At 38.2% G+C, this 61,320-nt stretch overlaps 8 protein-coding genes and 1 long non-coding RNA gene across 10 annotated transcripts; 5 read left to right on the top strand and 4 right to left on the bottom strand.

The window, feature by feature from the left end:
* Nucleotides 1-11,822: 11,822 nt before the first annotated feature.
* On the bottom strand, nucleotides 11,823-12,494 carry LOC141641617 (uncharacterized). Its single transcript, XM_074450272.1, has one exon. The coding sequence runs from the start codon at nucleotides 12,492-12,494 to the stop codon at nucleotides 11,823-11,825; it is 672 nt and encodes a 223-aa protein (XP_074306373.1).
* Nucleotides 12,495-15,941: 3,447 nt separating this feature from the next.
* LOC141643355 (ferredoxin--NADP reductase, chloroplastic) lies at nucleotides 15,942-19,817 on the top strand. The gene is made up of 9 exons (XM_074452488.1): nucleotides 15,942-16,280; nucleotides 16,786-17,020; nucleotides 17,230-17,363; nucleotides 17,794-17,872; nucleotides 18,239-18,330; nucleotides 18,438-18,515; nucleotides 18,953-19,015; nucleotides 19,133-19,367; nucleotides 19,538-19,817. The coding sequence occupies exons 1-9, from the start codon at nucleotides 16,173-16,175 to the stop codon at nucleotides 19,603-19,605; spliced, it is 1,092 nt and encodes a 363-aa protein (XP_074308589.1). The 5' UTR covers nucleotides 15,942-16,172; the 3' UTR covers nucleotides 19,606-19,817.
* A 1,635-nt stretch (nucleotides 19,818-21,452) lies between these two features.
* On the top strand, nucleotides 21,453-22,701 carry LOC141643354 (uncharacterized). The gene has a single exon (XM_074452486.1). The coding sequence runs from the start codon at nucleotides 21,629-21,631 to the stop codon at nucleotides 22,475-22,477; it is 849 nt and encodes a 282-aa protein (XP_074308587.1). The 5' UTR covers nucleotides 21,453-21,628; the 3' UTR covers nucleotides 22,478-22,701.
* A 2,296-nt stretch (nucleotides 22,702-24,997) lies between these two features.
* LOC141643353 (pathogenesis-related thaumatin-like protein 3.5) lies at nucleotides 24,998-27,734 on the top strand. The gene is made up of 3 exons (XM_074452485.1): nucleotides 24,998-25,709; nucleotides 25,898-26,579; nucleotides 27,341-27,734. Exons 1-3 carry the CDS (start codon nucleotides 25,658-25,660, stop codon nucleotides 27,492-27,494), a joined length of 888 nt encoding a protein of 295 aa, XP_074308586.1. The 5' UTR covers nucleotides 24,998-25,657; the 3' UTR covers nucleotides 27,495-27,734.
* Nucleotides 27,735-29,241: 1,507 nt separating this feature from the next.
* LOC141643352 (calmodulin-lysine N-methyltransferase) lies at nucleotides 29,242-35,478 on the bottom strand. The gene is made up of 8 exons (XM_074452484.1): nucleotides 35,253-35,478; nucleotides 34,999-35,161; nucleotides 34,031-34,110; nucleotides 33,187-33,247; nucleotides 32,921-33,036; nucleotides 32,204-32,336; nucleotides 31,553-31,828; nucleotides 29,242-29,815 (listed from the first exon to the last, which is right to left on the bottom strand). The coding sequence occupies exons 1-8, from the start codon at nucleotides 35,377-35,379 to the stop codon at nucleotides 29,809-29,811; spliced, it is 963 nt and encodes a 320-aa protein (XP_074308585.1). The 5' UTR covers nucleotides 35,380-35,478; the 3' UTR covers nucleotides 29,242-29,808.
* A 389-nt stretch (nucleotides 35,479-35,867) lies between these two features.
* Nucleotides 35,868-40,475, bottom strand: LOC141643351 (uncharacterized). Its single transcript, XM_074452483.1, has 9 exons — nucleotides 40,249-40,475; nucleotides 39,983-40,127; nucleotides 39,798-39,888; nucleotides 38,657-38,854; nucleotides 38,316-38,557; nucleotides 37,612-37,743; nucleotides 37,237-37,304; nucleotides 37,090-37,151; nucleotides 35,868-36,869 (listed from the first exon to the last, which is right to left on the bottom strand). The coding sequence occupies exons 1-9, from the start codon at nucleotides 40,359-40,361 to the stop codon at nucleotides 36,736-36,738; spliced, it is 1,185 nt and encodes a 394-aa protein (XP_074308584.1). The 5' UTR covers nucleotides 40,362-40,475; the 3' UTR covers nucleotides 35,868-36,735.
* A 7,613-nt stretch (nucleotides 40,476-48,088) lies between these two features.
* On the top strand, nucleotides 48,089-49,845 carry LOC141643349 (rhodanese-like domain-containing protein 17). Of its 2 annotated transcripts, XM_074452482.1 has the most exons (6): nucleotides 48,089-48,269; nucleotides 48,425-48,508; nucleotides 48,780-48,859; nucleotides 48,960-49,030; nucleotides 49,276-49,329; nucleotides 49,638-49,845. In XM_074452482.1, exons 1-6 carry the CDS (start codon nucleotides 48,250-48,252, stop codon nucleotides 49,725-49,727), a joined length of 399 nt encoding a protein of 132 aa, XP_074308583.1. In that variant the 5' UTR covers nucleotides 48,089-48,249; the 3' UTR covers nucleotides 49,728-49,845. The 2 variants fall into 2 exon arrangements, with proteins under 2 accessions (XP_074308583.1, XP_074308582.1); XM_074452481.1 differs by lacking the exon at nucleotides 48,089-48,269 and having other exon boundaries at nucleotides 48,273-48,508.
* A 493-nt stretch (nucleotides 49,846-50,338) lies between these two features.
* LOC141643350 (uncharacterized) lies at nucleotides 50,339-52,111 on the bottom strand. The gene is made up of 3 exons (XR_012543686.1): nucleotides 51,539-52,111; nucleotides 51,347-51,432; nucleotides 50,339-50,995 (listed from the first exon to the last, which is right to left on the bottom strand). It is a non-coding gene; the product is annotated as an uncharacterized LOC141643350 (long non-coding RNA).
* Nucleotides 52,112-52,649: 538 nt separating this feature from the next.
* Nucleotides 52,650-54,623, top strand: LOC141641616 (uncharacterized). The gene has a single exon (XM_074450271.1). It carries the CDS (start codon nucleotides 52,650-52,652, stop codon nucleotides 54,621-54,623), a length of 1,974 nt encoding a protein of 657 aa, XP_074306372.1.
* Nucleotides 54,624-61,320: the final 6,697 nt, after the last annotated feature.

Raw genomic sequence — 61,320 nt, 5'->3', positions numbered from 1 at the left:
GGTGACGAATGCGGTCTTGTGCATATCTTCCATGGCCATCTTGATTTGGTTATAACCCGCATATCCGTCCATGAAGGATAGTAATGCGTGGTCTGCAGTGTTGTCTACCAATATGTCAATGTGGGGTAGAGGAAAGTCATCTTTTGGACTCGCTTTGTTTAAGTCCCTAAAGTCAACACAAACACGGGTTCTCCCATCCTTTTTGGGTTCGGGTACAATGTTAGCTACCCAAATCGTAATACTCGGAAACTTTGATGAACCCGGCTTTGAATTGTTTATCAACTTCTTCCTTAATCTTTAGAGCCCATTCTTTCTCATTATTCGTCAAGCTTCATTTTCTGAGTTTGAAACCCGCTTAATCGGAATCCTATGTTCGGCGATATCCCCTGTCGATCCCGGCATGTCTTTGTAGGACCAAGCGAAAACGTCTTTGAATTCATTTAGGAGGTCTATGAAATCGGCCCTTTCGGTAGAGCTCAAGGTAGTCCCTATCCTAAGTTCTTTGGGTTCTAGTTCGGTTCCTACGTTGATGGGTTCGGTATCTTCTATTACTGGTCCCCCTTCCCCTTCTTGTAATATTTCTTTGGCTACGTAGGGAGGTATTTCGGTCAAGTCTGGGTCTTGGTCATCCTCAGTGTCATCATAAACAGAATTGCACTCGAAAGAACACGAGAGAGTAAGCGAAACCGATTTATTCATATTAAGATTTGAGTAAAGTTGAAACAAAGAAGCCAACTGATCCATGGTCAGTGGCGGCAAAGGAACAGTAGTTGGGGCATTTCCCGAACTACCATGACTACTCGAGGCTAAGCTACGAGAAACGAAGGGAGTGGGGATGATAACAGGAGTAGACTCTCTAATGACTTCTCTAGACTCCGACTCTGACTCCGACTCCGACTCCGACTCGAACTCGTCATCTTCTGGTTCTCCTTTGAACATCTCTCCTTCTCCAGTGGTGAGCTTGAAGAGTCTTCCTTGGTTGTTGGTCCATTTGATAGATTTTCTCCATCCTTTCTGCTGCTTTGTGTCGATTTCTGTGATCAACGCGGTGGGATTGAAGCGATCGTCCTGAAGTATCATAGTAATGATCTCATCCTGCGCGGCCCTAATGAATCGGTCTTCTCCAAACAATAGGCTCACAGCTTGTTCGTCGAAGCAAGGTGCTTGACGGGTTTTGACGGTAGGAACCATTTCGGGAGGAATGAAGTAGCAATCGTGGAAGATCTCGATTCCGGCTAACTTCCTCTCAAGATAATGCAAGGTTCGGGAAATCCGTGGAAGAGTTCTGAACTTCCTTCTTGAACGAAGTACCCATTTAGAGTGGGGAGGTATGGTCTCATTTGGACTCCCACGTGCTTGCGATTTTGGACTTGAGCGAGCATTTCGAGAACTTCTTCTTTTGTGGGTTTGTATCCTAGTCCAAGTGGTATCCTTGTCGAGTTGCCTTCTTTGTATGGCGCGAAGGTGTTCTTCCGAATTGGGTTCAAAGGCATTCCAGGGAAGTATCCCTGAGATTTGAGTATGTGGTTGACCACCAAGTTGGAGTAGGGATTATAGTATAAGGGTGCCAACTCACTTTCTATGACATTCACACTTTGGAAGCCCCCAAGTTCGTATATGGGATCCGCAAGGACTTGATTGTTTGATTGTTTCTCGATTATTGCCTTGATGGGTGACGAAGTGATCGTCACGACTTTGCCATTTAGTGGGATCTTGATCTTTTGATGAAGGGTGGATGTTACTGCTTTGGAAGCATGAATCCAAGGCCTTCCCAGAAGTATGTTGAATGAAGCTTCGATGTCCACTATTTGGAAGTTAACTTTTCGTTCGATTGGTCCCGTGGCTATGGTTAGGCTAGCAAGTCCAACCACTTTTCGTCGTGTACCGTCATATGCACGTACACCTTGATTTGTAAGAGTCCAATCCGACTCCTTCATGCCTAGCTTGTATGCCGTTTTGAGGGGTATGACGTTGACCGCGGAGCCATCATCTACCAAAGTCATTGGCACATTCTTCTTTAGACAAATGATAGTGATATATAGAGCAAGGTTGTGACTGGCGCCAAAAGGTGGCAAGTCTTCATCTGAGAAAGTAATAGGATTACTTAGCTTCGGTGATTCTTGGAAGACCAAGTTGACTACATCTTCGGGAGTGGAGTTATGTGCTACATTCAATTTGGCCAAAGCTTGCAGTAAAGCTTGGCGATGCGGAAATGAGCTTGCCACTAGTTGCCAGACTGAAAGATCAGCCTTGGTTTTCTGTAATTGCTTGAGCAAATGATCAGTGGGGTCATCTTCGTTGTCATTTGGTGTGATGACGTTGGTTGGACCGTTTTGAGTAGTGCTTTGATACGGGCGACCCGAACGAGTTAGGTGATCCACATCTTGGTCTTCACCATTTTGGACTATTTCCTTGACTAAGGAGTTTTCAATGAGGTATTCGTCTTCATCGTCATCGGACCAAACCCCATTGACTGCAGCTAGTTCTTTCATTCTCATGATGTCACTTTCCAGTCGTATGATTTGATCGACTAGTTTATCGACCACGGTGACTACTTCTTGCATAGTGGCATTTTGAGAGAAGATCAATGGTACGCGTTCTTTAGGTATTGCGTTGGGATTGCGCAAGGCCGTTACCATGTTTTCTAGTTCCCACACTTGTCTATCTACACTCCTTGCCCATGTGATTAAGTCGAAAATGGTAGGGGAGATAGTAGAGTAGAGCCTTTCTTTCTCAATTGCATGAATTTCATTTTCGGTAGGAGAAATGAGGTGTGAGCAATCTAAGGTAGATTCGTCACTTGTAATCACTAGAACTCCAAGAGGATTCTGAGTGTTGTTGGGTTTACCTCCTGGTGGTATTGGAAGTCGACCATCTTCGATCATATCTTGAAGCACGTGTTTCAACTTGTAGCATTTTTCTGTGTCGTGCCCCTTGCCCCTATGGTATTCACAGTAGGAATTTTCATCCCAAAACTTGGATTTCTTTTCGGGTTCGGGAGTAGGTCCAATGGGTTGGAGTTTACCTTGCTTCATTAGCCTTTTTAGAGCGTTGGAGTACGTATCCCCAAGGTTTGTGAATTTCCTTGGTGGAGTAGTTTTCTTGGATGGCTCGAGAAGGTTAACCTCATCGGTTTTGCTAGTAGAGCCGTATGAACGACTTGTGGACCCTTGATATCCTCTACCTACCGTTTTGGACAAGAGTCCTTTACGGATGTCATCCTCAATTCGCGTCCCTAGTACAGTTAAGTCTTTGAAAGTCTTGATGTTTTGATATCTCAAATGGTTGGCATATATGGGCTTGAGATTATCCACGAACTTTTCCACAAGAGTGGCCTCATCCGGGCGTTCAACTAGTTGAGTACTAGTCTTCCTCCACCTACTTAGGAAGTCGGTGAATCCTTCTTTGTCATTTTGGGTAAGAACCTCTAGAGTACGCATGTTGACTTGGATCTCGGCATTATCCGTGTATTGTTTCGAGAACTCGATTGCGGCGTCTTCCCAAGTAGCGACCTTTTTGTGATCTAAAGTGTAGAACCATTGCTTCGGAATGGTGTCAAGAGATGAAGGAAAGATCCTTAAGAACATCTCGGGTTTGATGCCTTTGATAGACATGTAGTCCTTGAAGGCGCGGATGTGGTTCAAAGGGTTCTCATGTCCTTTAAACTTAGGGATATCCGTCATGCTAAAGTTAGTGGGCAACTTGGAGTTGACGGCTTCATATTTGCGATTGTTTTCCCTGTAAATGTCATCCCCCTTAAGGTACATCAATTGCTCCTCTAGGTATTGGAGTCTCTTCTCGGCTGCAGTTGTTCCTATGATAGGATTCTCATCTTTAGACTCGTCATCGGAGAAACGTAGTACTTCACCTTTAAGGGGAGGCAACCTTCCCTCTACATCAAAGATACGGCCTTCGATAAGTTCAAGGCGGTCATAGGTTTGTTCTTGAGTGATTTGCATTTGGGCTAGCGCGGCTAGGATTCGATCATTACTCTCTTGAATTTGCTGGAGGTTTGTTTCATCACTTGATCCGAGCATCTTGGAAACTGGATAAGAGATCGGCGACGAATCAAAACACGATCGACCATTCTATCACACTTGCTAAAAGAGGAAAAGTTTTGACTCGTGAAGTGGGTGTGTGCCACTTGTGTTGAGTGGATTTTGAAGAAAGACAAGGTCTTTGAAAATGTGTATCCTAGTCAACTGTAGTGTAGTTGTAGGAGTGGACTCGAAGTGAGGTTTTGAAATGGGCTTGTGGCCCGAAATTTGACGCGACAAACGGACGGAGTTTTGACCGGATTTTGCGCTAATTAAAGGCCCTATTTCGAAATTCTTGTTTGAAAATAAGGATTTTGATCTTTTGAAAATTCGTCATGGTTTTGTTTAGAAGTGGTGATCACGTAGGGTTTACACATTTATACAGGCATTATAACGGGATGCTGAGTGCATTTAGAAGGGTTTTGGTTTAAAGGGTAGGTTGCCATACCGAACCATCAAACCCGAAGTCTGTGGAGAGGCTCGTGCCAAACAAGAGTAAGGCCGATTCCTAGTCCATTTCCTCAAGTAGTGAAGGCCCTTGATACAAACAAGAGTAAGCATCATGGTATGGATGACGTCAATCGCTATCCATCCTTAGGCCCAAATAAGAATTAGGACCGTTTAGACGGGACGATTGGTCGAATGGGTTGGGTTGGGTTGGGCCTAGGAAGGCCGAATTAAACGATCTAGGAAGACCGAGTTATGAAAACCGACAATTGTCTTGTACAAACTATTCCCTAACCTTGTTCGAGTTTCACCCTAGCTACACGTAAGTGTATATCCCCAGCGGAGTCGCCAAACTGTGGACAGCGGGCCGCCCACGGGGGCGCTTGGTGAAGGTCGGAAAAACAAGCGTTTGCATCTTGTATGGAGTCGCCACCAATTTTTATGGGAAATTGGAACCGTTCGAATACCTCGCGTCATGTCAAGACACAAAGTAGTGACATGAACACTAAGCAATCGTTACCCTTAGCATTCTATGTCTAGAATGACTCTCGTGGATGCCAATGAACACGGGTGCTCACGGAGATCTGGAGTAAGGGGTGAGGGTACGTATTAGGAAGCTCTTTTGATCGAACACCTAATCCCGCCCGCCTCGATAGCGGCCTCTACTAATGATTAGGGAAATTATTTATACTCGATATATCGTCGGTTATATGCATGCAATGCAACATCCAAATTTTAATCCTAGCATGTGAAGATTAGGCTAAGTCGGTTGACAAGTAGTTAGCATACAACTGGGTCGAAGTAGGATTTAATGTTGATTTACATATGAAAACATACAAACAATAAAAGTAATATAATAACGATAAATTACAATAATGGAAATTACATTAATTACAACGGGATAGGCGATTTATGTCGAAAATACCTTTAAAACGGATAATTTGAGAAAACGAATAAAAGAATGAAATACGAACAGGAATTAGCGTGATATTACGGATATTAGTCAGTTAATACATGGACTAATTAAACTAAGTCAAGCAGCAACGGAGTTCAGAGACAGAAATCATCCTGGAACAGGCGCAGCAGGGACTGCGCCCTCTGGAAGAGGCGCAGCAGTTGCTGCGTCTGTTCCAAGGGTGAGTTCTGGCTGTGAAGCCGGAACTGCAAATCGTTAATGTCAATTGGTGAATTTAATGATTGATTGAATTATTTACTCGGATGAAAGTGATTAATACTTTTATTACATGTGAATGATGGTCATAAAAGCGATAAATACGGATGAGACGAATCGGAAACGGATTATTTACATGAAATTATGATGGAAACATTAATGAGTCCTCTATTGAAATAAATCAATTAGGCTAAATATGACGGATATACAACGAATATGCGAAGAACATGCGAATAAACAGATGAAAATTATATCAATGACGAATTCCAGAAACTCAATATGAACAAATTGAATCTCCAAAACCCGGGTTTGAATTTAATGACGAAAACCCGCAAATATCGGATTACAAGGGATTTAAGTCGGATTTATGACGATTAAAGCATGCTAATGAATGATGAATCATATGATACAATATACATGTGAATTATCAGTGACGATTATATCAAAGGATTAACGGACGAACAAATAACAAATAAAAAGAAAGCGAATTACAGAGGACGAGGAAGAAGAAAAGAAGCGAGAATCTGCGGCACCTCACGAAGAGCGCAGCAAGGATCGCGCTCCTTCAAGAGGCGCAGCGATTCTTTGCGTCTTTTCTCGACGTCTCTCTTCATCGGAAATCCGCAAAAACAGAGTTTTAAAGCACGGTTTTGGAAATCAGTTTTAACGGTGTTTTCGACATAAATCTTACAATTGATTCAATAAATAAAATACAATAAATAAATAAGGATTATACACCCTCAGACTTACATGTTGACGAAACGAGATGAACTAAGATATCGACTAGTGAATGCTCGACGCGAATGCAAAGAGAGTGCCCTCGTAAGAGGAAAACGATTGATTAATTAAGTTAATTGAGTGGAGTTGGTCAAATTGGTCGGTCATGCAAACGGAGAGGCTGGTACCCGGAAGGATCCGAGCTTACGTGGTCGGAAGTCCAAGCACGTAGGCGCCAATTAGTAAGAACGAAGTCTAGAATGCAAAGGGAGAAGAGAAGGGCGGACACTCGCGTGAGAAATATGAGGAGCGAAGGCTCCTATTTATACTAATCACACGGCGGAATAGGGTTTCGGAGACTCTTTGGAAGTGAATCTCAGAAAGATATAAAAAAGATACGTGGAACATGCAAAGAAGTGCCTGGGAAGAGGCGCAGCAGCCACTGCGTCCCTTGGAAGAGGCGCAGCACCTGCTGCGTCTATTCCCAGGAGGTTTCCTCCTGCTGAAGAAAGATTTCCGCGTTTGAGTTATGATAGGACGGAAATAATTCGATTATCTTATGAATATTACGGGATATTATTTGCCAAAAGATAGAATTTGTGAAATATGGAATAGAAATATCCTAACATTCCGAACATTCCGACTCGGATTTAACATTATCGAAAAATGGAGACGGTTTTTGACCCGGACTCCGAATGTACTCTAATTACTGCCAAAACGACCGTATCAGGACGTAGATGACAACTAAGAGGTCGACATTAATATTTGAGCAATCACTTGACGATAATCTTATGAACTGTCACAAATCGTTCCGCGAATCAAACATGCGGCCCAATCATCACCGGGTGGTTTGCGGGAGGTGCAGAAATGAGGTATCTACACCAATAGACTATCAAGAGAATCGAATCAATCAACAACTCGAGTTTAGGATTTGATAATACACAATGTTATCAGGATCGGGATTCTACTTTGAATCGTTCGGGTTCCGTGGGATCGGATCGTAGGATCGTACGATTCTACGATTCTCGCTAGTTTAGGCATGATTAATGGAATAATCATAAAATAGGTAAACAAATAACAAAAACGAAGAGGGTTGTTAAAGATTACGATTGAGAGTGAAATATTGAGAGTGAAAGTTGTGTCTTTTCTCATTCATCGAGTACGGTATTTATACAACGTAATACGGTGTGTATACATTAAATGCACCAAAGACATTTGCCATATTTACTGTAGTAAATGTAGACTTCTGGGAGGACGGTGGAGTAAATCCCGGAGGTGAGATTTTCACCTTGACTTTGTGTTTACAACACTCCCCCTTGGAAATTTCACCTTATAATTACTTGGATTGTACTATATGCTTTGAAAGGTGCTACCTCATTAAAAACCTTGTCGGTAAAAACCCAATGGGATAAAACCTGACTAAGGGAAAAAGAGTGTAGTGCATATAGTACTCCCCCTGAATTCAACACATATCCTTGAGCCATCTCATTCCGATCTTGCGAACTAGTTCTTGGAATTGCTTTGATGGTAGTGACTTTGTGAACAAGTCTGCAAGGTTCTCGATTGACCTGACTTGTTGGATGTCAATTGTCCCTTGTTCTTGAAGATCATGTGTGAAGAATAATTTTGGAGCTATATGCTTACTTCTATCTCCTTTGATATAGCCTTCCTTTACTTGAGCGATACACGCCGTATTATCCTCGTATATTATTGTCGGATTATCACTTGTCTTGATATCGCACTCCTTTTCAACGTACTGTATCATGGATCTCAACCATACACATTCTCTTGAAGCTTCGTACAATGCAATTAATTCTGCATGATTTGATGATGTGGCAGTCAAAGTTTGCTTTGTTGACTTCCAGGATATGGGTGTACCGCCATATGTAAATACATATCCTGTCTGAGATTTTGCCTTTTGTGGGTCTGACAAGTATCCAGCATCTGCATATCCAATCAACGTAGCATCTTTCTTTCTAGGATAAAATAATATTAAATCTTGGGTTCCTTGAAGGTACCTTAACAAGTGTTTAACTCCATTCCAATGTCTTTTAGTTGGTGATGCACTAAACCTTGCTAGTAAGTTAACCGAAAATGCTATATCTGGTCGAGTATTATTTGCCAAATACATTAAGTCACCTATTGCACTAAGATATGGTACTTCTGGTCCTAGGATATCTTCGTTGGCTTCTCTTGACCTAAATTCGTCCTTTTCAACACTAAGAGAGCGAACAACCATTGGAGAACTAAGTGGATGTGATCTAGCCATTCCAAATCTTTGTATGACTCTTTGGGTGTAATTTTCTTGGTGAATAAGAACTTCATTCTTAAGATGCTCGATTTGTAGTCCAAGGCAGAATTTTGTTCGTCCGAGATCTTTCATCTCGAATTCTTTCATTAGATATTTTGCCGTGACTTCAAGCTCGGCTGGAGTTCCAATGATGTTTAAATCATCGACATACACCACAATGATTGTGAATCCATTACATGTTTTCCTATAAAAACGCATGGACTAATGGGATCATTTTTGTAACCTTCTTTCACAAGATATTCTTTCAGACGATTATACCACATTCGCCCTGACTGCTTTAATCCATATAAAGACTTTTGCAGTTTGATACAAAATATCTCCCGAGGTAGTTTAGAGTTGTAATCGTTGGGCATTTTCACTCCATCTGGGATTTTCATGTATATATCAGTGTCAAGTGACCCATATAAATATGCAGTCACGACATCCATAAGGCGCATGTATAATCCCTTTGATACTGCAAGGCCAGTTAGGAATAATCTTAGAGTTGTTGCATCAACTACAGGAGAATATGTCTCATCATAATCAACTCCTGGCATTTGCGAGAAGCCTTGTGCAACAAGTCTTGCTTTATATCTTACAATTTCATTTTTCTCATTTCGTTTCCTGATGAAGACCCATTTATGCCCTACCGGTTTTACATTCTTTGGTGTTTGTATTATCGGGCCAAAAACTTCTCTTTTCTCAAAAGACTTCAATTCCGCTTCATTGCTTCCTCCCATTTTGGCCATCGTGTCTTTGACGACACTCGTTAACGATTTTGGCTCAATATCATTTTTGTCTCATCATGATTTCATTGCGATGGAGCATACAAATATTTCGTCGATATTGACTTCTACTCGGTTATATTCAATTCCCGTATGAACATAATTCATTGAGATTTCATGGCTGTCATCGTTTACATTTTCCAAAGTTTCCTCTCTCGGTAACTCTAGTAATGTTTGTTCTTCACTATCTTTATCACATGATATTTCCTTTTGTTTCTTAGATTTTCTAGGTTTGAGATCCTTTGAGCCCGGTGGTCTCCCACGTTTCCTACGTGCCATAGATTGTTCTGCTATTGACTTGTCAGAGCTTTCTATAGGAATGTCAATTCTGGCAGGCGCATTTGCTGCTGAAATATGAGACTTTGTGACCCCCTTTGAGTTTGTAAATGCATCAGGTAATTGATTAGCAACACTTTGCAAATGAATTATCTTTTGTACTTCTTGATTACAAGAACCATTTCTTGGATTAGAGTATAATAATGAATCTGCATTCCATGTAATTTCTTTTGGTCGTTGGTCCACTTTTCTTTCTCCCCCTAAGACTGGGAATGTATGTTCGTTGAAATGACAATCGGCAAATCGTGCCGTGAATAAATCTCCAGTCATAGGTTCAAGGTATTTAATAATACTTGGAGAAATGAATCCAACATATATACCCAGTCTTCGCTGTGGACCCATTTTAGTCCTTTGGGGTGGAGCAATTGGTACAAAAACAGAGCAACCAAATGTTCTTAAATGCGATATTTTTGGTGGTTGTCCCGTTACTAGTTGTAAAGGGGAAAATTTATGATATGTAGTAGGCCTTAACCGGGTTAAGGTTTATTCATGTAAAATAGCATGTCCCCACGCTGATGTTGGTACTTTTGATTTCATTAGTAGCGGCCTAGCTATTTGCTGCAATCTTTTTATCATTGCCTCGGCCAGTCCATTTTGTGTATGAACGTGTGCTACTGGGTGTTCAACATCTATGCCAATCGACATACAATACTCATTAAATGCTTGAGAAGTAAACTCCCCCGCATTATCCAGACGGATTTTCTTAATATTTTGATCTGGAAATTGCGTTCTTAGTCTGATTATTTGTGCAAGTAATTTTGCGAGAGCAAAATTCCTTGTGGAAAAAAGAGTTACATATGACCATCTCGTAGATGCGTCAATTAGTACCATAAAATATCGAAATGGTCCACATTGTGGATTAATTGGGCCACATATATCACCTTGAATCCTTTCACGGAATCTGGGTGATTCATTCTTAATTTTGCTTGTCGATGGTCTTGTAATAAATTTTCCCAGTGAACATGCACTGCAAGGAAAATCATTAGATTTTATTACCCTGACATTCTTTAAAGGGTGTCCCAGTGAACTTTCAATAATTTTTGTCATCATGCCAGGTCCTGGATGACCTAACCTATCATGCCACAAAGTGAATGTGGTCTTATCATTTATTTTTGTTGATGACATCATGCTAGTTATAATGGGATTTATATGTGTATAATATAAACCAGAAGAGTATGATGGCATCTTCTCAGATATGCATTTCTCGCCCGATTTTATTATCGTTAGGCATAAGTATTCTTTAGAATTTTCTGTCATGGTTTTAATATGATAACCACTTTATCGCATATCTTTGAAACTGATCAGGTTTCGTTGCGACTTGCTCGAGTATAGCGCTTTATATATTGTTATGCTTGTTCCCATTGGGAGTTCGATGATAGCCTTTCCACAACCTTCAATTATTTCAGCGTTGCTGCATATAGTATTCACATATGCTTTAATTGGTATTAATTCAGTGAAATATTTCTGCTGTTTCAAGATAGTATGAGTTGTGCCGCTATCTATTAAGCATGTTTCTGCATCGGTTGTCATATCTAAAACATTAAAATAAAGACTATTAATATTGTTTAGTAATTATATTTTGAATGCAATGAAAATGGAAACTAGTATATTACATTTATTTGAGGTAAGAAATAAAAGCATAGTAAACATGCATGCATAGTAAGATTTAAAATAAAGGTAACATATTTTCTACATAGTAGATGTCATATTGAATCCACTACTCCCGGCGCCATCATCCAGAAAGTAGTTTGCTGTTTCAATCATATCTGATTCAAGCATGTCAGTCTCAACCATGTTTGATTTAGGCATATTGGTTGTTAATGGTATGACATCAGTAATAAAATGTGCCTCAGACCTTTTATTCTTTTGTCTGATGGATGCCTGGTAGAGGTCGACAAAGTGTTTTGGCGTGCGACACGCGCGAGCCCAGTGTCCTCCTAGACCACACTTATTACAAGTAGTTCTAGGTTTTTCAATATTTTCGGGATAAGCCTTCCGCTTTCCGTAATGTGGTTTTTTAAACGTATTTTGACCTCTACTTAGGCCAGAACCACGTCCTCTACCGCGTCCTCGCTTATTGATCCAGCGTCCACGCCTACTTCTGCAACAAAATTTGCCTCAGGTATTGCAATAGATCCACTTGGCCTTAAATTGTCGTTTTTTAATAAAACATTGTCATTTTGTTCAACGACTAAAAGTATTGCAATAAGGTCAGTCAATTTTTCAATTTTGCTTTGCCTTATTTGTCTTTGAAAATCAATATTGCGTTTGCCCATAGTTGAGAATGTTTTCTTGATTTTAGTGAAGTCGCTAACTTCATGACCACAATACTCCAATTGTGAGGCAATGCGAAATAGGGCCGAATTATATTCCTTTACCGAAGTAAAATCTTGGAAACGTAAGTTTTCCCATTCATGGCGAAGTTTAGGGAGTAGGACATACTGTTGATGTCCAAACCTTTCCTCAAGGCGAGCCCATAATTCAGAAGGGTCTCTTATTCGCAAATACTCATTTTTTAGCCCTTCATCCATATGATGTCGTATAAATATATGAGCCTGTTGCTTTTCTTGGTAGGTACCAAAATTACCTACCTCAACAGTATGTTCGAGGCCATTGGCTCCCAAATGGGCTATGACATCGTCTTTCCATAGCAGGAATTTCTGCCCAGATAAATCAAGAATATCGAAGTCTCTTTTGGCAATGTGAGACATTTTTCTATGTAACGTAAAAAAAAAAAAAAAAAAAAAAAAAAAAAAAAAAAAAAAAAAAAAAAAAAAAAAAACTAACTGTTAGAAAACAAGAATAGTTATGTTCAAGTTTTCTACCTTAATTAATTCAACATTATTAACTTCTTGCGGTTAGTGGTCTTGTTATTCATTTATTATAATTCAAATTGGTCATAGATTAAGATTATTTAAAGGAAGATAATTCAGCTTAATCAAAAGATTACAATAAAATTAATATAAAAGCATAAATAACAATATGTAACAAGAGCTAAATATGCATAAAACTTACTTATTATTCATAATATGAGCTAAAAACATAGCGAAAAGGGCAACTAATACAATTATTATTATCATTAACCAACTAAGCCGGGTTTCTAACTCACGAAGATTTTTCTTAATAGAGCGCATGAGCTCGTTTTCGGGTATTGTATCCTTATTATTATCCTTTTTTTTCGTGATTTTGGATAAGGAAAGAAGATTTGGGATAAGGGAAGAAGTAAGTAAAATAATAGAGTTTATGAAGATTTTATAGGGGTTAAAAATACTGTAGCGTCGGTGGTAATAGTGATAATATTAAAAGAAAAAAAAATAAAACTTAAAGAAAAAGTTTACGATTATCAATGAGATATCCAAATATATATATATATATATATATATATATATATATATATATATATATATATATATATATATATATATATAGATAGAGAGAGAGAGAGAGAGAGAGAGAGAGAGAGAGAGAGAGAGAGAGAGAGAGAGAGAGAGAGAGAGGGGTTCAGGTAAGTCCTTGATTTTAGTTGAGTCCCTAAGTCCTATTCTCAGCCACACATTTTTGGAGTGTAACTTTAACTTTTAGAGTATAACTCCAACCTTTTCAAGCCATTTTTTTCACAAAAAATTTAATTTATGTTATAAAAATGTAATTTTAAATAAATAAATTTGAATTTATGTAATTTTAGGAGTGTAACTTTACTGTCCTGTAAGTGTAACTTTAGTCGTTCTAAGTGTAACTTTAGTCGTATGATGGTTTATATGTATAAATTTTAATTTATATATTTTTACGAGTATAACTTTACCCTTTTCAAGTGTAACTTTAGTCGTTGGACTCATAACTTTAGTTGTATAGTGATTTGTATGTAAAAAATTAAATTAATATACTTTAATATTGTAACTTTAGTCCTTTTAAGTGTAATTTTTGTCCTTCAAAAGTGTAACTTTAGTCTGGAGGTGGTCACTTTAGTAAATAGAAATGTAATTTTATTGTATTACGAGTGTAATTCTAGCCATTGAATATGTAACTTTAATACTCGGAAGTGTAACTTTAAACTAATAACTCTTCTATCATCAACCGCTACCACCTCCTACCCCAATCACCACAGCAGCACCACCCCAGTCCCACCACCTAACCAACACCACCACCAACCAATTTAATCTCAGATCTGAACTGAAAAAAAAAAAAAAAAAAAAAAAAAAAAAAAAAAAAAAGGCCGCAGAACACCACCACCCAAACCATGACCAAGGCACCAACAACCATCCCGTTCCTCCATCTCCACGGAACCAACCACCACCAAAAAACAGATCTGAAAAGATTAGATCCGACAATCACGAAAATAACAATAGCCATTTCGAAAAATCTCAGATTTTAAATTAATTTTTTGAAACAAAAATGAAAAATCTCAGATTTTTATTGCTAGATCTGAAAATTTCGAAAAAAAAAAGAGAGAAAGGGAAATAGAAAAAGGAGGCGCGACGGAGGAGGTGATAGTCGTGGTGGTGCGGCAGCGACGGGGCGGCAGTGGTCGTGCGGCGTGGTGCGGCGGCAGTGGTGATGCGGCGGGGTCGTGCCACTGACGTGGTGGTGCGACAGAAAAGGAGAGGAGGAAGTAAGGCGGTGGGGTGGTGGTTGTTGGGGAGAGGTGAGATTTAGGGTTTGTAGAGAGGGGAGAGTTTAGAGAGAGATGATGATGAGTGAGAAAGAGGGAGGCGGAAAATGAGAAAGAAAGCTAGGGTTTTTTCATTTTATAGGTTTATTCTAGTCCACATATTTTGTTATAATCTCAGCCATTCATTCACTTTCTTAGATCTAATCTCAGCCCTTCATCTTTCTCATCCAAAGGCTTAGATGAGGACTTATGGACTCAACCAAAATAGGTGGACTTACATGATCCTAAATAAATCTTTCATAATAAAATTAGAAACAAGATGTAATACATATAAAAGGATATTAGGCTCTTAATGCATATGATATTAATACTATCTTAGACATGCACTTACAACTTCTATTTTCAAATTATTATACTTATATTATACTTATTATATCCAACAAACTTATTTATTATCCCATCTAACTATGACTTTTGCTACTATACTACTACTGACAATTTTTTCTCTTCCTCATTTCAAACATTATTGCACCTACATTTTCCAAGTCTCTCGTTGTTCTTTGAAAGACAGATATTCAAAAAAAAAAATGCTTTATCCCAAATCGCAAAATAACAACCTTTATAATATCATAAAAAAAAAATTTTACTGCCATGGCTAACAATTTCGAAAATTTTCAGACGATTGACATGGTGGTCGTTATCTGACATTTCTCGGCCGATGTTGCGGGCCTAGGTGGCCCTAAGAGGCCGTCGGCAGGGGTAGATGGTTCAGTAATAATATTAGTATTGGGGCGTTTGTCGCAGATGGAGTCGGTTGATACGGTTGACTCTGAGGACACTTGTTCGTCTCTTGGTCTCTTCAAGCGAGACGGTCCCGCTATATTCTCGGGAAAAAATTGCCGGGTTTTGTCACACTTTTTGGTTTCTCTCTCTACTAGACTATTGAGGTTGGTTCGGATCGGTTTTGATAAGTGTTGATTAAGTGGGGCAACAGCCGATGGTTCACTCGGTTGTGGTTGTGGTTGCGGTTGCGGGCAAGCAACATGGATATTTATAGGTAAGTCATTAGTTGGTTCGGTGATGAAATATATGTTAGAATTTGAGATATAACTTAAAATAGTGGTGATCCCATGACATTGTTGATCCATGTTAAAAATATTATTTAGTAATATAATTGTTTTGAAAAAAAAATTTCTAAGAGCTAAATTATTACGAGTATTTTGAAAATGATACCTTGCGAATTCGGAGCAAGCTCGTGCTGATAACGTGTTAAAGATTACGATTGAGAGTGAAATACTGAGAGTGAAAGTTGTGTCTTTTCTCATTCATCAAGTACGGTATTTATACAACGTAATACGGTGTGTATATATTAAATGCACCAAAGACATTTGCCATATTTACCGTAGTAAATGTAGACTTCTGGGAGGACGGTGGAGTAAATCCCGGAGATAAGATTTTCACCTTGACTCTGTGTTTACAACCAGGGTAACCCTTAAAAAAATCTAACTTCCCATGGATAAATAGTTGGCCTTGGCCTTAAGAATAAAATCTTTCAAAACTATGAAGAAATAAAAGAAATTGAAAAAACTTATCTTTAATAGGTACCACAACATTAAGTTTCAGAAATCTCCTCCACTCAATGACCAAATACATGATCCACTCCTCCATCACTCACACTCACCCTTACACTTAAACTCCCTTTTATCATCATAAAACAATCCTTGTTTTCTTTCTTCTCCCATTTTTGTTCAACTGATCATTTAATTAAACAAACTCAGCCATGGCTGCCGTAGTAACTACTGCTGTTTCTTTCCCTTCTACTAATTCCACCTCTCTTTCCTCTCGTACTTCCTCCATCATCTCTTCTGATAAAATCTCCTTCAAGAAGGTAACATTTTAATTTCTAATTTTAATTAATGTCGTAAAATATTCCATGTCATCATGTCGAGTGTGCATTTTGTTACGATTGTGTTTTGTCGTGAAATTACTCTCTTATGAGACGGTCTTATATTACATAAAATTTGATTTCCTTCACTAGTTTTACATCACCTAACAATAAAACAACCATTAGTGGCTAGAGTTTGTGTCTTGTAATAAGGCCGTTTTACATTATTATTGTGTAGAACGGTTCCACGACCACGAAAATCACGGTTTAACAAAAAGTGTGTAAGGCGGTCTTAGTCCTATTCGCACAATATGGTCATGCCAATCTTATTTTGTCACACTAAAAATAAAACCAATAGCCTGGGTTAAAATATGAGTCGGTCTCATGATAATCTTGAAAGTTTGTGTTCTCGAAAGGAGATGCAAACACAAGTGGAAACGGGTACGACTTTGATCACGGTTTTGCAAGACTTATAGGGTGTAATTGTGATCATGTTGGATTTGGGCAGGTTCCTGCACATTACAGAAATGTGTCTGCTAATGGAAAGGTGGGTACAATCAGGGCAGTGGCAGATGTGGCACCTGCAGCTAAAGTTGAGAAGCATTCAAAGAAAATGGAGGAAGGTGTTGTAGTTAACAAGTATAAGCCTAAGAACCCTTACACTGGCAGATGTCTTCTTAACACTAAGATTACTGGTGATGATGCACCTGGTGAGACCTGGCATATGGTTTTTTCCCATGAAGGTAATTTCTTACCATAAGACCGTCTCATCCAAAATGCATATAATGTTGATCTTTTTGTTAGGATGTGTCACTTAATCGGTTTACGCTGTTTACGCTTAGTTTATGCTTCTGAATCAACCATGAGGAATTTCAGAAGCTCTCTTCGGACAGGATCTTTGTTGTGTGATTCTCTTTATAGTTTTAGTAAATTTGGTCTCATGTCTATGTAGGTGAGATTCCCTACAGAGAAGGGCAATCAGTTGGGGTTATTCCTGATGGTATAGACAAGAATGGAAAACCTCATAAGTTGAGATTGTACTCCATTGCCAGCAGCGCCCTTGGCGACTTTGGTGATGCTAAAACTGTGAGTTCCGAACTCTACTAGTTGGTGATGTTTGTACTTTTTTTTGACGTAGCATACTCCGCGAGTTAAAGTATTTTCTGTGGAAACTATTACAAGTACAATCTATAGTTAGAAAAGAAGACAATGTACATATGTACTATATAAAGTACTTCGTATAAGAGAGGCAAACAAAGTGCAGGTATAAATGTATAATGTATAAGAGAGGTGGACAATGTACTATTTCATGTATAGGATAGGTGATGTGAGGAAGAAAGAGATACCGATAACTGTCTCACCGTTTCTATTTTCTTAGACTGTTTCTGAGAGAAGAATTACAGACAGTCATAATTTCAAAGTATATTGAAAAAGCATGCATGCTATTTACTGTCTCATCTTTATCAAAATTGAAGCTGAATTTCTTGTGGATACTGAATATGATGCATGTATGCAGGTTTCGTTGTGTGTGAAGCGACTTGTCTACACCAATGATGCTGGAGAAGTAGTTAAGGGAGTCTGCTCAAACTTTTTGTGTAAGGATGCTCAATTCTCAACACTGATTATAGCTTTATCTCCAACCTATTGCTTTGATACTTACTCTTCACTTTTTCCATCACGTAATTAGACTTTCCGGCTTGGAGACAGACACTTGACACTTAACTTTAGAGAAAAAACATTAATCTCGAAAGGAGCCAAGGCTAATACCTGTACTCAGTACAGTGTTTATGATATATTAGCCAAGTTTGAGCAATACAGTACAGACCTATGGTTTTAATTCTGTTTATCGAGGAACTCACATTGTGTGTTAGCCTTGGGTCTATCAGTTCACCTAATTTGTTTGGAAAAAAAATGTCTTTACTGCTGTATTTATTGCTGAAAAAAGCTTGTTCTCTGAGCAGGTGATTTGAAACCTGGGTCTGAAGTGCTGCTTACAGGACCTGTTGGGAAGGAGATGTTGATGCCGAAAGACCCCAACGCAACCATTATTATGGTGAGTTCTGTTCGGTAGGCTAGAATATATCGAAAGGTTTTTTCGTCATTCCCAATATAGCTCATCATAATTCAGGCCTAACTAATTGTATGACGTCAATGTTGTAGCTTGGAACTGGAACTGGTATTGCTCCTTTCCGTTCATTCTTGTGGAAAATGTTCTTTGAGAAGCACGAGGACTACAAGGTGTGTTTTAATTAGCCCGAGTGATTGCATTGTGGCAATTACGGAACAGATAAAAAGGACTATCTATGATGCTTGCAGATGGTTTTTACATTCCCACTTTTGATTTTTACACTTCATAATCAGGAACATTGGGATTTGTACCCTCACAAAAAGGAGCATACTCTAATTGTACAATCGGGACTCAGGATTTTGAAAATCACCTCCGGAGTCCCTACACATCTCCTACTTTCACTTATTCACGTACAATCTCGAGTCTGTCAAGTAGAAACCCTGTGTGCCTAAACACAGCTGAAAAAGGAAAACTATTCTAGAAATTGGCAAATATGGAAACTCTGGCCTTAATTTGTGACTTCGGTTATCAGTTTCCACTTTTTATACTGAAGTTTCCATTTTTACTAGCTCATTTACTCACATTGTTTTTTCAACTTTTATTGTAGTTCAACGGCTTGGCATGGCTCTTTTTGGGTGTGCCCACCAGCAGTTCTCTACTTTACAAAGAGGTAAGCGAAGTCTTTTACATGATCTGGTCTATAAACGTCCGTAATCACTAATGTTATCAGACTGTTGGGTAATTTGGATCGATATGAATTTACTAATGCTAGAAACTATGATGACAGGAATTTGAGAAGATGAAGGAAAAGGCCCCAGAAAACTTTAGACTGGACTTTGCAGTGAGCAGAGAGCAAACTAATGAAAAGGGGGAGAAAATGTACATTCAAACACGTATGGCACAATATGCCGAGGAGCTGTGGGAGTTGCTCAAGAAAGACAACACTTACGTTTACATGTGTGGTCTCAAAGGAATGGAGCAAGGAATAGATGACATCATGGTCTCGTTGGCTGCTAAAGATGGTAAAACCTAATTCCGTATTTACAGATACTAGCTAGTTAAGTCGATGAAGTCAGTGAGATATGATTGAAGCGCTATTGTGACTCCGTTTACAAAAATAAAAATAAAAATATGTAACTAATTTTGAATCATCATGAGAACTAACACAGGAATATTTGTTTGTATTTTGCAGGGATTGATTGGATTGATTACAGGAAGCAATTGAAGAAGGCAGAACAGTGGAATGTAGAAGTGTACTGAGGACAAACTTGTACAGAAATCATTATATACTCGTATATTTTTTTGTGAAGCAGATATATTCATATATATATCTATTATCATTTTTCTCACTGCACCTTGTAGATAGGTTGCTTCCTTTGATATGACGATAAGCCAATCGCAATGTAGTGGACATAGCCAAAAGCTCTGTTTTGGAGGGTTTGTGTTTAAGCTATTATACTGAACTGGTATGATGACATTTCTCTGCAGGGAGGAATTCCTGAGACTCAGCCATTACCTGAAGTCTGAACCCTCAATACTCTCATCTTGGTCATTGCTGCTTTTCTTGTTGCATGATGAGTCATATAATAGAGGGCATGCAAAAGCGTAATATAATCAAATCAGCCATCTCTGTTTTTACATGAATGGTGGTGGTTTGATTTTTACACAATTATATCCTGCGATTTTAACATTATTCTTTACATCATATAACCTTCTCAGAAAGAATACAGGGTATGAGTCTAGGCGTATGGCATCAGGAGTCGGGACATTCATAGTTTTGTGCTACCACTTTCTTTTCTCCATGAAAGTCCTGATCATCATCAGCAACCCGGGGACGGGGAATCTGAGGCATAGCTCTATGCCTCTATACAACATACTTAACTAAATGTGGTTCACGTAGACTTGGTCTGTAAATCTGTAAATCGCTCAGCAACTTCTGAAAAGTCGCTAGTCATCCAATGATTTTATATCAAAACGTTACCAAAGGAAGTAAAAAACTACTCCCTCCATTCAACTCCACTTTACATGTATTCCATTTCCGTCCATTCAACTCCACTTTACAAGTTTCCTTATTTGGCTAAAAAAATGACAATTCTATCCTTATTGAAAATCTTTATTTACAAAAAATGTCACCCATACCCCACACTAACCCACCATAAAACCCCACCTTTATGTTTTTTTTAATATTTTTAACCTCTTCTTTCTCTTTCCTCATGTACTTTTAATACTTTTTTAATCCGCTCCTTAATATCCGTGTAAAAACCAAAGTTGCAAAGTGGAGTTGAATGGAGGGAGTATCAAGTAAAGTTGTTAAAAACCATTCCGCGAATTTGCTCACAAATCAACCTTTTGTATTTCTATTCATTCGCAAATCACAAGTCACTAGAGCCGCTGAGCTATTAAGGGGTTGCAAAGTCGATGAGTGATTCAGGTATACCACCGTTTCAAACTGTAACTTAAAAAACTAGTCTACATGGATTTATTTTCGATAGATACTTTCAATTGATCCTATAATGACATATGCTCCGTATTATATTATTTGACATTATTCTGAAGAAAAAAAAAATCATTTTCTAGCTATGTTTAGCAATGTCAATTTGTATCGAGTTAAAGAGCATTCATTGTCATGTTAAAGAGCGTTCATAACTCATGAAGGATCTACACCCGATTTTTCTTTTTTCGTTGAGCAAAAGTGACCTTTTGAACAACACAAAATCTATTCAAGACGGCGATATTCGTCACAAGCTTGTGACGGATACCATTTTCTCTCACAAAATACCCATGAGAGGTAAGTGATGAAGCACATGGGGGTACCCCACCTTGTCCCCTCTCCCTTTTTGTGAGAGGTCTTCAGTTTGTGATGGGAATTAGCCCGTAATCCCGTCACAAGCAAGACGCTTTGAACAACAATTGAAAATAAAATCATTAAAATCAAAGTAAAGAATTGTTTTTGGAGAAAGTTTTTAGAATTCTTTTCTTTTTGTGACGAGTGAACCCGCGAACCCTAGACCCGCTATCTTTAACACACACCCGGTAAATTCTCGGATATAATATTGAATTAGTGTGGAATTATGAAAAGAGACCCGTAATTAAGGAAAGACCAAAGATCTCCTAAGACCATAAGTTGACGATTGTCGACCAAACTCTATAACCCTTCCGGCCTTCCCCGTATATATATATATTCCCTCAAATCCCCTAATCAAATTACCCTAATTCCCTTCCTACCTCTCTATAACTAGGGTTTCTGTTTACTCAATCAAAATCAACTCCCAATACTTCAACAATGGCGGAACAAGGTGCTAGACTAACAGGAAAGGTTACCAGATTCAACGACACCAAGGGTTTCGGTTTCATCAAATCCGGTAAACTCGACGACGAATTGTTCGTCCATCAATCCGACATCAAATCCGACGGCTTTCGTACACTTTCTGTCGGATCAACCGTCGAATTCACCGTCTCTGTTCGCGATGACGGCCGTCTTAAGGCTGTTGATGTCACTGGTCCGAAAGGTGAACCGGTTCGGTCTAACTCCGGTTTAGGACGGGGTAGGGAGTCGAGGGACTCGTCCAACTGTTATAGATGCGGTACACCGGGTCATATTGCTAGAGAATGTCCTGACGCTTCGTCAGGAAGTGATAACGGCTGTTTTAATTGCGGTGAAACGGGTCATATAGCCCGAGAATGCCGGTTGGGCCGTGGCAGTAATGGCGGTGGTGGTGGAGTGTGCCATGAATGTAAAAAACCCGGTCACTTTGCCCGTAACTGTCCGGACCGAAATAATTCTGGTGGTGGTGGTGGTGGAGTTGAATGTCATGAATGCCATCAGTTGGGGCACTTTGCCCGTGACTGCCCGGACCGAAACAGTGGTGGTGGTGGCGGTGGAGGAGGAGGCTGCTATGAATGTCAGCAGCCCGGTCACTTTGCTCGTGACTGCCCTAACAGAAGAGGCGATGGTAGCGGAGGCAGAAGTGGTGGAGGGAACTGTTATGTGTGTGGTGAGGTTGGACATTTTGCTAGGGATTGTCCCAAAAGCGATGGTAACGGCGGTGGAAGCGGAGGACGGTCTGGTGATCTCAATGGGTGTTTTAATTGCGGACAGACTGGCCACTTTGCTAGGGATTGCCCTAATTGATTAATAGAGTAATATACAATGTTAACTCTCATCTTTTGCGCCTCGTTCGTTTAAAGTTTAGTTTATCGTAATGAATATTACTAATGCGAGGGTGTTATATGGTTGTGTGTTAGCTATCTAGTGTGCTAGTATATGATTTCGCGGCTGGTTATACATTGGATTGTTTTTGTTTTGTTTTGGATGGGATATGCTAAAGAAATTTTATGGCGAATGTTATACATGAACACATGGTTTTACCCTTTTATAAGTTTTGGTATTTTATCTTGAATTGTTAAATTTGACTGCTTAAAATTACCTTGTCTTCGTTTAGTTTTTGTATATGTTCGGTACTGATACGGATTGTGTTGCTGATATACAATGTTTTTCTGCTGTATGTTCCTGGTGTTGTGTTTTTTGACATGTAGGGTCATGTATGGGCTTGGAGTTATACATGTTGCTCCCTATTCTTTGTTGTTATGGTGCCTTGTATATTTGTTAGTGTCATTGTCATTGAAGTCGGTACCCTAGATTGTCAGCATCATTACTCAAGAAATCCTTTGTTATGTTTATATAGTGGGGCTATTGGAGACGAGTTTAATATAGTTTGAACTTTGAAGACAGTACACTTTGCCTTACTAACAGCAACTTTAGAATATTGAGCGAAAGAAGTGTTCTAGTGATACACGCTTGTTGCAGTCCACACTAATTTCATCACTGCGAAATAAGTGTTCTAGGCAATATATAATCAATAGTCAAAATCTTCTAGAAAAAACGCAATGATGACTGCCATGTGGACCGTAACGATTATACTGTGAGTTTGAACCTTGGTTATGGTCTTATGGATTTCAGGTCTTAATATACGAGGCATAGGTAAAGCAAGGGCATACTTGCTTGTTATTTAAGCATAAGTTTTAACAGGTTTAATAACTCACTAAGGGGCATCAATGGCTTATTATGATCTTTGCTTAATAGTTGGGTTAACCATTTGTTTGACCTAATGTCCATTTGGGTAGACAATGATGAGTTGATGGCTGTTGAAGCGAGTCAATGGACACCAACACCAAACACTTGCTGAACTGACTAGTTGAATCAGTGGCTTGTTTAGCTTAAACATTACCTAAACCCTTCACCTATCTAAATATATTCTACTTTGCTGTCTACTTGTGTTAGTATTATTCTGGTGATAAAAGACAAGTTAATGACGGGTTAATTCGTCTTGTAATGGTGAGTACTGTGTCAATTGAGTAAGATGGCGACTGTTATCCATGATTTGTGTTTATTAAGCCATCATTATTTGGGAGTATTATGTTCTGTGTCATGACATGACATAATAATGTTTGCTATTGAAATATGCAGTTGAACTGCTTTGTACTTAGCATAGAACTGTGTTATTGAATATTGCTATTGAAGATGTTTGCTTGTAATGTTCTTTTGTTCCAATGTTTATTTTGAGTTCGTATGGATTTGTGAGGCGGTGTGGCTACAGTAGAGGACACGGAGATTTGAATCTTAGCTCCTGTTAGTTTTATCTAGAGACTAAAGATGAGTTTTTCATTACATTTTACCGGCAATGGATTCAGATGGCCCGGATCTTCATTACTATTCCTGTTTGTATTTTTAACTGTTCAGGTCGGATTCTGTTGTTATTCGTGTTATTATCCTAGATGTGATCTTAATCCTGTTTAGACATTAACGTTCAGTTATTAGTGTTGATAAGTTTTTATATAAAATGGTTTTATTGTAGTACTCGGTGCCTTTTAAGGGGTCTGAGGGGAAAATTAATTACCATTTGACGAAGCGATGGCTGGGTTACGGCTTCAATTTCCTGCCTTGTTCACTGATATTGACGGTTTTACAGAGTATTTTTTTAAGTTGGGAATGATTATAGTAGTTGGTAATTAGGTAGCGCTGGAGATGAGTCAGATTGCTAGCGATTTGCCAACATGATGCTTAATATGCATATAGGCAGGCTTGTGATCTCAGCTATCTTTGCCTCTCTTGTTTGACTCATTCCACTGCTTCTCTTTCGATATAATGGAACTAGACCGTGTTTGGGCGAGCTTTCATGCTCAAAGCTATTATTGGAAACAAAGAAAGCTTTATACATAATAAGTATGAATAAGGACATTGTATTACTGAGTATTAGTCTAGCTAATTCGTGTTGTCGAGGTTATGTAACTTTTTAAATATCGAAAATAAATACTCCATACTGAAAATGTTTTATTCCAATATAGTTGACGCAAAGGTAATTTTTTGAATAATACATAGCAGATTCTAATCCTCGACTCCCGTTTATGCAAACTAACTTTTTAACAAGTTTTACAAGTTCATCCATCATTCCATCTCCTTGAAAGAAGGAAACAATATCACACAGCTAAGCAAAAACACACTTTAATCTTATTAGGAAATTCATAAAAATGTCACTAGTTTTACTACCCTGTATAGCAAAAAGTTGACGAAAAAGCTCGTCTTCCTCATTTTGTTCATACATATCCCCTATACATATTTGTTTGAAATCCATACAATTCATCTTCTACAACACAAAAACTAGGCCGGACAGGTCATCACTTATAGGTCATAAACATAGGAAAAAATACATAGAATTTGGAAAGAATATATATATATATATATGAGTTCTACATAAGTATAATTTTCTACATTTGTTTAAGGATGATGAATTGATGATGGTAATATAGTTTGCCGACCTAATGCCCTACATTGAGCAAGTCATACCATTCTCCAACTGCCATCTTTTTTCAGTCTTCTTCATTCATCTTTTGTTTCTTACTATATAATACTCCCTCTGTCCCGGTCATTTGTTGTCTTTTTCCATTTTGGGGTGTCTCAGTCATTTATTGTCCTTTCTATTTTGAGAATGAACTTGATAGGTAATTTGATCATTCTCATTCAATTTGTTCCACTTGTCATTTAGTTATTGGCATTTTCCTCATTCCTTGGTCTTTGTGCCAAAACGAAAGGACAACAATTGACCGGGACGGAGGGAGTACTATATGTATTTTTGAAAATGTGAATTAGCTTACCCCAAATGGCCAATTTGTATAATAACTTCTATTACTTGAATTCTATTTAAATAACCTTATATTTTCATCTGTTGTACAACTCTTTTGCTCTATATATTCCCTTCATTATCCTTTCTAATTTCCAACTTCTAATTTCTTTGCTCTTGATCTCCTTATCATCATGGTATCGTCTTATCAAAGCATCGTTTCTTTTCTCTTCCTACATTTCTTAGGTACCAACATAAATCCGTCTTTTAAAAGTTTAATTTCAATTTTTTTTCCTTGTACTCGTATTTTCATATTCCATTGAGTCGTATACATTCAAAATATCCGAGAACAATTTTTAAAAAAATGTATACAATTCATGGTTATCCTCTGTTTTTAAGACAATGTAACCAACATTTTGTTACTGAAAATGCAGGAACATGCTCAGCTACAAAATTCACATTAGTCAACCAATGCACTTACACAGTATGGCCAGCCACCCTATCCGGAGCCGGGACACCACCGCTCCCGCCCTCCGCCTCCAGCTTCACCCTCCTCCCCAGAGCCAGCACCGTCATCCCAGTCCCAGCCTCATGGTCAGGCCGTATATGGGCCCAAACCGGATGCTCCACGGGCCCAGCCGGGAACTTCTCTTGTGAAACAGGCACCACCCCACCTGCCACCCTAGCCGAGTTCACCCTCAACGGAGCCAACGGGCTCGACTTCTACGACGTGAGCCTGGTGGACGGGTACAACCTGCCGCTAGTTGTCCGACCCGTGGGTGGGTCGGGCAACTGCTCAGCCGCAGGGTGCCCAGAGGACCTAAACGGCGCGTGTCCGACCCCACTCAGGGTCGCGACAAGCGCGTTTAAAACAGGAACAGAGGGAGGAGGAAGAGGGATAGCATGTAATAGCGCGTGTAATGCGTTTGGGAACCCGGAATACTGTTGTAGTGGGGCCTACGCTACGCCAGATACATGCAAGCCAAGCAATTATTCAGAGTACTTCAAGGTGAACTGCCCAAGCGCGTATAGCTACGCGTACGATGATGCGAGTAGTACTTTCACGTGTGCCGGTGCCGACTATGTTGTCACTTTCTGCCCTTCCGTTTCACTAACGTAAGTAATTTCTATTTAATATAATCATCAATTTGTTATATCCATACAAGTATTCGTATGTTTAGTCAAATTTGGTAGATACTAAGACACATTTTATCTAGCTTCTTACTTGTGAGTAAAACACATGGTTTGGACTTTGGACTACGGTCACGGGCCGGGCCAAGGACATGTCTGGATGGGCTGAGTCATCCGGTTCAGCATTTATATACTTCAGGATTTTGTTATGTGGTTGATGGTTAATGAGTTGATCGCACATTTCTTTTAGCATAGTTTGTTTAATAGATTAGGTTATTTATTTTTATTTTTTTTTAAAAAAAAAAAAATGGTAGATGCAAATTATGCAATGAGGAGGAGCATGTACCAAAAACTGCATCATGGCGAAAGAGTAGAGTGTCATATCTTTGGCATTTTCTCATTTTCAACAATAATAATCTCCATGCATTATTTTTATAGGTCAACTGCCCATAATTTACAAACATTATTATAGTAGTACTTACGCGTTCATAAACATATTTATTTATATAATATTCGCAACTCGTAAGCTATTAACGTCGATATCAGATATTTGTACATTGTACATTTGTACGTAGAAATTATTTCCAGCATAATCTAACAAGGCCATCAACTGGACGTACGTCAACACACGTAGTTGCCGCAGTCGAACACAAATTAATAGTTTAGTCAAATTGGATATTTTTGAGTAATCATATATAATTTGTCTACCTATGACTCAATTTAATTTATTTATTTCACTTGTACAGGGCGAAAGCAATCGGGACACAACCACCACAGACATCAACATCGCCGTCAAGTTATGGTGATTTTAATTATAATGGAGGCAGTGCCTTAATTACATCGTCAACAATGATCGGCATGCTAATTACGGTAGTTTGGACGTCATTATCTCTAATCTGAATCCAAACATGGTTAATTAGTTGTGGGCATGGACTAGTTAGCAATTTCTTTAGGACTAAGCAACAGTTGGCTCAAAGTGACATTCCAAAAAAAAAAAAAAGATTGGATCATTGTGTACTGATGTAAATATAATTATTTCTTTCTTAGTATAGACGTATTATTTTTGCAGTATTTAGAGAATTATTAAATTCGCGTGACCTGTATGTCTTGTATGTTTAGTACAGTATTTTTGAATGAGAAATGAACTACTTAGTATATTCTGTGATTTTTTTTTCCCTATGTTGTGTTTGGTTATTCTTTGACGATAGTTACACTAATTATGCCTTACGAGACATTGAAAGGAAGTTAAAGGAAAACCCTTTCAAAGTTGAAGCTTTTCATTCGTAATAGTCAAAAATGAATCCTAAGTACTTGATTGCTGCTTAATAAATGAGAAAACTTATTCTAGCCGCCAGTAAGTTTCGTAGTTGAAACACGAGATAAAACAAATACTCAACTAGTACTTAAATGGCTAATTACTTTTATAAATAAATAATTTGACAATAATTCACACGATTCCATCGATTATTGGCGTATCATGCAACTTTCTAAAGTTCAGGTTGAACTTGAACAGGAAATATTCTCCTTATCCTCCTTTTTAGTGGAATAATCGCTCTTTTAATTCAGCAAAACGATTCTCAAGAACTATCAAGTCTCAAACTAAGTCAAATGTTTACGAGGGAAAATGAGATTGCGACATAAATCATGACAATAGTCTAGTTAAATAAATATAATCTTAAGGGATATTCTCACGTGTACCCCTCAACTTTTTCATTTTCTATGATATATCCCTCTTTTCAGGCAAAAAAACTTTGACCGTCAATAACTCTTGGCTACAAGTTCAGAATACGATAAACTTTTTTTCCAAATTGACCGTCTTTAAGAGGTCTTCAGTTTGAAAAAAAATTCACTGACGTCTCAACTCGTAGTCGGGAATTATGGTCGGTCAAAGTTTATTCGTTCAAAAATGTTTGACCAACCATAACTACCGGGTATGAGTTTAAAAAGCGGTGAGTTTTTTTTCAAACTCAAGGCTTTGACGAGATAATTGGTTTGAAAAAAAAAAATTATCGTTTTCTGAACTCGTAACAAAGAATTATTGTCGGTCAAAGTTTTTTTGTGAAAAACGAGGGGTATACCTTAGAAAACGAAAATGTTTAGGGGTACACGAGAGAATATCCCTAATCTTAATGTTACTCTATTGCAATATTACACTCATTTAATGCATTTTGTCTACGAGAAAATAATATCGTTTACATTAACGCTAAATCCGGATTTAAATTTAAATACTAATTTGAGTATATCTTCCTCGCTAGGAGATACTGTATATAAAAGAAGAAAAGGCAATTTTTTCAATTAGCACATGCGTAGCATAAGTTATCCATGTCAATAGTTTGTCATTTCGACTTACTTTTTGCTCGTGTTTATGTATTTCCTCCCTTTTCCATCGTCACTTAGATCATTTCTGTTTTGCTTTTAGGGTTGAAAAACAAGAAGATTAAGAAACAAGTCTCGGTGAAAGACGTATTTTCTTACCAGAATTTACTGAGCCGAAAAGCAACCTAAAAAAAAGTAGCACTAGCGATGGACAAATTTCTTCCAATAATTTTTTTAAAAATTTCATTTTATATTATGTGGAAGTGAGACGCATCTGCAATAATATTGAGACTTGTACAAAAGGGTTGTATACCTATACATGCAACCAAATGAGCATACACCTCTGGAAAATGTCATATTGATGAATTGTTAAAGAAGGGACACAAATAAGGAGACATCAATACGGCACAATACGAGAGTGGTGTTCGCTACAAAGTAGAATCTAGAAAGCATAAAGCTTTGGAGTACAAAATAAAGATGCTATATATTTGACGCTTTAGCAGTTTAACTGTATAACAGACGCGCATCACAATCCCTTATTGATACGCAAAATCAGTTTTTTGATAAGGGGGGTGGCTTCGGAGTTTGGACTGTGATGCCTGGAAACATTGTTATTTGATATATGAAGTAAACAAACTTTTGGGTCAAAACATTACCATGGTGGCTGAAGTGCTGAACCGTCATTCTAATAAGTTCTCTCTGAGTTGGTGAATAGAATACAACTTGAACGCATTCAAATGTAGTTCCTTGAGATGGTCCCATATTGAATGCCATGATAATTTTTGACCAGGACCTCACCTAGTACCCCTGGCTGCGTCAATAGCTTCCTATTCCGAGCAAATACATCTCCAAGAAAAACCCATAGTTGCGACATCAATGTTGTTGGTTCATACTTGGCCTACAGGCTACAGGTACAACAATGGTAAGATAACCACATTAAACCTTTGACAGTAGCTTTTTCATCAAGTCATTGTTTACATCCTCTAAGGTAACTTGGTAAGCATAGTTAGTAGGTTAAAACAATACTACGCATTGGACTAAACACGTATGAGGCATAGATGTTATTCAAGGGTATATACATTATACTATGAAGGGGTCTAGAGGATGCTAAATGCTACCTCAACTTATTAGCTTAGTCGCTCGAGACGATCTCAATTGATCAAATTTAAAAAAACTAGCAGGAAAAATAACAAAATCGTATAAAGCACCTTACTAACTGTGCCTTACATAAAAGGCGTACTTATGTTACTAATTGCACCTTATCTAAAAGGCATATTCATGGAGCATCTAGGGCTCTAGGTATATAATCCTTAGTCTTAAGCACGCCACAAGATTTTGAGGTTATACACTTAGAGCATTTCCTTGGGGCATGATTTTGAAATCTATTGAAAATTGTTTGGGAGCCTCTTAGGTGTGCACATGGTACTTTATGATGTAGGCACGATGGGTCAAAAAAATGCTACTCCGTATATAGTTAAACCGTGCAGAAAGTGTATAAAAGTTTTGGCAGAGTGACTACTTGTGGGTGAAGATAACATCGACTTTGTCTAACACATGCACAGGCACAGGCACTCGAACTCCTGCCAAACGGCCGAATTAGAAGGTTATAATACACTCTCAATTTAGTTTCATAGGCCACAATGTCAAAACCGATTTAAAATCGATATCAACTGTCCCAAGTGTGCGTGTTAATTACTCTTTAACAATCCTAATCTTTATATTTTTTTTATGTGTAGTGTCTCGTTTATTTTTTTTATGTTTCCGTTTTTGTATATAGAAGTTGCTATTTCTTTCCATGTGCAAATTACTTTATCACCTTTTGTTTCTTAAAGCATACTTCTCTTCTCTTCAGGGTCTTTGTTCCAAAAGCAAATGTAAAGAAATGACCGAGACGGATGGGAGTAAACAACAGTTATAAAGTCAAACTGAGATGTTTACGAGATGTCCCGTCCGACCTACAAAAGAAACAGAGGTACGAACAATGTACTGTTAAAGTGCCGGTCAACTAGCTCGTCCAAAATCCGCTAGCTGCCTAGCTCGCTTGTTTGTGAGGCAAAAAAAATGAATACCCGCATTTGATCACCCTATTAAATCACTTTTAAATTGTTTTATTAGTTAGTTGTACATGGGATCACACCATGAAGGGGAATCCATTCTCACTTCATTTTGAAGACAAAGCTACAATAGATACTTTTGACTCTATCTCTTTCAATATGAAAAAAGGAATATTTAGATAGATATTAAAGTATAAAAAACAAAAACAGTAGATATCCTATGTCTCACAGACTAACTCGAATGCATGCAACCAAGCTCCTATCAGCCTACGTTAAATAGACAGGTTTTCCAGATGATCGACAAGTCACCAAAAGACATACATACGCACAGGCATTCCTAAGAAATGTAGAAGATGACGGATACTTGCAGTGATTAAGAAACGGAAAGGCATATGAACAACTTTGGGACAGTGATTAAGAACAGCAATGGCTTAGTTTGTATGGTAAAAAAAAACGTGATATGTTTCGCAAACATAGCTTTGGAAGAAAAGAGACACAAGGAATGGCTCAGTTAAATTCAATCGGTCTGGTACTTGCAGTTTAAAGCTGAATCAAATTAAGGTTCAAACAGAATTTCTGAGAGTTTACCGTGAAATTTGGATCAATAATGGGTAGCAGTGATTTGGATCGTAGTTGGGCCATGACTGATCTCCCTTCATGAATTGCTGATGTCTCTCCCAAACTCTGTCATCATAGTCCTCTGATACACTGAAATGCAATCCACTTTTTTGTACCTCCTCTAGGAACTTGTCCAGTGAATCACCCCTTTTGGGACTGAATAATATGGCTTTAGAAGAGCAAGTATCTTTTAACAATGACTTCAGCGTCTGAACAAGCCCTTTATGGACCTCCTTAAAGAAGGTACTGCAATGCCCAAAAAAAAAAAGGGAAATGCAAAGATTAAGTGTTAGTTTGGGTTCAGGTCTTCAAGATGGTGGCCATGAGTCAGATCAATGAGGTCATTTTGGTTCATGGATATTAAAGTTTTTGTTTCAAATAGGTCATTTGGAAGTGAATCATTTTCAGGTTCGGTCTGATTCCGGCTGCTCTTATTGGGTTTGGGTAGCGTTAGTTTATTCTGTTCTACCTACTACTAAATATATATTTACAATCCACAACTTTAATTAGATAGCCAGCTTTATCCTCTTGTATCCTCGAGAAAGGAGAACATCACACATGCATATGAGCAAATGACAGATCTTTATTAATTAAGGAAGCTCACAAGGTTGCAGACTGTACCAGTCGCTTGCAACGATGACATCAAATTTATGGGATAATGTTCCAAATTCTTCTTGGTTCCAGTGTAATAACTTAGGTTCGACAACTGTAGCTCCAAATGCACCAGAATTGCCGGCTACACTTTGCTGGATATCTGCTTGTTAAGACTTGCAAATTTTACGATCCCCTTTACAGCCACAACAGTAACTGTGTTTCGATTAATGGCATTATATGAGGTAGTCATTTAAGGGAAGAAGAGGGCTGATGCTTTTCGTAGTATACAGCTTAGTTCAGTGCAGCAACTCATTGACCTACACATAGTATTAAGATTTACGAGTATCCAGTGAATGCAAAATCGAAGAAGACTTTGTTTAATGTGTCTATGCACAAGAAGTTTAATTACACAGCTCATACACCTACCCATGCAAAGTAATAAAGTATTAACATTACTCTGATGGTTTGATCAGGGCATTTGAAGTATCCAGGATCAAGTAATCCCTCTCTCTGTGAAAAAACTTTCTGGTTTCCATTTTGGAGTGTCCATGAACAACTTCCTACTTAGAATCTTTTTAATTAAGTTTGTCGTTCGGGGTCATTGTTATTTATGACTCCACATTTTTCATCAACTTGCATTTTCATTTACTTCTTACTATGTTCTTTCATGGACGGAAGGAGTATCATTTGGCTGTTAGAACTTATGAATGAGGGATTACAATGAGACCCACGTCAAAAGGATACAATCAACAACTTGTGGATTTCCATCTGATATTACGACTTCTGATGCCTCAGAAACAGTGGCAATAACTAAGCCTGCCAACCCATATCCAGCACCCAGTTCAATAACATTTTTACACCTGAAAAGAGAAGCACACCGGAATCTACATGAAATTACGCAATATTTGCCAGAACCTAAAGCAATCTTAGATGTCAGGATCATTTTTAATCTACAAACGAGTGAGCTAGGGAGGGTGGACGCAAGTTGAAGCTGGAAAAAAAATAAAAACCTGAACATATCCGCATGTGACAAGCAATAATATGAGAGGACCTCCTCTGAAGGCCAGGGACCTAAAAAAAGCATATTAAATACTGTATTTGCACATACATAAAAAAATAACATGCAAGTTCAAATAGCAGAGATGAACATCAGCAACTTTGAAAGTTCCGCGCTAACTGAAAAAAATAGGCTGAATGTACAGGAAGCAGAAGATTTTATGTACGCCATGGAAACCAGATCACTCTTTAAGCAAAAACCAGACAGAACCCTGTCATGTTGTACTTTCCGATTCAATTAAATGATGGAAGGGACAAGACATAATCCTGTATAAAGCCCCTCACACAAAATATTGCATAAACCATCTCAAGTTGTATAACTCCTTCACCTACACCACAACAGAGGGCATACTGGCCAGTGCCACTTCAAAATCTCAAATCATACACAGATGAAACACTGCTGAATTATTTACTTTCACTTTGTCAAACATATCATTACCCAATGCCTCCATGTAGACTTTTATTCCAAGTAGAGCAAGGGAGTCGAAACTCGAAATAAAATTATAAGGATTGGTTATTTCCATGTTACCCTTGACAAAATATGGATAAAAAAGGGTATAGGATTTAAGAGCCAATCCATAATATCCTAAAACTAATAATACTGAACTCTAACACATCTTTGGGTCCATCAAAGATGTACAGTTCCTCATGGTAATCTTCATCACATATAGACAACCACATGCAAAAAATTTCTGATCTGGATCCTTATCATAACATATAATAGCCCAAATATATACCTATCAGCTCAATGTTGAAACAACATTTAGCAAGAATACCTCAAAGAAGCAAAGAACTTACATACAAGGCCAGTGTTGTCAATGTCATGCTTATTGCAGACTTCAAAGTCATTGATAATAGCACAGCTGTCTCTTCTTTGACTGCCAAATACAAATTGAAACACATATTAGGCTAGAAAACCACAAACTAGAAGCATCAAGTATGAAAAAGAGTGATACACCTATCATGGCGTACACACCTCATAATAGTAGTTAAACTGAACAGAATTATACAGAGCAAATAACAATTAACCCCTCTATAGACGCATCACCAAGCAAGCTAACCTTTCTTCACCTAAAAATCACTCTTCATTAATAGTCCACGCCTACAACACATCTTTATTATTTTTTTTTTTTCTTTGCAATGGAAGGTCATTCCTGGGATAAGATAAGCCACATGGCAACCACAACAATGAACCGCCTAGCACAACAAAAAAGTAAAAAACCAACACTAGCTTAGGTAACTCACACGGAACAACCCAAGGTCATAATACAAACAATACGAGGAATGCTTATAGCAGCATAAAACATTAAAACATACAACAATCACAAACCACATATCCTCCGACACAATCAGACTCATTTTAAAGCAAATCCTTAGAAGAATGTATCACTGAACATATCAAAGTTTTCACTTTTCCTAGGATCTAGTTGCAACCTCCATGCACCACATGCAATGAATTTTTGCGGGCTTGAATTAGTAATTGCAATTGTGGTGCATTTTTTACTTACACAAGTCAAAATGTCACTTGAAAGTTAAAAGGACCTATACATCAAATGAAATAGTCCTTAAAATAATCACAAACCAAAAAAAAATCATAAATCAACAACACTGCCAAAAACTGAAATACCAAGAAGTTACTACTCCCTCTATCCTGATCATTTGTTTACCTTTTATTAGAATACCGCTCACAAAAATATAAAAGGTAAATACGGAGTAAATGAAATGATTGAGACGGAAAGAGTAAAACAGAAAAAAGGGATACTCACAAAAGAAGGAGATTAGGAGCAGCAGGAGTTGGCAAAGAGTAGGAAACACAAAGATGATTAAAACCCTCATCAAAGTTGTAATCTTTTTGTGTACATTGGATTAATCCAAACCCTTTTTTGCCTTTCCTCGAAACACTATCCATGATTTCTTGGGATTTCTCGTCTGCCCAGTAAATACTAGATTAAATTACATAAATAAAGTGTGTAATTTCAGGAAAATACAATCAAGTGGAAGACAAAGAAGAAAGAGAGACCTGAATGAGGTTGGAGTTTAGAGGAAAGAAGGGATTGTCGAAGGATCTTCCATCTTAAAGTCGATACCTTTGGAATTTCCCCATTTTGGGATTCCGACATTCTTGCTGATGTTTGCTCAATGCTCATTTTCTCTGCTGCTTTGATTTTGAGCCAAACTGTACAATTATGGGACAATTTCCACTTCCTTTTCTTCTTCAAACATTATGACGCAACCATATGTGTCCTATTTTCGTGTTCCATATTATGTTCGAATATATACATTCTCACGTATTATCCAATTGGATCTATATCTTTTGTCCCGTTTTTGTTTTTCATCTTATTATCCCGCAATATGTAGTCATGTGGCATTTTCAATTCTTCAACATTTTACAAAATATAATGCAAGAAAATTATCAAAATTACATCATTGGGTTCCGATTGAGGATTATAGCACCAAATACCAATTGTATATACTGTTGGTGACTGCTTACTGAACTCAATTACAAAGTTTCTGAACCTCCGTTATGAAACTAAGACTTGAGGCATGCATATAACATTGCCATGGTATATCAACACAAGTAACCTAACTTAGTTTTAATGTTATACAGACTGATATCCTGGGGGCTGGGCATGAATTTTGACTGCATAAAAATAGCACTCTGCACTCCTGCACTCCTTTCGACTAGCGGAAAAAATCAGAACGATGGTACAAGTGTACAACACAAGTTACAATACTTTCTTCATTAACCTTTTAACATTCCCATGACAATGATGACATAGTTACAACAGTATAAGTTGATGACTATCATTATATAAGATACCATAGGAATGCAGATGGAACCGGTGTATGTATACAATGGTCTTATTTGAGATTATGGGCTTTCATCCATAATGTAGACCCTTTCTCCTCATTCAATGGAGGAAGAAATTCTTCGTTCCATGAACATGTGCAATTTCAATGAACATATTGATTATCGAAGTAGTAAAGTCTACTCTGGATTCAAAACAGGAACCTTAACATCTTGGAAGCCATGGAAGAAGAGATCAGGTTAACACTTGACAGGAGAGCCTGTACTGAGAGCGATTTTCATCAGAACTCATGCATAGCGAGCTAAGATTGCTGCCTTGACAACTTTTCAATTTTCATCATCCTCCCGTGAACTCCATCCACTTTTGAGTCAAATCAGACTGTGTAAAGTGTAAACTGTGTTTTTGGTTTGTACTAACAGGATTGGTTCTAATATAGCTCAGATGAGCTCAAAATCCTCAGTTTTAATCACCCGAGAATTGAACTTGAAGCCTCTGGTTCAGTTACAGCAACCCCTATCAGACTTCATCTCAATGCTCAGGGGTAATGCACTAATGGGTATGTTATATGACACTGGACTTGTGAAGGCCTCACAAGTGCTCCGACAAAATTGTCCGATAGATTGGCAGATAAATATCAGGGAGGACAGAATCATAGCTTCATTTCAAGATTTCAGCACAGAAAGGTTCTCACAGTCATGTAGACAACTTTGCAAATTTGGCAACAAACAGTCCACTAGTTTGGGATGTTAGAGGATCAAAACGCAGTGTCTTGGGTATACGACCGCTCTTGCAAGGCCAACTGTGGGAACAATCTACTTCTTGCAACTCTGCAATGAGACAAACCCGTTATATACATAATCAATGAATGAGCAATATACAAGAATGGTTCGTCCCACATGTGAGACAATCTCAAACAACTCGCCAGGAAAAAAAAATTATAGATAAAAGATTAACTAGTGTGTTCTTAACACCATGTCTCCAGCCGTGCATGATTTTGATACCCAGATCTAAATGAATAATGCACATTTGATAGCCATAAGCACGCACCAGCTGATGAATTCTCCAAGAGGAACCTCTCAATCACCCCTTCGTTTTGGGAAACCGTCAAACTGGATATCACACAGGTGCATAAAGTTCAAATTATTATATCCGTAATGCGAGAGATAATTTAACTAAAGCCTAAAGAAGAGTTACCTGCAAGTGCTGTAGATAAGTAAACCACCAGCTTTTAGCAGTCGAAAACCATTACTCAAGAGCCGAAACTGAAAAGAATAAAACGGGGGGTTGAGAAGAAGCTAGAACCGACAAACCGCATGTGCAAGAGTTGTTGGAAGTCAATATGTCAGGCAACAAAAGTATGGTTAACCTCAGCATAATTGGCCACAACATAACCTTCTATAATGCAAGGTTTGCTGCCTCACAGATGTGATGCTAATGATATTAAACACCACAGTACTTTCAGTGACCATTCATATCAAACAATATTCATCAACCTTACCCGTCTAAAAAGCTACCAAACGTTAACGAGTCACAACAACAAATAATAGAATTTAGCAAAGTAGAGATTACTTGGAGATTCGTCAGGTCATCTGTTCTCTCTGCATCCAGGACACGCCGTTGAAGTGTTTCCCATCCCCAATGTTCGAATTTCTGAACATGCCTGATTGACCCATCATGAGTGCACTCTGCATCCACAATGACCTGTTTTCATCGATTTAAAACTCCGAATAAAAATCGACACTGCAGTCATCATGACACCAAAAAAAGTAGAGTATGCTTTCATATGAAAAAAGGGAATCCAAAGACAAAAGATTAAACACAGTGATGCAGAACATCTAAACACAAACAGCCAGATGTAAAACCATGACTGTGGCAATAAAATGAAAAGAGAATAAGCAAAAAGATCTGACAAATAAAATCTATATTCCTTGACCAAAATAAGAGACTGAGAAGTGAGAAGGAAGAGAAACAATGTATTTAAATGACAGCCTGACAAATTTCATTTTGTATTAGTTAGTGATGCCTAGTAACAAGATCTGTAATCAGTTAAAAGAAATGCTCAATAAGGAGCAGTAAGAACAAAAAGAAAAAGAAGATAAGCTAATAAATCAACAGTCGGCTTCTAAATAAAGTTCTCAAAACAAAAACTCTGAAGGCAGTAACTAAAACCTTGGACTAATCTCACGACAAATGTAACAGTCAATTATAAGAAGCCAATACAATCACAACTTAACATGTAGGAGCAAAGGAACAAGTCGCGCTGATACACTAACCTTGTCATAACCACAATGAGAGAGCTCGTCGTCACTACAAATCTGATACAATTCATCTTTTGTACAGCCAATGACTCCTGACTGCTGCCCGTAAAATATTATCTCTGGGTCTATTATTTGTGTGGTTAAGGGTGAAAGATTAGCCTTCCTTGCTTTTGCAGCATTCTTTCTTTCCTTCCAAGGCCTCTTAGAAGTCCACTCCTTAAATATATCCAATTTCTTTCCCAGTGTAGATTCATCAACTGAATGCATAATGAGCTACTTAATATACAACTTCACAAAAATGGTCGAACAAAGTAATGCCACCAGACTTCAACCATATCCCAAGTTCCAAAACTTACATGATTCAGAAGCTGCACTACCTCTGGTAGGGACCACAGAGAATGAAGTTCCATCTGCAACAAAGAGCCGGCAATGATTGCCCAAGCCGTATTTCTGCACCATAGTTCTGCAAGCTGCGAGACGATGTCTTGCAACATCAACACCGGTAACAGAGCCAGAATCACCGAGTAATTCCAATATCATACAAAGCTTAGCACCTGTTAATATGGGAAAACACATGGATAACTCTCTTTCAGAAATCATCTTCATAGTTCCTCCATTAAACTCAATTTTAGACAACACAACAATAATTTTTTGAATGTCTTTTGTTACTTGTTAATGTCAGTCTGTCACCCAAGTTAGACAGAAGCTTTATTTTTTATTTACTTTAGTAGACCAAGAAGTAAGAAAAGGCTAATAGTTTCTCTAGGTTACAATTAATTGCACTGATACATGATGCATGATCACTGATAAGCCCAAACACACGGAAAAGGGAAAAATTTGGGGTAAACAAGTTGATACATCACACTAACCTAGAATTACAGTTAGATAGTGACAATAGATAAAATTGGATTTTCTAATTTAATATGATCAAGCGATATTAGACCCCGCCATTTGCGGGAAGTGAGGGAACCTTGAGACACTGGATTGATATTGTTGTTGGTGGTGGTGGTTAATTTGAGCAAGAACTATCCAACTATAATGCATCGAAAATAACCTAAAAAAGGAATTGAAGTTCACATCAACAGAAGCAATAACTGAAGGAAACTCTATTATACAACACTTTTAAAGTTATTAATCACCGTCCAATTAAAAGCAACCGAGAGGCTTATTGGTTGGCAAATCAGGGGCAATATACTCCCTTAACACTACTGATATATACCCTACCCTTCACCTTCATTTTCATTTTCATTCATCTCTTCCAATAAACTAGAATTCACCCAGATAGAAGTCGGCTAACTTCAATCCTGTACTCTTACCATTCTAAACAACGGCTTACTATCCTCTCAAGCAATACTCCCCTGTCCCAATCATTTGTTCACCTTTTTTCTATTCTTCGTGAAGGGGTACTTTAGCCAAAGGTAAACAAATGATAGGGACGAAAGGAATACTGCGTAACAAAGTAAACGACAAAGTTGATCATTAAAGTGAAGCGAGTACCAGGAGCAGCACAAAGATCGAGCACATGATCTCCTGGTGCAATGTTTAACGCGCTGACAGCAGCTCCTGAAGCAGCATCAATCCCATACAACTGAAACAACATCAAATAGCTCGTATGAAATTCTCGTCCCATACTATAAGACGGTCTTATACAAAACTAACCAATTATAAAAATTTATAGATACCTTCCCTAGCTGGTAAACACTGGAATTAGCAATATGAACATGAGGCGGAAGCGAATAAAAATTCGGCAACCAATCCACTACCGTTAACTTGCATCCTAGCTCTTCTTCAATGTCCTTTACTTTCTCCTCATTCCCAGGCTTCAACCTTTTTTCGTAATTCATCAATTAACAAATGTAAAACATCAAATCATTCATTCATGCATGAGATTAATATATGAGAAATGTAATTGAAGTTTGAAATTGAGAAAAAAGAGGGAATTGTGAACCTGATGTAACGAGGAAGAGTATCGGCGGAAGTGTAGATTGAAGGATCCAATCCATTTTTGTTGAGGAAGTCGATGAATGCGTCTGGAAGTGGCGAATTTGTGGAAGTGTTCATCGTTGAACACCCAAATTGATCTTCTTCGATTTGATTAATTCAATGGTTTAGGGTTTTGATTTTGATTTTTTTTTATTTTGATTTTGATCTTCTAGTTTGCGAACAAAGCTACTCCGTATGGGTTTCGGTTCCGTGCGGATATGGTAAAAATGACCCGAATGGTCTGACCCGTACCCAACTCGAATTAAGGATCGGACGTTGATCTGTAACCTCAATTGACTTGATTAATATGACCCAATCCAAATGTTTATTGTACATAATATGACTCAATTAATTAGAATTGGGTTCTCCGAATTTGACGCGAGTGAAAGTTAGGCTTCGTTTGGCACGACACTTCAGGTAGCTTATTTGAACAAAGTAGCTTATTTGACCAAAATTTCAGCTACCTGATTTTTTTGCGAGTGTTTGGCAAATAGCTTATTTGGTCAAATAAGGTACCTAAAATGAAATGCTACCTCAGGTAGCATTTGAGAAATCAGGTGCCTGAAATGACTTATGTTGTGCGGAAGCGTGAATATCCCGTGTTGGGCTTCTGCTGCATCTGTGTCCACTGACCATAATAGTACGATATTGTCCGCTTTGGGCCAAGCCCTCACGGATTTACTCTTGGGCTCCTTCCCAAAAGGCCTCGTACTATTATATTTTCTGGACACTTATAAAGATGATCTTCCATCTTTATTCTACCGATGTGGAACAAGGGTTTGCACCCTAACAATCCTCCCCTCAAACCAAAGACCATCATCTTGACTCGGACCTTGACCTCCATGGAGGACTCTCCAACTCTACAGCCCCAACTTCTAGACACCCGAAACATCACAAGTCTTGATAACCTCCCCTTAGCCGACACACCATGTTACCACGAGCCGTCCATGTGCCCTTCTTGGGGATTTACTACACATGCATATCGAACACATCCTCTGCATCCAATATACCCTAGACCGGGTCCGTCACTTTAGAAGTCCTAGAACACAAACGGTCTCTGGCATCCAACCTGGAAGGGACCCACCAGACCTGTGGCACCCAATCTGATAAGGGTCCACCTGATCAACAGTTCTAGTACACAAATGGTCTTTTGTCCCACAAGACCTATGACGCCTTTCATCCATTTAACCCTGGACCGGGTCTGCTCAAGGACTCACCCCGAGCTAGGAGTTCCATGCCTTACAGTGTACAACTTCAAGTCTTGGGCCTGCTGATGCATCCTCGTGTCTAGCCCAAGTCTAACCTTGGGCTCTGATACCACCTGTTGTGCGGAAGCGTGAATATCCCCGTGTTGGGCCTCTGCTGCATCTGTGTCCACTGACCATAATAGTACGATATTGTCCGCTTTGGGCCAAGCCCTCACGGATTTACTCTTGGGCTCCTTCCCAAAAGGCCTCTTACTATTATATTTTCTGGACACTTATAAAGATGAACTTCCATCTTTATTCTACCGATGTGGACAAGGCTCTGATACCAGTTTGTTATAACGGATGTAAGAAAGATAAATAAAGAACGTGAAGAAGACAACAAATTTACGTGGTTCACTAACAATTTGTTAGCTACGTCCACCTAAGCGTAAGGAAGAATATTATTGATCTTGAGGATTACGATTTCGAGTATACTCGTTAGAGTATTCGATTTCGACGACTCAAATTTTTGACAGATTTAAATGAATAAAATGCAGATGTACTTATGAGAGTTTTATATAGTACTCTCATAACAGATATTTTCCTTAACAGAATTAGGAAACCCTAATAGATATATGAAACCCTATAGCAATTTCCTAAACAGACAAGGAAACTAAATAATAGTTTCCTAAACAGATAAGGAAACTAAATCAGATGCGAAATTCAGAACAGATTCAAGGCATATTCTAACAAATATCCACCTTGACTTGAATCCTCTTACAATCAGACAGATGTACCAGATGCACCATAACGGTGCCAGATGTACCAGACGCACTAAACTAGTGCCAGATAATTCTCTCCCTTCTGCCTCAGATATTGTGCTAAACGGGCAATTAGAAATTTCCAAATTTTAGCAAGTCCAAACAAAGTTGGAACTTCCTAGGTGGAACTGACCAGGAAATTCTTTTCAAAGCTGCCAATACGCCTTGCCAGGATCAAACACAAACCTAGCAACACTAACACATTGTACAATATCAGATCTAGTGCAGACGGTAACATACATCAATCTTCCAAACAAGGGAACTCGAGATATATGCTCTTTCTCCTCCAGAACAGCCGTCTCAGCGGTGATTGGATCCGTTGATTTTCTCGCAAACGACACCTTTAGCCCTTCTTGTTTCAACAAGATCCGCATCTTGACCAACCACATAATCAAACTATTCCTCCCCGTGAATTTATCAATTTTCACACTAATTCCAGACATCTTTCTTACCAGATTCAGGAGCCCAGATAAATCTGGCTCTGATACCAGTTTGTTATAACGGATGTAAGAAAGATAAATAAAGAACGTGAAGAAGACAACAAATTTACGTGGTTCACTAATAAAATAACTGGCTACGTCCACCCTGCGAGGAGATCAAATTTCACTATAGTGGAGAAAATAGTACAGCAGTAGACCGGTACACACGCGCTCAATATGAGCCAAAAGTATACCCTATTCTACCAACAAATATAGCAGTCTCAAAGGAACACAATAGACTACCCCAATAAGACGAAGGACAAATAATCTTGAGGCCTACCAAGATCTGAACAAACTCCTCCGATCTTCAAAGACAGACGAACAACAATAATAGAGCCCGGAACAAACTGAGTTTTCTTCTTCAGAAGGAACCTCACAAATCGATATTGTGCTCTCAAATCTCTCTCTTTTAATTAACCTAGAATAAAACTTGGGTCTTTATATATTTATTCCACCCAAGATAAAATATCTAGACTAATAAGAAATAAACTAATAGAAAATTAATATAATTAATTTCCTAATACAAACCAACCCACGAGAAACAAAAGTCCTCGCATAAAACTGACGAAGACCAAAAATATATTAGAAAAGGTAGAGGGACCCACCCTTTCCATAACATAAACCAAAATCACGAGAAAACTAAAGCACGCACACATGCACGTCAATTAGTTTATGGCGTCAGACTTTTCTGCGACCCGCAAAGAGCTACTCGCTTAACTTTGTTTCTCCTTCATGTCTTAATTTAATTCGTCTTCGACACAAATTCAAGGCACAAATTCCTAACAAATCTCCACCTTGACTTGAATTATTCAAACGCGAACTCAACCAAGAAGAACCAAACCCAAAACAGCTTCAATAGAGTCGATCCTCAAGTCACTACCTGTCCCGATAGTCTCCACTTGACTTGAACACAACTCACAAAACGGACAAACGAACCAAGTGTGCAACAAATGTGGCCAATATACGAAGTACCCAATGTAGTAAGCTGAAAACTACCAATTGTACTAAGTACCCAACATATCTTCATACTAATAGGAAGGCCAAACGTAGCAAACTCCGAAGAAGACAAAAGCTACCAAATGCCAACACAAATATATAAGATACCCAATGTCACTGTGATGGAACGGTGTAACAAAACAACGCACACAAGACTCCAAAACAAAATCTCCTCCAAACTACATGGCCAAAAGTACGGTCGTACCAAACTGTCCCAAAGAAGACACAAACCCCATGAACAAAACAAATGTCTCACTTGAGTATACTAGGTGTCATGACCACCACAAAAATGCCTACACCAAGGCAACAAAACTCAAGTCGAAACCAAAACAAAAACAATATTCTAAGCGAGCACAAATTACCTCCATCAAAGGTACAAATTTGTTAGACAAGATAGTCCAACCCAAAAGCTCCAAAGAATAAACTCCCGTCGAAGTTTCAAAATGACCCTTTACAAGGTCCCAAACAGCTCTCTTTCAAAAGCCACAAACAGCTCCATCTGGAGCCCCAGACCGCCCCACCTCTTGGGGCGCAGACCGCCTCATTGAGGCGCAGAGACAAAAGTAGATAGTTTGTCTTGAGAACCCTGTAGCTTGACCTGTACCGGAATAGACTCTACCTTACTGTCAACACTACCATTCTCACTAAAGCTATCCAAACCCGAATTATCCAGAATATCACCAAGTGACCCAAACTGGATGTGCTTCAAAGTATCATTCACATATCCAAGTTGCATATGCCCCAACTTAGACTCGAGAGAGACAGAAGAATGATTACCTGATGCTCCAACAGTCAGCGCAGTGCCTTGAAGGACATAAACAGTTCCTTCCTTAACACCCCTCCAAGTAACAGAAGAACCCTTACCAACGCACAATGATCCACCATCACCTTGAAAACTGTAGCCCTGATCATCCCAAGTGATACAAGATTTCTCTTCAAATGTGGAACATGCCTAACACCTTCTAGGAAGACAACAACACCATCACATGTCCTAACCTGAACAGTCCCCACTCCAAGCACCTCACAGATAGACCCGTCACCCATGGCAACATTGACCCCATGTGAAGCTTCATAAGAAGTAAACCATTCCCTAAACGGACACATATGATAAACGCATCCCGTATCCAAAATCCAACTATCCAAAGAACGTGGAACAACATCAACAACAAGAGCATAATCTTCCTCAGAATAGTATTTGGCAACCTTTTGTGCAACAGCAGAAACACCAACTTCCTTCAACTTAGGACACTGATTTTTCCAGTGACCGGGTTCCTTGCAGTAATTGCAGACATTCTTACGAGGACCCTTAGACTTGGCTTTACCCTTACTAGAACCCTCCGAATTCACAACAAGCCCTACAGGACTACTGTCTACAACACCACCTGACGCTACTCGGCGCAAATCCCTAGTGTGAAGCGCTGACCTCACTTCCTCTAGGGTCAAAGAATCTTTACCAACAACAAACGACTCCACAAAAGTCTCAAACGAATTTGGCAAAGAAACTAACAAAATCAAGGCAGCATCCTCATCATCTACCTTAACATCTAAATTACGTAAATCAAGTAAAATAGAGTTAAGACGGTCTAGATGGTCCTTGAGAGACGTACCTTCCTGCATACGAAGACTAAACAAACGCTGCTTAAGAAGTAACTTGTTGGTTAAAGTCGTTGTCATATACAAAGATTCCAACTTCAACCACAAACCTATAGCAGTTTCCTCATCGACAACCTCAACCATAACGTGATCAGATAAACATAACAGGATTAAAGAATGAGCCTTCTCCTCCAAGACTACATCTGCATCTGTCTTTCTTTGTCTTTTTGCCGCATCGACGAACTACCCGCTTTGAATTTGCCTTTGAGATAACGGACCAGGCACGCCTTCTTTGTCTAAGCAAAGCTCTCATCTTTAACTGCCACAGCCCAAAACTATTTCTCCCAGTGAACTTTTCAACATTCAAAACATTCGTAGACGACATCTTTTCACCTGAAAATCAATAAACCCAAATAACGCCTAAAACACAACTAACGCGGAAGCAGATCCCAAATCAGAACCTTAGCTCTGGTGCCAATTGTTGTAACGGAGGCGTCCCGTTACCCAAATAGTTAATTGATAAGGTGATAAGAACAATAAATAACGAATGTAAATAAAGTTAACACAAAGATTTCAGACGACTCAGATTTTTGACAGATTTCTGAATGAATAAAACAGACAGCTTATGAGAGTTTTATATAGTACTCTCATAACAGATATTTTCCTTAACAGAATTAGGAAACCCTAATAGATATATGAAACCCTATAGCAATTTCCTAAACAGACAAGGAAACTAAATAATAGTTTCCTGAACAGATAAGAAAACTAAATCAGATGCGGAATTCAGAACAGATTCAAGGCATATTCTAACAACTTATTTTCCATTTTTTACCCCTATATTCTTAATATTAAAAATAATTTTCATATCCTTTTACGTCATTTTACCAAAATCAGCTACCTTTTCAGCTAGTTTACCAAACACATTTTTATATAATTAGTTACCTTATCAGCTCCTAATTTTCAGCTACTTTATCAGTTACCTTTCCAGGTTTCAGTTAACTTTTCAGTTTCAGCTACCTTTTCAGGTTTCAGCTACTTTTTCAGGTAGTTTTGCCAAACAGAGCCTTAGTCGACTTAAAATCACTCAGGCCCGTTATTCGACCAATTAGAATGAGTTGAAGTAACTCGAGAAGGCTAATGACAATACACACATAAAAATAAATGGTCAACTATTTCAAACACTCATATTATAGTATTTATCACGACACTCTTTATTAATCTAAGTATTACAATTTAGAGCGTGTAATCAACGATCTGAAAATGACTAGACTCGAAGTCAAGGGTGTTTAAATCACTTCAGTTACCCGAACTTGTTTTTTAATCGGTTAACCAAAAGGCCAAAAAGGTGAACGACAACAAACTAGTTTGAACCGGTTTTTCCGGTGGTGAAATGATTAACCGGCTAGGTTTTACTGGTTAATTGAAAGCGGATTCATATTTTTTTTCCCAACAATTAAAAATCACGTTACTCTTAAAAACACCATTTTATAGCTAAAAAAATCGACTTTCCGACAATTAAAACTCATTTTATACCCAAAAAAACATTTCTATGGCTATACAAGCAATTTTCTAGCAATTAGATGTCATATTTCAACAACTTAACCATGGATTAGAGTTAGACCGTTTCTTGAATATTTGAACCTACCCAATTCATCAAGCCGATTGAGTATTTCAATTCGGTGAATTAAACTAAAAATGAACGCGTTTGGTTTCTAGAAACATCTCTACTTGAAATAAAATGTTCATATCCAACAATGAAATTCTCAGCTTTGAAAAATGACCCAAATTTAAACCTGAATCCGAGATTTACGACTTTGTAAACGCCTTAAATATTTTTTTTTTTTTTTTTGGGATTCCCTCCAACAATAGTGGTGGGTGCAAAAAGCTTCGATGTTGCTTGCCACAAGCAACAAAACGACTATGATAATTGATATCCGATTGGATTGGTTGGTGTTTTGAACTCTTGGTGATGACTCACCGATATATCATGATCATGATGAATACATCCCTGAAACAAAACTACATGCACTCACCTCGCCAAAATCTATCATCAATCACCCTAATTAAATAATACTCCACTCAAGAAGCATCAAGATTATGCCTACGCCATTGCTAATCATAACAACAATAATACTCTCGTCCCGGTCAATAGTTTACACTTTTCTTCTTCGGATATTCCAATCAATAGTTTACGTTTCTGTTTTGGATGTGTTTTACACTCTACTCTATCTTTCAATAATGTTAAAAGCAATTCCTCTCCCTTTATACCTTGTTATTCGTGTATAAAACATATGTGAAAAAATTGACAGTGAAAATTCAATTGTGAAATAATAGTAAATCGGTAATTACTGACCGAAATTAGTCGGTAGTATATGTTTGAAATTAGTAGCATTTGGTTGGTAAAATAAATTACCGACCGTTTCTAATACCATGACCGTATTCGATCGATAAAATAAATTACAAAATTATTTCGGTGGTCGTCAACCCAAATCACACCTTTACACCAAATCACAATACATACAAAGTACTTCACTTAAAAACAATGGACTACCAAAAGGTACGCCTATTATAATGTACATATGCTTTTCAATTCATTTTCATATGCTTTTTTTAAATTCTTTCAACTAATTATTAACAAACGTATGGAAATGACTCAAAGCGAGGGAGTAGTAAACTAACATAAAACACAACTATCAAAAGAGTATAATAAGTAATCTTTAACTAAAGCAAGAAGCAAGATAACGTTAAACAATAATAGGCACATTGTTTTGTTTTTCTTCCCAAAACATTGAATCATTTAGCTGGACACCAGTTTTAGTCGTATAAGAGTAGTTCCCCTAGATTAGATTGAGCACACTGCAATTGCCAAGTTTAATTTGTTATATAAAACATGGGATCCTTAGATAAAAGGTTATCTTCACATTTAAGCTCTCTATATATACTAGTTCGCATATTTGATGCATGATAATTATTATTACCTACATGTCAATAATGGGAACTTCACTTCAAGTTCTACGTACTCGAGTCTTAACTATATGCTTTCTGTTATTCTTTGCGTTATGTAGTTCGGACGAAGCCGGGATTGTCACCGTCGACGTCCATGCAGCTAATCAGCTTATTTCTTCAGGGCATCGCTTCATTGATGTCAGGTAAAATATGATGCATGCACTCTTTAGATTTTTAGAATTTTAAGTAGAAATCAATATCGTAGAGTCCGATCCGCACCCATGTTTATGATTAAATTCATTTTGTAAAACAAACTTGATTTATAAATGATTGGAACGGAGGGAGTATCTAATTAAATCATCAAATCGACATCCAAACTCAAAAATTGCTTCAAATAATGTTTAACTAAGCTCAATATATACATACTTTGACTGAATTAATATAATATGGAAATTAAATGATGAAAACATACAGGACAGAAGAAGAGTTTAAGAAAGGACATGTTGATGTACAAAACTCTGTGAACATTCCTTACATGTTCACCACTCCTCAAGGTTGCTTCTCATTTCTTCTCATGCTTTCGCAGTAACGATATTCTAAAAGTGTATTTTTATCCCGTAAATTTAAATTTATATAAATTTCGTTCCGTTTCAGGAAGAGTTAAAAATCCAACATTTTTGGAGCAAGTTTCTTCAGTGTGTCAAAAAGAAGATCATCTTGTTGTGGTAAGCTAAGTCGACTTCTCGTACCCCAAATTAACTGCAGCCTAAATTTCGTGTTTGAGATTTGATCTCTAAATCGATTTTTATATATGTCTGATTATAGTTTAAAATACGGTTAGGATAAACTTATTATAATGTAAACACCCACTCTTACTGTATCAAATTGATTTTTTTTACTTGTACATACTGACATGATACATGTAATTTCATCTAACATTTTTTGAGTTTCAATTCAACTTGTTGCAAAGGGATGTCAAAGCGGAGTCAGATCCGTCTACGCGACCAAGGATCTTCTTGAAGCAGTAAGTTTTCTAGTCTTTTTATCTTGTAAGAACGTAGTTCATATACAGTACTCTCTTTGCCTTGATTCTATTCTACATTTCTTACTCGTTTTCTTTTAAAGTCGTCTATTTTGTGTAAACCGGGTGTTCACCGTCGATAACAGTGAATAAATCCCCCTTCCTTTAAAGTTTCATCCAAGTTAATTGTCCTTCTCTATGATCTGATGAGTATGACTCGGTCCATTCACAGTGAACTATATTTTAAAAGTAAATAAATAATTGGGACGAATATTTGACATCAAAGTTACAGTAGTAAAGTGGAAATGCAGGGTTTTAAGCATGTGAGCAACATGGGAGGCGGCTATATTGCTTGGGCAGAGAAGGGATTGTCTGTGAAGAAACCAGAAGCAGAGTTATAATTTGTACTGTATTCAATTTGATGAATTCGTATATTTGAATACTTGAGCATGTATAGACTACAAACTACAAAGACAGTTTTACTCGATAATAATCAAACTTCCTCAATTACTTTACTTCTGCTCAGTTTGAGTTGGACTTTTATCATCCAAACCAAAATGTTGTGAGTTTTGTTCAGAATGACATGCAGAGGTATCGACTAGTAGAGAATTTTCGCTATATATTAGAATAATGACTTAATTACATTAGGCGCTATCGTACAAATAACTCCCAAGGGTCGACGAGATTACAGTAGAGACAAATAAGCAAGCAAGCCAGCAATGAGTTATGATAAGCACATACTGAGCAAATTAAGGGGGCCAGGGCGATTCGTTGACTTCCTTCATCGTCTTTTTTATGAGCTTTGCTGACTGCTATAGACTCCATCATTGATGTATTTAACGCAAACCTTGGTCATCAATGAACGACCACCCCCAGCAAAGGTCAAAATTCTACTGATTTGGGTGTTCTCATATGAAGACAGCTTAACAACTGAAGTTGCGGACTGTCTGCACTGCCAGCAAAAATGACAGCAAACAGAGAGAGGTATTTGACACAACAAATCACATAAGCATAAGCATAATCATAATCATTTTGTTAATCTCGGATACAAAATTATTAACATAGCTTACTATGAGTTTGTTCCAAAGTTACACAAAAAGTACATTACATTACATTACATATCAGTTCAATGTTTCCTACATGACTCCGGAACAATTCGTTCTACCTCCAAAACCTGATGGCCCCCACCAAATAAGGACAGGGATGTGAACTAGAGCAACACATTCCAAACAAAAACGAGGAATTAATGGCTAAGCGGCTTTACTGGAGACATGGTGCAAGTAAATGTAGAAAATGGAACAAAATGCAAAGCACTACCGAGTACTTTGAAGCCGTACAACACAGTCATATATAACAGCTAAGTGACTTAGTTTTTCGACTACATCATACAATGCCTAAACAAGCCAAGGAGCAAGGAAATAATTACTCCGTATAATATCTATGCCTCTGAACACTGAAGGCTCCTCAATGGGAAAGGGCGAAATTAGGCTTGGAACATATCTTGTGATCTCAATCCACTCATTGAACCACGAAAGTGTTCTGTATTGCATAGGTGTAGTACATGTGTCAACTATCCCCAACGTTCTACCCCGGGATTTCTTTCTCTTGTAGACCTAGATGCAGCGAACGAAGTCATTGAACAACTCAGTCTCTGTTACTTGGTTCAAGTCTGAAACATAAGGGAAAATCATAAACAATATAATGGAGTAATGTATTGAAGACTGTCTACACATGGTTATTCACAGAATCCGACTACGGATGGTGAGGTTAAATCCATAACTAAATCCAAATGATGTAATTCTGCCACGATGGTTGACAAAAGAATTCTGAATAGACAGACTACGTCGGCCGCTCCTTGACCCCAAATCAACCCCTATTTTGTAATGGCGGGCAGAGATGATAGTGAAAACCCGGAGAGTTTGTCAGGGCAACATGGGCAAAACTACACCCGGAGTTTATCATGTACACACAAAGTTAATATTGTTCGGCAGAGACAGGATCAAGAGAAAAGATAACTAACCACTGACTTTATCGTGCTCCTCATCTGTTAGAATCGCCACAAGCACACAATCAGACCGGGATCCCGCATAAACTTCATCTGCATCACTGAAAGATAAAAAACTGTTTTTGTCAATTCCAGGGATATTATAAAAAAAGGGAAGAATTTATCATTACCCCATATCTTATATAATACGCTTTTCGAAATAACTACCTTATACGATTTTTTGAAGAATCATATATTTATGTAAACGTTTCTTTCAAAATCTATACCACGGTTTCTGGTGACTTTTTGTAGTCTGACCGTTTTCCCCTTGTTGCATTATCTGCCCCTTTTCTTACTTCATTTTTAACATCATCACAGCCTTAATCCCAAAATGAGATTTGGGGTCCGCTGACATGAATCATCCTTTAGACAAATTCCGTTTCATGTCCATCAAATGTGACTTAAGTTTTTATGCTGGCTGCCACAGACCTACCGCAACCCTCCTCCTTTCTCCGGGCTTGGGACCTGCAGTGAGTGCCCGAAAACACTCACAGGCGGAGTTATCATTTCCCTAGAATAACAAAAAGAAATCCTAATTGTCAAAAGTTGTATCCCTGATTTTTATTTTCCCAAATAACATATGCCGTCCTAATAGAATCCCTAATTGTCCCTCTTTCTTCAAAGATCGCTAGGGAAGCATTTTGCTTGATAGTAGTATTTGCTCTTAGATTGGGTTTCTAGGTATTTGCACTAAATTCATTCTCCTTGGTTCATATCAATTTGGGTTTGGAAACCCTAATTTTTGGGCTGGTTCAATTGACTAACCTATAAACCCCTTAATGTTAATTCATTTTTTATGGGTCTGAGTACCCTAATTTTTCCAATTGCTTAATTGATTCACCTAAAAACCCTAACTGTGTTTAATTAATTACGAACCCAGATTACTGACCTAATTTTCGTTTTCAAACTTGTTTTCCTCCTAACATTGGGTTTCAAAACGATTTATCTAACATTTGGGTTTCAAAATGTTATAGCTAATTTGAGTCGGCTAGATAGTTTGTTACAAGTTGGTAGTTAGTTACAAGTCGGTTACAAGTTGTTACATCTGGCGGGAAGTTTGTTACTTTGCCTATAAATACTATCCTGTAATCAGTGATTCATTCATTCAATACATAATTTCATTTCCAATCTTCTCTCATCTCTTTCTCTCTCTAAATTCAATTACTCGAGCTTCCATTAAAGCTCATGTGATTACTCTGGTTAGTACTCGAATTATTCTGAATTCCTGTACTGTAACACTGGTATTAGTAGTCTTCGAATCCTGTGACCTCGAGTTTCAATGGCAAAAGGGAACAAAGAATCTGGGCCTGATTTGGACGACAAATTGAAGTCTTTACAAGAGCAAATTCAACAACAATTGGAAGCACAAAATGCACAATTACAGCAGCAGAATAAGGAATATCAGCAACAAATAGCGGAATTGCAAGTAGAAATGCTGCAATTTATGAAGAATATGGAGAAAAAATCAGGAATTGGGGAAGATGATGATGCTACAAGTGTTCATCTTTCTAAATCTGGGTATTCCAAGAATTTTGATTCTGGTAACATCAAACCTTCTTATGGGTATGCCTCTAAACTCCAATTTCCTGCTTTTAATGGTCTGAATGCTCGTTCTTGGGTGAAAAAATGTAAAAGATACTTTGATTTGTGTCGAATTCCAGAAGAACAACGAATTGATTTAATGTCCTTACACATGATGGACAAAGCAGAAATTTGGGTGAATAGTTATTTGGGGACTGTTAAGCAAATTGAATGGGAAATTGTGACTGATTTGTATGCCAGATTTCCTGATAATCATGAGAATAATGTTGTTGAAATGTTTAACAAATTAGAGCAAATTGGATCTTTGGAGGATTATGTGGATGAGTTTGAGTCTTTAAAAGCATTTATGTTGCAGAAAAACAAATGCTTAACTGAGGATTATTTTGTGGAAAGTTTTATTGGAGGATTGAAACCAAGTTTAAAACCATTTGTGAGGGCATTTCAACCTAACACCATTGCTAAGGCACTTGAACTTGCTCGTTTACAAGAGGAGAATTTATCCATGAAATTCAGTAAATTCAATTCCAATACAAAATCTTTTACAACAACTAACAAACAGCCTCCCTTATTACCCACACCTTCTTTTTCCAAAAATTCTTATACACCCCAACCAAAAACAGTGATTTCTCCTACTGCAAGTGTGGGGTCATCAAGTGAGAAACCACTGAAAATGCCTTCAAGAAAGGAGATGGATGAAAGGAAGGCTAAAGGCCTTTGCATGTATTGTGGTGACTCCTATACCCCTGGCCATCACCTTATACACAAAAAACCCACCTTATTCTGGATTAAAACTGATGAGCATGAAGAATCTCAGGATGCTTTTGAGTCTTTAGATGCGGAAGAGGGGTTATCTGTGGCCTGTATCTCAGTAAATGCTATCACTGGTTCTACTAATTTCCAAACCATGAGAGTTACTGGATTTTTCAACAAGAAACCATTGCAAATCTTGATTGACAGTGGGAGTACCCATAACTTTGTGGATGAGGGGACTGCTAAGAAACTTGGGTGTAAAATAGAGGAAACTCATCCCAAGGCAGTTAAGGTAGCAGATGGGAACCAAATCATAATAAACCAAATTTGTAAAGGATTTTCTTGGAAACTACAGAACACCACATTTACTTCAGACTTGATGGTTTTGCCTTTAGGGTGTTGTGATATTGTCTTGGGTGTTCAATGGTTATCTTCCTTAGGTCCAATCATTTGGGATTTCCAAAAATTAACAATGGAATTCCATTTGCATGGGGTGAAACATTTGCTAAGAGGATTAGCACCTAAGAAATTCCAGTCTACGAAGGGAAGGCATATGACCAAATTGTTCGAACAAGAGGGGCAGTTTGCCTTCTTACAAGTATGTGACATGCCCTCTCCATACTGGACGGAACAAATTGAATGTTCATTACTCATGGTTACTTTTGCCGCTGCTCACACTAATGCAATGGACTCCTTACTCAACCAGTATAGTGCTCTGTTTAAGGAACCTAGTAAAGTGCCTCCATCTAGGCATAATTTTGATCACAAAATTCCCATTAAACCTGGTTCTCACCCTGTGAATAAAAGACCTTATAGATATCCTGTTTTACATAAGAACATCATTGAAAAGATGGTCAATGAAATGTTAGACAAAGGTGTGATTCAAAACAGTTGCAGCCCTTATGCTTCTCCAGTGGTTTTGGTTGGTAAGAAAGATGGATCATGGAGATTATGTGTGTAATACTACGGATTTCTTAGGCTTGTACTCGACCGAGTAGAGCCTACTCGGCCGAGTAGTGTAGGTTGTGTAGTCTGTTGGGCTACTGCCGAGGAATACTCGGCCGAGTATGATGAATACTCGACCGAGTAGAGGATACTCGGTCGAGTATACTCTATACTCGGTCGAGTATCCGTTATGGCGAATAATATTTCAGCGGTTTGATTCGGGAGTAATTAGGGATTATATATTCGATAATCAGTTTCTAAAACGTCATTTGCAAACCTAATCAAACCCACGACACTCTAATCACTCCCAAATCTCTCCTCTGTGTGTGTGTGGACATCGTAGCTATCGCATTCAATCTTTCATTCTTTCGCCGGTAAGTCTTTATCCCTATGTTGTTGATGATTAATTCTAGGGTTTGTCTTTATTCATGAATTGGGGGAAATGGGGTTTTGCAGTTAGTGATTGGAATTATATGATTGTTGTTGTAGGTGACGATGTGGTAATTGTTATGCATTTGTATGGTTGATTGCAGCGTAAGCGGATTGCGAAAAGCACTACAAAGAAAAGCTTCCTTATCGACGGAAAACTCCGTCGCAAATATGCCAATCCCATCGCAAATACAGAACTTGCGACGGATTTATTCCGTCGCTTTATTTCGTCGCAAATTTTAGTTTTGCGACGGGAATTCCGTTGCAAAGTAAAATCTGCGACGGATCAAAGCGTCGCAGTATCCCGTCGCAAAAGATGGACTTGTGACGGATTTTCCGTCGCAGTTCACTGTTCATGGGAGGCCACGTAGGCACAATGTTCAACCAGAAAGTCAAAATTTGCGACGGAAAATCCGTCGCAGAACACTGTTCATAAAGGCCACGTGTCCCCAAAGTCAACCCATTAGTCAAACTTTGCGACCGAAAATCCGTCGCAAATTCCGTCGTAGGGCAGAATGATCCAGGGGGATTACAACGCTTTTCCAGCTCCCCAATTGCTCTGAAAGCAATTACATATACTCCCGGTTTCCTACAAACATACAGAAAATCCAGCAATTGACAAATTCACAACTCGTTCAAGACGAGATTTCCAAACAACGTTTTCGCATTAACTTAAAATAAAAGGTTTACATAAGTTTAGTACAATAACTGTTCAACAAAGAAAGCTAAATAAGTCCATAAACCGGGAATAGGAGTGATAACTACTAATCAACTAACAACTATTAATCAATACACAGGAGTAGGAGTAGGCCTAGCATTGTCGCCACCATCATCATCAAAGTTGTAACATGTCTTTGTAATACCACGGTTTTATGAGTCTCTGGGTACTCTATCGAGTGGGCCTTACTCTGTCGAGTAAGTGTGTTTTGCGTTTTAAAATAGTTTCTGACCTGTTGGGTACTCGATCGAGTAGCCTTGGTACTCGATCGAGTAAGCGGAACTCGATCGAGTACGTTAGTTACTCGATCGAGTAAGTGTGTTTTACGGGGTTGTTTTGACGGGTTTTGCTAATAACGCGAGTTTGATATAAAAGGTTTCCGTCAGTTTATTTCATCATTTTTAACCTTTCTAAACCTTTCAAAAGAAAAAGGAGTTACGTAGTTCTCTCTCGTCGCGTTGTTGGCAAATCCTCAAGGCTAGGAGTGTCGGATCATCTTGTTATTTGCATCATAGTGTTCCTTGCGTCAAGGGTAAGATCTACATACCAATTTTATAGTATTTAGTTAACTTTGTTTAAACCCTAATTTTGGGAATTGGGGGTTTTGTTGTATTTTGTGATTGGTAGTGATTATATGTTTGTATGTTAGGAGGAGGATTCGTAGAGGAAGCGTTTTGATATCAGTTGTGAGATCGTCTGATTGTGTTGTGCTTTCCAGGTAGGGTTTCCCTACTCAGTATTAGTCCCATGATGTGTTGATTGGTGTTTGTGATTGTTGAATATTATCATACTCGTATTGTGACGGTTGTTGGCTTTGATTGTTGGTTGTACCTGTGATTGATTGTATCTGTCCGTGTTCTTCGGGGTGCGTCCCTGGCTGAGTGGAGTCACTTGCGGGAGTGGCTTCACGCCCATGATTCGCCTTCTATGGAACCCGCCACAGAAGGGATGTGCACATTAATGGATTTGGGTTTATCGCTCGAGGGAGATGAGCGGGGCTTAGGTGGGAACGGCTGCAGTCCCCTACTGGCGGTGAGGAGTGACCTGTTGCGATGGGCACTCTGGCAGGGCTACACACTTTAGTGTGTAGTCAGGATTGTGGAGTTGGGTTTGGAGTTCGGAGAATATCTGTGATGATTGAGCTGTTTGTTTACTGTGTTGTTGGTTTATATAAATTGTGTGATTAGTACTGACCCCGTTTAATGTTTTAAAAACTGTGGGGGTGGTGAGCAGTTATTGAGCAGGTATGATATGACGCGTATGGGATAGTTGGGATGAGTCATCACGTGGCAGTTAGAAGTCTTCCGATGTGTCAGACGATATTTTATAGCTTTGATAGTTTTAGCAGTAGACCGTCTGAGAATCTTGTATTTCAGTTTTGGTTTTGGTTTTGGTTTTGATCATGTAATCACTTTAAACTATTTTTTTATTTAAATTATGTTTCTTCATTGTCATTTGATTATCATTGCCTCGGGTAACCGAGATGGTAGCACTTCCATGCCTCGAGTGGTCCTGGTAAGGCACTTGGAGTATGGGGGTGTTACAGTCTTTTTGTGCATTTGGGTTCAAGGTTGTCTTGTCTTTTCTATCCATCACCGTGTGAATTAGTTGTTCGAAATTTTTTTTCTCAATATGCATGACATCAAGGTTATGTCGAATTAGTAGTGTGCTCCAATATGGAAGCTCCCAAAAAATACTTTGTTTCCACCACCCAATTCGTTTCGCTTTAACCGTTCTCAATTCATGGTCAGATGCATCCACGATTTTTGGTAAATCTTTCACACATTCCCACACTTGTTCGCCCGATAACCTCGTTCCAGATACATCGTTCTCTATTCTTTCTTTTCGAAAGTGGACCTTATCCTTGCGAAAAGTATGATCAGTGTCTAAATATTGTCTATGACAATCAAACCAACTCCATTTTCTGCTATGCTGAAGCCAAATCGATTTAGTCTCTTTTTTCGTACAACATGGACATGCATTCTCACCAGCAGTTGACCAACCAGATAACATGCCATAAGCAGGAAAGTCGTTGATCGTCCATAGGAGTGCGACTCTTAAGTCGAAGTTTTGTTTCCTAGACACGTCATATGTAAACAATCCTGTGTCCCACAATTGCTTCAACTCGTGAATTAGAGGCTGTAAATAGACGTCAAGGTTTTGTTTGGGACTCTTTGGTCCAGGAATAATTAATGTTAAGAACATAAATTGTCTTTTCATGCATAGCCAGGGTGGTAAATTGTAAGGTGTAAGCATCACCGGCCAGCATGAATACAATTTCCCGAATGGCCCAAAAGCCGAGAAACCATCGGTGCAAAGTCCAAGTCTAACATTCCGAGGCTCAGATGCAAAAGAAGGATGAAGATGATCAAAATGTTTCCAAGCCTCACTGTCACTTGGATGAGACATTGTCCCACTAACTCGGGGGTTTTCATAATCCCAACGCATTTGTTCTGCGAGGTTTTTTGTGGCATAAATTCGTTGCAAACGTGGCCCTATTGGGAAATAATTTAAGAAATTTTCGGGGACCCTTTTGCCATTTGCATTTTTTGCACTTTTATACCTAGCTCTACCACATTTTCTACACTTGTTAAGAAGAGCGTCGTCCATCCAAAAAAGCATACATCCATTAAAACATGCATCTATCTTTTCATGAGGAAGTTGAAGAGCTTTGAGAACATTTTTTGTTTCATAGAAGTTACGCATCAAAATATGATCTTGAGGAAGAAGGTCTCCCATGAGTGACGTGAAACCATCTACACATTTATGGGCTAAGTTGAATTCAAATTTCAGAGTGACAAGCCTTGCAGCCGACTGTAGCAATGAGAGTCGACATCCCTCGTAGACAGGTTGCTCGACACGTTTTAACATTTGAAAAAAGGCTAATACATTGGGATTTGGAGATTCATCAACCACCTCGGCATTAAGAGCTTCTTCCCTAATTTGATCAATGCTATCGCGCAACGCATCCTTTACCATATCCCTATAAGGATTGTCAGAGGGCATTGCCATTTCCTCTTCCTCAACGGGGAATTTCTCTCCGTGACACACCCAATCATAATGGTTGTCACAAAAACCTTTTAGACCAAGGTGTTTTCTTACTTCTTGTTCAACTAAATACTTTTTATTTTTGCACTTACTACATGGATACCTAATTTCTTTATTTCTAATGAATTCGTCTTGTTGCTTAACATAATCGATGAATTTATTAACCCCTATTACGAATTCCTTCCTTAATTTTTTATTGGAATCCAACCTTTGATACATCCAGTTTCGTTCTAATCTCTTCATTGCAAATCTACATATATATTAGTAAATAAAAATTATTAATAAAAATGGTAAGAGCATTCATAAACTCATCTTTGAATCTTTCATACAACAACAACAACAACAACAACAACAACAACAACAACAACAACAACAACAACAACAACAACAACAACAACAACAACAACAACAACAACAACAACAACAACAACAACAACAACAACAACAACAACAACAACAACAACAACAACAACAACAACAACAACAACAACAACAACAACAACGACCACAACAACAACAACAACGACCACAACAACAACAACAACAACAACAACAACAACAACAACAACAACAACAACCACAACCTGCAAAAAAATACTTTCAGTATTGGGGTCCTTATCTCTCCAACCTAAACCCATCTTTGAATCTTTCATACCATTAGTAAATACCCAATTTTTTTTCTTGATTGTAATGAGACAAAAATTCGGCAGCACTTCCTTACAGTTCTCCAAATACATTATTTAGAATGAATTCTCACTCTACATATGTATTCGGAGAACATTAAAGGAAATGTCAACCAAATTTTGTCTCATAACAATCAAGAAAAAAATTGAGTATTTACCACCTAAATGGCATAAAAGATTCAAAGACAGTCCCAAAACGGGGACTATTCAAGAATTACACCTAATGTGTAATCCCTGAACGGGTACTAGGTCAAAAATATATTAACAATCACAACACAATCATAAGATGAATTAATATTTGTAAAAAAAATACACATGACACAAATGTACACAACTTATCAAAACAAACTTAATAATTACTAATAAACCTTATAAAACTAAGCAAAAGTAGAGTAAGCATCCTAAAATTGGTTTAAACATCATAAATTGGCTTTTAACTAAACTAAATTAACTACCCTAATAATCCTAAATATCCTAAATGTCTTTTAATTAAACTAAATTATTTTAATAATCCTAAACTTAAATAAACTAAGCATTATAAAATTGATTTAAACATCCTAAATTGGCTTTTAACTAATTTTAACTAAATTTCACTATCCTAATAATACTAAACATCCTAAATTGGCTTTCAACTAAACTAAACAATCCTAATAATACTAAACATCCTAAATTGGCTTTCAACTAAACTAAACTATCCTAATAATACTAAGCATCCTAAACTAATCATAATTAATCAAAACAATAATCATAAACCCTAATTAATCAAAATAGTAAAATAAATTAAACAAACCTTAAATTAATTAAGAGAAGGAGACAAGGGGAGGGAGCGGCGGCGGGCGGTTCCAGGCGGCGGCGGTGGCAGAAAAAAGGGGGGAAAGGAGAAGAAAGAGGAAAGGGGAAAGAAGAAGAAAGGGGAAAAGGGAGGAGAAATAGGAGGAGTGATTTGGGGAGTAAGGTGGTGGTAGGAGTGGTGGTGGTGGGATTGAGGGAGACGGGTTTTAGGGAATTATTGGGTAAATAATTGAAGAGTGATAATGAGGGAGACGGGACCCGCTGCTGCCCGTATAAAAAAAGTCTGCGACGGACTTTCCGTCGCAAGAATAAAATAATAATAAATCCTGCGACGGAAATTCCGTCGCAGAAAAAATATTATTTTAATGCAGCGACGGAATTTTCGTCGCAGAATTTATTATTATTTTAATATAGCGACGGAAATTCCGTCGCAGACCTTCCCGCCATGTCAGAAAATTTGGCGGTCTGGGAAAATATGCTGCGACGGAAAGTCCGTCGCAAGTCTGTCACACATTCTGAGGTCCGTCGCAGGTTTAAATTTGCTACGGGTTAATCTTCCGTCGCAATGTGTCCGTCGCATCAAAACGTTTTTTTTGTAGTGAAGGTAGGGTTTTCCCTACTCAGTACTGTTAATTGATTGATAATTGTTGTTATCTGCTGATCATCGGAGGATGGGTGTTGTGGTGACGGTGCTGATGTGGTTGTGTTGTGACGGTTGTGGTGTTGTGACAACTGTGACGCTGTGTGTGTGTGATTGTGGTGGAGTCACTTGCGGGAGTGGCTTCACACGCTAGTTCACCCTCCGTGGAACCCGTCACGGGAGGGGATGTGCACATTAAGGGACAAAGATTGTTAGTCGCTCGTTTATGAGCTGGACTAGGTGGGGATGGGCTGCGGTCACCCACTGGCGGCGAGGATTACCTGTTTCTGGAATTCGATTCATTAAAGTCAAACCGGGTTGTAGAAATTCGATTCATTCATATTGAGTTTCTGGAATTCGACATTTTATATATTCTTACCTGTTTGTCATCGCGTCCATCATT

Source organism: Silene latifolia, chromosome 2 (genome assembly GCF_048544455.1).
Source record: "Silene latifolia isolate original U9 population chromosome 2, ASM4854445v1, whole genome shotgun sequence".
NCBI classification, from domain to species: Eukaryota; Viridiplantae; Streptophyta; class Magnoliopsida; order Caryophyllales; family Caryophyllaceae; genus Silene; species Silene latifolia.
Note: the sequence above shows the minus strand (reverse complement) of the source record. Positions and strands in the feature narration are given on the sequence as shown.

Excerpts from the sequence above, each read along its gene's own strand:
- LOC141643351 (XM_074452483.1), bottom strand. The coding sequence starts at position 40,361 with ATGAACACTTCCACAAATTCGCCACTTCCAGACGCATTCATCGACTTC. Across the intron at positions 39,889-39,982 it reads GTGTTTACCAGCTAGGGAAG|TTGTATGGGATTGATGCTGC; the intron begins GTATCTATAAAT and ends ATGTTGTTTCAG. Across the intron at positions 36,870-37,089 it reads CTTGGAGAATTCATCAGCTG|AGTTGCAAGAAGTAGATTGT; the intron begins GTGCGTGCTTAT and ends GTCTCATTGCAG.
- LOC141643355 (XM_074452488.1), top strand. The coding sequence starts at position 16,173 with ATGGCTGCCGTAGTAACTACTGCTGTTTCTTTCCCTTCTACTAATTCC. Across the intron at positions 17,873-18,238 it reads AGTCTGCTCAAACTTTTTGT|GTGATTTGAAACCTGGGTCT; the intron begins GTAAGGATGCTC and ends TTCTCTGAGCAG. Across the intron at positions 18,331-18,437 it reads CCAACGCAACCATTATTATG|CTTGGAACTGGAACTGGTAT; the intron begins GTGAGTTCTGTT and ends TCAATGTTGTAG.
- LOC141643353 (XM_074452485.1), top strand. The coding sequence starts at position 25,658 with ATGGTATCGTCTTATCAAAGCATCGTTTCTTTTCTCTTCCTACATTTC. Across the intron at positions 25,710-25,897 it reads TCTCTTCCTACATTTCTTAG|GAACATGCTCAGCTACAAAA; the intron begins GTACCAACATAA and ends CTGAAAATGCAG. Across the intron at positions 26,580-27,340 it reads TGCCCTTCCGTTTCACTAAC|GGCGAAAGCAATCGGGACAC; the intron begins GTAAGTAATTTC and ends TCACTTGTACAG.
- LOC141641617 (XM_074450272.1), bottom strand. The coding sequence starts at position 12,494 with ATGTCTCACATTGCCAAAAGAGACTTCGATATTCTTGATTTATCTGGG.
- LOC141641616 (XM_074450271.1), top strand. The coding sequence starts at position 52,650 with ATGGCAAAAGGGAACAAAGAATCTGGGCCTGATTTGGACGACAAATTG.
- LOC141643354 (XM_074452486.1), top strand. The coding sequence starts at position 21,629 with ATGGCGGAACAAGGTGCTAGACTAACAGGAAAGGTTACCAGATTCAAC.
- LOC141643349 (XM_074452481.1), top strand. The coding sequence starts at position 48,321 with ATGATAATTATTATTACCTACATGTCAATAATGGGAACTTCACTTCAA. Across the intron at positions 48,509-48,779 it reads CATCGCTTCATTGATGTCAG|GACAGAAGAAGAGTTTAAGA; the intron begins GTAAAATATGAT and ends GAAAACATACAG. Across the intron at positions 49,031-49,275 it reads AAGAAGATCATCTTGTTGTG|GGATGTCAAAGCGGAGTCAG; the intron begins GTAAGCTAAGTC and ends CTTGTTGCAAAG.
- LOC141643352 (XM_074452484.1), bottom strand. The coding sequence starts at position 35,379 with ATGAGCATTGAGCAAACATCAGCAAGAATGTCGGAATCCCAAAATGGG. Across the intron at positions 34,111-34,998 it reads GCTCCTAATCTCCTTCTTTT|TCAAAGAAGAGACAGCTGTG; the intron begins GTGAGTATCCCT and ends TGTATTTGGCAG. Across the intron at positions 33,248-34,030 it reads TGACAACACTGGCCTTGTAT|GTCCCTGGCCTTCAGAGGAG; the intron begins GTAAGTTCTTTG and ends TGCTTTTTTTAG.